A 72,089-nucleotide genomic window follows, 5' to 3' on the forward strand; every position below is an offset into this window, starting at 1 on the left:
ACAAACTTTCTTTATGAAGCCTAACCAAATCCTACCTAAAAGCCAGAAAAAAAAATCCTTGGCTAAAACTGATGCTCTGATTTACAGCCATGGATTCCCTTCCTGAGGGAAGTTGCTTCCTCCCCCTTTTTAAATTGAGGCTGGCACACCCCCTCCCATCCAGTAGAGCTCTATGGGCTCTGATTGGCTGACAATCACTTGTATTTACATGAGGCATTGGTTCAGATTGGTTCAGAGCCATGGAAGAGAGGTGGGGCTTTTGGAGCAGACCATCACAGTGCCCAAAGAGGCTTACATAGTTATCAGCTCCTCCATGTTATCCTCACTGGCCCAAAGTACTCCAGCAAGCTTCTTATGACAGAGCGGCAAATCAAACCTGGGTCTCCCTGATCTAGACCAACACTAACTACTATACCACATTGGGTTCAATAGGCACATGGTAGCAGTGAGACCAAAGTGAGGATTTTCACATTGAAGCTCTGGGGAATTGGGAGAAACAAGCCACCAGGAATAGATGGGACATCAGTAGATCTATTCTAAGCCACAGAAATGGAGTCCATCAAAATATTATGCCAACAAACATGTAAAACAAAGCAATGGCCCACAGACTGGAAACGGTCAATTTACATTGCTGTTCCAAAAAAAAAGAGAGACGTCAAAGACTGCAGCAACGATCAGACCATAGCATTAATTTCTCACATGAGCAAAGTGATACTCAAAATCTTACAACCAAGACTGTTAATGATGGAATGAGAAATGCCTGATGTTTAAGCTGGATTCATAAAAGGAAGAGGCACTAGAAATTGTATTGCAAATTTCTATTGGTTATTGGAGCGTAAGAGAATTTCAGAAGAAAATGAGCTTGTGTTTCATAGTTTACAGCAAAGCTTTTGACTGTGTTTGCCATGAAAAGTTAACAATGTTGGTTTTAAAAGAAATGGGTGTGTCACAGCATCTGAGTATTTTTGTGCAAAACTTGTAATCCGAAGAAGATGCTAGTGTTAAAACAGAATATGGAGAAACAGAATGGTTTTCAATTGGGAAAGGGGTCAGACAAGGATGTATTTTATCTCCCTGTCTCTTCAACCAATGCAGTTAATCCTAGGAAATTTAGGAGGTTATTAATTCATAGGGTCGCTTGAGTCAGAAGCGACTTAATGGCACTTAACACTGTTTCCTTAAATGGTTACAGTGATTTAAAGTGTTGACATTTATTCATTTATACCCCACTTTTCTCCCCAGCTGGGATTCAAAGTAGCTTAGAACATGGTTCTGCCCTCCTCCCTTCTCTCACAACAACAGCCCTGCAAGGTAGGCCAGGCTGATAATTTGTGACGGGCCCAAGCTTCTATTGTAGAAACACGATTCTGAGCCTATGTCTCCCAAGATTAGGGTTGTGCATATCAATAAACCTGAACCAAAAGTAAATCCAAATTTAGCCATTTTGGTAAATTTCGGGTTTTAGGTTTACAAAACCCAAAACCTAGGGATAAAGCCAAATCCAAATAGCCAGTTCCTGAAAAATCTGAAAAAATATTTGGCTTTGGCTTTTTGCCTCTAGTTGGAGGCATGGCTCTGTGGTTTCTCCCCTTTTTCTTTCTTTCTTTTTTTTTTTTACTGGTTTTGTTAGAGCCCCACAATTGGGGCTCCTACAGGACCGCAAAATGCTTCAGGCTTTATTAATGTAGTTCTAACTGTGCAGATTTATTTAGACAATTGAGCCACCAGACTAGAATGATGGTCCCGGAGACCATAAGAACTACCCTGGGACTGAAATGACAGTCTCCAGAGGACTGAATCCAGCCCCAAGGGCTGTCATCCCATGCTGGGAACAGTCATTTCAATCCTAGAGTCTTTTATCTGGGCCCAGGGACTGTCATTCCACTCTGGAGGTTGTCATTCCAAGCCCAAGGCGGGTTTCTTGTAATCCATTATGCACTAGCATTGCAACTTTGGTGTGCTGTAAAATATTTCGCTGGAAACTATGCAAGTCAATTAGCAGTTATGTCTCCCATTAAAGTTAACGGGTAGGGTTGCCAGGTCCCTCTTTGCCATTGGCGGGATGTTTTGGGGAGGGGTGAGACTCCAATGCCATAGAGTCCAATTGCCAAAGCATCCATTTTCTCCAGGTGGACTGATCTCTATCATCCAGAGATCAGTTGTAATAGCAGGAGATCTCCAGCTAGTACCTGGAGGTTGGCAACCCTATCTTTAGGTTACAGAGAGGACTGTGTTGTGTGCAAATATGGTAGCATTATCTATATAAACCCTTGCACCAGAGACCCTCATATCCCTTCTAACTGAAAATAATAGTCCCAGATGCTGAAACTACCTGGATTTGATTCCAGAAACGGTAACTAAAAAACTAAGCAATAACAGAAATATTCCTCCCAAGGCCCACATACAGAATTATAACGAAAATGTTATTGAGACCCACCCATTATTATTGTTGTTATTATTACTATTACTGTTATTACTATTATTATTATTATTATTATTGTGTAAGTGGTAGTAGTAGTAGTAAGGTGGTTTTCAATTTAATGTAAAAGTGTTACTCCTGTTGTTACTTAATTTGTGTGTGTTAACATGCCTATCATTTTGAGTCATTCATTAAAATATTTCAATGCCACTTTTCCAACTTGCAAAAACCGGACCCATATGAAACAAATTAAAAAGAAGAAGAAGAAGAAGAAGAAGAGTTGGTTTTTTATATGCTGACTTTCCCTTCCCCTCCCCACAACAGACACCCTGTGAGGTAGATGAGGCTGAAAGAACGTAACTAGTCCAAGGTCACCCAGCTGGCTTTCATGTGTAGGAGTGGGGAAACAAATCCAGTTCACCAGATTAGCCTCCACCGCTCATGTGGAGGAGAGGGGAATCAAACTTGGTTCTCCATATCAGACTCCAACGCTCCAAACCACTGCTCTTAACCACTACACCATGCCAATAAGGAAAAAAGACAGCTGCCCAATTGCTCACTTCGCAACCCAGGGAATCTCTCCTTGTAAAGTATCTTCCAAATGCTTATGTGGAAAAAAAAATACCGTACTCCTCCTCTAGAAAGCACAAAGCATAGCAGTCCCCCACATTGCCTCTATTTCCCAGCAGCAGGATCCCTGGAACTTTATTGGAGTGTGAAGGTACTGCTCAAAATTAGATCCCAGCTGCAAGATCTTTGGAAATGGCATAGGCTGTTTGCAGGGATGGAACCTTTATAACCTGATCAATAGAAGCAGCATGTAAATGTTTGCTTCGTTGGGTATAAGTGTGTCAGAAAAAATAAACATTCTGTTATCAAATAGATCAAAGCAAACTATGATCTGTAGGGATGTCATTTACCCACTGGGGGTGGGAGATCACCGGCTCCCTGCTGCTGTTACTGCTGCTGGGAGGGGAAAAAATCTCCATCAGCACAACTATGTTGTGTCACCTCTGGGGAAAACCATAGTTTCTGGTGATTCCTAGAGTGGAGTGACATCACCTCCGGGTTTTCTCTGAAAGTGACCTTAATGGCATCATGCTGATGGGGCCCCCATATCCCCGTCCCCTCTGACTCCCACTGGTTGCCAATCCTAGTGGTCTGAAGTGACAAAGATCATGGTCAAGCAAGCAAAATGGAGTCAAAGTGGAGGGAGAGGAATAGGTGAGCAGTCATTCTGGTAAGGAGGGGGAGGAGTTGATGGGGAGGGCGGACTGAGAAAAGAGGGGGCAGTGGGAAGGCAAGAAGGAGGTGGGAACCAGTGTTGGGAGGAGGAGGAAGAAGAAGAGTAGGAGTAGAAGGAGGAGTTAGTTTTTATATGCCAACTTTCTCAAGCACTTAAGGGAGAATCAAACTGGCTTACAATCACCTTCCCTTCCCCTCCCCTCAACAGACACCCTGTGAGGTAGGTGGGGCTGAGAGAGCTCTAAGAGAGCTGTGGCTAGCCAAAGGTCACTCAGCAGGCTTCAGGTGTAGGAGTGGGGAAACCAACCTGGTTCACCAGATTAGAGTCTGCCACTCATGTGGAGAAGTGGGGAATCAAACCCGGTTCTCCAGATTAAAGTCCATCACTCAAAACCACCGCTACATCGTTACTTGATCATCTACTTGGAATCAGACAATACCTCTCTTACCTCTTGTCTCCTACTAGGGCTGTTTATATAATGAAAAGGAGAAATTGCATTCAATGACTAATTTCAGCAAGAATATGGACCACAGTATGGTGATATATATACTACTTGGATATCAAGTGATGGTAGTTCCACTGATGGACCAGAGCCTAATCATAGTCGTCTTGAAACTGAATGTACAAATCTGTCTCACAGTCACTGAATTGGGCCTTCAATGCATGAGTGAAGGAAATATGTGCGAGGGAGTCTTCCACACCTTAATCATCTACCTGTAACTCATTGTTTGTTCCAGAAAACCACTGCTGAGGTCTACAGCTCTCTCATGAACAAAGTTGCATGTGGCATGGGGGTACTGCAATAAAGGAAGGAGAATCCAAGAAGACTTCCCGCTTGCCAGAATGGAGTAAACAGTGCTAGGGATGCTGACCTGACATTAAAGCTGATCTTCTGACTGTGAAGATCAGTATACCTGGAGAAAATGGCAGCTTTGGAGGGCAAACTTTATGGTATATCATAGATCATAGGTGAAATTCCTCCCCAAACTCCTCCCTCTGTGTGGGTAAAGATGCCCTTGGAACTAACTTGGGAAGGCAAGGAAGACACTACTTGTATGTAGTGATGCCAGCCTTCAGGTGGGACTTGGATATTCCCTGAAATTACAGCTCATCTCCAACTACAGACGTCAGTTTCCCTGGAGAAAATGAATGCTTTGGAGGGTGGACTCTGTGGTAGGGCTGTTGATTCGGTTCGTCCCGAACTGAAAAACAGCCAAATTTCCCCCGATTCGGCGGTTTTTAGTTCGGGACGAACCAAACTAAAAAAAAAAGGCGGGAAATGGGGGAGCCGAATTCGCTGACTTCGGGGTGTTCGGCGAATAAATTTGGCAGATTCGCGGTCCCCCCCCCCGCGCGCCTTCACAGGGCTTCCATGAAGGCTCGCGGGGGGCTCTTTAGACAGATCTGCGCCTCCCAGCTGGAATGCGCAGATCTGTTTCCGCCACGCGCCTTCAGGGGGCTTCCCTGAAGGCACGCGGGGGGGGGGAAACAGATCTGCGCCTTCTGTTCCCCCCCGCACGCCTTCACGGGGCTTCCGTGAAGGCCCGCGGGGGGGATCTTTAAAGACCCCCGCCCCCTTCCCGACTCTTTGAAGTGGTGGGCTCCGCCTGCCCTTCAAAGACCCTGCCGAATTTTTCCCTGAACTCTGGATCTCGAGCCAAATTTCGCAGATCCGAAGTGGGGGAGTTCGGACTTCGGCACGTCCCAAATTTAAAAGGGCCGAATTTTGCCGAAGCCGAACTTTACTGAATTTTTTTTCAACAGCCCTACTCTGTGGCACTGTATCCCACTGAGGTTGCTGTCCTCCCCAGGTGATATCCTCAAATCTTCAGGAGTTTGCCAACCTGGAGCTGGCAACTCTACCCCATCCCCAGCCGATGGCTACGGGGGACCTGAAACCCTCTCTGTATGAATAATGAAATACCATGTGTAAATGAAGACACACTGTAGTTCATTATTTAGAAAACGTATATGCCCCTTTTTGAAGACAGCACTTTGAACTGTGCCCAGAAACAAATAAGCAACCAGGAGAGAGATGATCCCTATATCCACCCCCTCCAGTACACTGTTATCAGCTGTGTGACAGTATTTGGAGAAGGGTTGAGGGGAATGGGACATCATTCCTCTGGGGGTCCTGTCAGAAAGATCACTCTAGAGCCAAAAGCATGGTGTCATCATACCATTTTATGGGCTCCAGTATACAAGCATGTTCTAAATTCCTTCACTGGAGAGGACGTTCATGCCTCTGTCCCCTTCGTGCCTCTGTTGGTTGAGGGGGCCGGTGGATGCGAAGACCTCTAGGGAAGGTCTCTCCATGTCTCCAGAGGTCCTTTCAGCTTTCAGCCTTCCCTTCCTCTTTCAAAGGCAGCTTCATGTGAAGCCTATTATTGTGATCTAATCTGAATGTGATAAGAACATGGATCACCAAGACCACATTATGCTTTCTGAGAAACAGAGAAAGCTGGCTTTTCACCCTGATGAAATTATTTGGTCATTATTGCTGTTGGATTCCTCCGATGTTATTGTCACATAGTGAGAAATTGGGAACTGAGAGCAGAGAGATAGCCACACCCTTGCTGGTCATCAGCCTCTACAGAACATGTGAGGAAATAAGAAGCAAACAAATCCTACTGCTTGTTCATTCTCCATCTCCATCTTTGTGCCCTGAAATTCTACTGGCAAAGCTTCCTTGAAGAGCACATGTAAAGTTTGGAGTCATCTTGAACAGCTAACATTGGAGTCATTCCAGAAGAGGTAAGTTTTAGATAGCTGGATTTAAAATAATAATGATAATGATAATGGATTACACGTACATGTGAATTACACATGAAGCTGTCTTATACCAAATCAGACATGTGGTCCATCAAGGTCAGTACTGCCTACTCAGACTAGCAGCAGCTCTCCAGGGTCTAAGAGTGAAATGTTGCACTCCACCTATCTGATCCTTTTTAACAGGTGATGTTGGGAATTGAACATAGAACCTTCCACGTGCCAAGAAGATGCTCTGTCACTGAGCCACAATCCTTCTCCCTTATTTTGCTGAACAAAACATGAGCACAGAGATCTCAAATAATATCAGCTGAGTTTGTAACCCCAGAGATTCTCACCAGCTGTTGGCAAGATGTTTTCATGTTCTTCTTTGTAGTACTGGACTTGTCATCTGGTTTCTTGTTTTCCATATTCTGTCACCACCAGCAATGATTGAGTGGCAGCAGGGACCAGAGCTCTTGGGCAGGAGATTGCCACCATAGTGGGCAATCTGACAACTATAGAGGGGACCCCATGGAAACTAGGCTTCAGCACTTTGATCCTTATTATTTTCTGCATGGGAGGAAGTTGGGCGGAGTTAGCTCTCTTTGGCAAGTGATTACATGGAGGTTAAGTTAAGCTAAGGACAGTTTTAGTCATTTCACACGTGAATTCAAGGTGGGATTGCCCTGAATATTAGTGTGCCTTTGGCACCTTGTTAGTTATGGTGCCCACACTGATGCCATTGTCTGACATCTTTGTCTATCTATACCTTTCCTTATTTTGTCCCTGGTCTCTACCTTGGTCATGTCAGGAGGAAACATCAGGGCAAGATTTCAACCTCTATGCCTTGTTGTTGGACCACCAGAGGAACTGGTTGGCCACAGTGTGAGGCAGGATCAGCATTAACTTTCAGTGAAAAGCAAAAAATGGATCAATCTGGAAATCTATTCAACTCATGAGTTGGCAGGGGAGGGGAGGGGTCACAGAAGGCAGGTGGTTAGAGTTGCCAGGTCCCTCTTCACCACCAATGGGAGGTTTTTGGTACAGAGCCTGAGGAAGGTGGAGTTTGGGGAGGGAAGGGACTTCAATGCCATAGAGTCCAATTGCAAGTTGCCATTTTCTCCAGGGGAACTGATCTCTATTATTTGGAGATCAGTTGGACTATCAGGAGATCTCCAGCTAGCACCTGGAGGCTGGCAACCCTACAGGTGGTGGTGGCAGCCAAGTGGGCTGGCTGGGGATTGGCCAGCCCAACAAGCAATATGGGAGAGGAGGGTGGATGGGTGAAGAAGTGGGACGGAGGGTGATGGGAGGGTGTTCAGTGAGAACAGTGATGAGGGGCAAAGTAGCCAGAGAAGGATGGACGGGTGGGTGAAAAGTGCAATGAGAAATTAGAAGAGGTTGTGGGGTGGGGTTGCCAGCCCTGAGCTGGGAAAATCCTAGATCCTTGGGAAGGTGTGGTTTAGGGACCAGGAGGGACCATTGTATTGCCACCCTCCAACGCAGTCATTTTCTCCAGAGGAACTGATCTCAGGGGATCAGTGGTAATTCTAAGAGACCTCCAGCCCCAACTGGAGGTTGCCAACTTTATAACAGGAAAGGCAAACTGAGGAAAGAGAGGGAAGTGAGTAGGTGGAGGCCAGTTTTGCGAGTAAGAGGGGGACAAGAAAAGAAAGGAGAAGGGATGGTAGTGGGAGGAGTGGGCAGAGAATAGTGGTTGAGGGGTGGGTGGTAGAGGACAGAGAGCAGATTTCCAGATAAATTTCTCAAGGGGGCCTGCTTTTTTTCATAGATTTCCTGACTGATTAGAAAAGGGCTGATCTTTGTTGGTCAAATGGTGACTCTGTGTGTGTGTGCGTGCCATCAAGTCACAGCTGACTCATGGCAACCCTTTTGGGCTTTCAAGGCGAGAGATGTTCAGAGGTGGTTTGCCATTGCCTGCATCCATGTGGGCTGAGAAAGTTCTGAGAGAACTGTGACTGGTCCAGGATCACCCAACAGCCTTCATGTAGAGGAGTGGGGAATCGAACACATTTCTCCAGATTAGAGCTGCCCCTGTTAACCACTACATCACACTGGCTCACAGTGACTTTGTAGATACTTTAAAACAAAGTGTTCTGAAAGGAATATATTTGTGGATTGGAAGACAAAAACATTTCCACTTTCTGTCTATAGTTTGTCAGTGATGATCTCTTACATGAGGGCTACAATCCCAGAGAATTCCATCTCAACTGGATGTTCTGAGTGTGCCTTTAGAACCAAAACTCTTTTTCCTGTTTTACTGTAATGTAGGATGGTGGCTCCTTTGGATGAATGGTATAGTACCAGAGAATTTGATCCTGATTGAATGGGACTGAAAATCTGAGGACATGTAGGTAAACAGAAGTACTGTGAGAATTAATGTCTACATGTATCTCTATAAACACTTTCTGTCCTGGAAAGAGTTTGGTGATTAGAGAATAAGAGATGGATTTTTTTACCAGCTGCTTGAAGGGATACCATTTCATTTTCATTCAACAAAATCAGTGGCTTTTGGAAATGATTCAGTGCATGAGGCAAGGAAGATAAGGCAAAAACTTTAGCTGCATTGTTACTTGATCAAATACTTGGAATAAGACAATACCTCTCTTCTCTCTTTTCTCTTAGCAGGACTGTTTATATAACGAAAAGGAGATTCTGCATGCCATGACTGATTTCAGCAAGACATCCCTGTCTCCTGTGGAATATGGACCCCAGTATGGTGATATATACAGTAAAACTTCGTCATCAGTTAATATCTTCAGTGCTAGAGAAGAGCACAGCATTAAGGCTCGTGATATTATGTACATCTTCTTCCCATGTATTAGCATCATTGGACTTGTGGGGAATGGAATTGTCTTCTGCTTTCTTGGTTTCCACATTAAAAGGAGCCCTTTCACTACGTACGTCCTGAACTTGGCTGTTGCTGACTTCGGGGTCCTTCTGTTTGGAACTCTGCTTTCTATTTTAAAAGTGACGAGGACAAGAGTGGTGGCTCTGAATATAATAGTTCCCGTATTCATTTCATCAACATATGGGGCTAGTCAACTTCTATTAACATCCATCAGCATTGATAGGTGTCTGTCCGTCCTCTTCCCCATCTGGTATCGATGCCACCGGCCACCACGCCTGTCTGCCATCGTGTGTGCCCTAATATGGGCTCTTTCCTGCCTGTCCTCAGGAAGTCAAGCAATTCTCTATGGTTCATGGTACATTTTGTTTGGCGTTTTTTCCTATCAGTTTATTGTGGGTGCAGTTCTTTGCCTCCCTCTTGTCACGGTGTCCACTATGATTCTGTTGTTCAAAGTGTACTGTAAGTCACAGCATCCTCATAGAGGAAAGATTTTAACCATCATCTTACTTACTCTACTTTGCTTCCTGATCTTTGCTTTTCCACTGAATGCTATTTACACAGTCTATTCTTTTACTTATAATATAAATCACTATGTAATAGCATTTGGCTTATTGTGTGTCTGTCTAAACAGCTGTGTCAACCCAGTGATCTATTACTTGGTTGGGAGAAAGAAGAGGGGTCAACAAAGGCAGAGCATGAAGGTCATACTCCAAAGGGCTTTCAAGGAAGAGGAAGGGCAGAGAGAGGAACAGGGCACCACAGCTCAGACGCCACTATGACACTTTATAATAGTCAAATACATCCTGCTTTGACATTCCAGTTGCAGTTGTGCTGATTTCCACATAATGTTTTGTTTACAAATACTGGTGAGGAAAGGTTTTGACTATGTGGATCATGAAAAGCTGGCATCTCCAGTGAGGAATCAGGTAGTAAGTGATGGGAAAGATCTTGATCTTGGAGACCGTTACTACCAGGTGGAAGTATGAGAACCACTGCCAATCAGAGCCAACAGTACTAACTTTGAATGACCAATGGTCTGATTCAGTATAAGGTGGCTTCATAGATACCTATTGTGTGTGCCATCTAATAAACTAATCAACTTATTAATCAGCAGGATAACTCCATCTGCTACCTTTTTGGCACCCCTTCCAAAGTATTATAAGTATTCAAAGTTTCAGTTCTCCTCAGCTGGCTTGAAGGACTCTTGTGTGTGTGTGTGTTAAGTGCCATCAAGTCGCTTCCGACTCATGGTGACGTTATGAATGAAAGTCCTCCAAAATGTCTTATCTTTGACATAGGGCTGTTGAATTAAAAAAAAATTGGTATAGTTTGGATTCAGCTGAATTCGGCCCGTTTAGATTCGGGATATGCTGAAGTCTGAACTCCCACACTTCGGGTCCGTGCAATTCGGCAGGAATTCAAAGTTCGGGGAAAAAATTCGGCTGAATAAAGCCATTAAAAACACAACCGCGCCTTTCCGTGGCTCTGGGGGGGCATTTTTGGGGTTAGAGGTCCCAAACTTTCAGCGGAGCTTCAAAGGACCCTTCTTGCCAGACCCCCCAAGTTTTGTAAAGATTGGGTCAGGGGGGCTGAGATATGGGCCCTGAAAGGGTTCCCCCCCACCCTTAATGTGCATCTCTGAGCAGAGGTTGCCGCCCACGCACAAAGTTCCCAGCCCCGACAAACAGCTGAGAAGTTTGCAAAGCAACACAACCGCAAAGCAACACTGCAAAGCAACACAACCTTGCAAAGCAACACCTTTGCAACCGTGCAAAGCATGGAAAGGGACAGAGGCAGCTAGCTATGCATAAGGAGCAGGAGGGGGTGGAATTTCCCCTTTTGCATGGGACTCGGGACCAGGCAAATGCATTCTTTAAGTCACCATTTGAAAACCAGTTTTGAGCAAGAATCAAAATAGACCTAACAGTCGTATGAATGAGGGAAAATCTGAGGAAAGCCCCCCTCAAACCAGGGAGAGAGAGACTTGAGGGGGCACACACACCCCAGGCAGAATGGGCGAAAGCCCCCTTTGGCTTCCCCCCCACAGAAACTGATCCCTCCCCACACACGCACACAGACTCTGCTTTCCCCCCCCACACACACACAGGAGAAAAAAGTATAGATTAAAGCCCCCAAAGGGGTCTTACTGTGGCTGTCTTCTGTTCCATCAGGAGGGGCTGGGAGGAGGACTGGGTAATCCAAGACGATTCCATTTAAGCACGGGACGTTTTGCTCTGGAGATGCATACAGGATTGGGTAATCCATTCATCCCAATAGGGAAAAGGGGAAAGCCCATATCTCGGGGGGCCCTGACCCAATGTTTACAAAACTTGGGGGGTCTCTTAAGAAGGCTCGTCTGAAGATATCCTGAAGGTCTGGGGGCTGCACCCCCAAAAAAGCGCCCCCTGCAGCCACGGAAATGGAAAAGGGGGGGAGGGAAAAGGGGTGGAGCCCATATCTCGGGACCTCCTGACCCAAAGTCTACAAACCTTGGGGGGTCTCTTAAGAAGGCTTGTCTAAAGCTCCACTGAAAGTTTGGGGTCTATACCCCCAAAAATGCGCCCCCTGCAGCCACGGAAAGAGAAAAGGGGGGACCCCATATCTCGGGACCCCCTGACCCAATGTTTACAAAACTTGGGGGGTCTCTTAAGAAGGCTTGTCTGAAGCTCCACTGAAAGTTTGGGGTCTGTACCCCCAAAAATGCACCCCCTGCAGCCACAGAAAGGAGCGAATGTGCACAAGCACCCCCCCACACACACACGAGGATTTCTCTCACTCTCTCTCCCCGGCCCGGCCACGCATCAGCTGATTCCTCCAGTACTCAATCCTGACTGATTGGCCAGGAGAAGACCCAGCTTGGCCACCGATTGGCCGGGGGAGGAGAATGCTGCTTACTGACAGTTATGCTGCTTACTGACAGCCCCGAATTAGCCAGATTTATTCGTGAACTCCTGAACTCGCTGAATTCGGCTCCCCTGGTTTCCCGCCATTTTTGAGTTTGGTTCGTCCTGAACTAAAAACCGCCGAATCAGGGGAAATTCGGCTTTTTTTCTGTTCGGGCCGAACCGAATCGACAGCCCTACTTTGTCAGCCTTGCTCAGATCTTGCAAATTGAGGGCTGTGGCTTCCTTTATTGAGTCAGTCCATCTCTTGTTGGGTCTTCCTCTTTTCCTGCTGCCCTCTAAGGACACTTAGCCAGCTGCAATAAATTTGAACTTGTGAACTTGTGAAGGAGTTGTCAGCTGTTCCAAGAACTATGCCGACTTTTCCGATGTGTAGGTTTCATGTCCTGTGAGAGTGAGCCAAAATATTCTGTGGCAGTTTTGTTTATGATCAGAGATTGGAGACTTATCAATTCAAATTTCATCTGTCTCCAGTCTTGTATTCTTCTAATGAAGGAATCTCTAACAGGGTACAATTCCAGATTCATGTCTTTTCTTTTCTGTTGTGTACTTGGTTGTACTATGGATTTGTAATGAATGTATATACAGCATATTTTACAACATGCAAATGTTCCTTTGTCTAAATACATATCAACTACAATTTGCACATTTGGAGTGTTATTTTTGCTATTTCACTGGGGTATGTACTGTGTGGTGCTTATTAGCATCTAGCTAAAGCCGTGCCACCCCCCCCCCCCAAAACAGTAAATTTCGGGTTTAGATTTATTGGGCCCGAGTTTTTTTGGTAAACACAGGAAAAGTCAAATGCTCATACTGGTAAAGGGGTATTTGGTTTTATTTCTGAGTTTACTGAAAAAATTCAGGCCCATTTTAGTCTATAGGGATTTTTTTTGAAGCTCCTGGAGGGGCATTTTTTGGAGGTAGAGTCATCATATTTGCAGCATAGCTGCAAGGAACTCTCCTTAGATAGAAACTGAAGTTTTGTGAAGTTTGGGAGAAAAGGTCGAACTTTATGGGCCCACAAAGTGGTCGACCCCATCCTCCAAGCATTTGTGAGCTGAGCTGTCCATAGGTTTTCAGCTTCAGAAGGTCAGCATTGCTGAGGACTGGCAGAAAAAGCCGATTGGCAGACTGGTGCCTTAAAGTCTGGGGGGGGGGGTCTCCATATCTGGGCGAATAGCATAATGTCCATGCAAATTAGCTTCCAAACGGAGGAAAGCAGCTTCAATTAAAGAAAAATAAGGCACGGAAAACATTTATTTTGGTGACAAATGACATCCTGTGAACAGTCCTTTATTATAGTAATAAAAAATCTAATTTCAAGAGATGGTCATGGTGTGGGGAAATGAAGCCACTACTCAGGGCGACCTTCAGTTTGAGAGCGGGTTTTCATGGGGTGTGTGTGATGATATCGGAGCCAAACAAAGTCATGACCAAGGCAGCTCTTGTGAAGGAGATTGCTCATTAGCACTGGTGAGGAGTTTTCTTCAGAAGCCTGGTCAGCAGCTGTTGAAGCTGGCACTTTTTAATTGGAGGGTATATCCCTCCGGACAGGACTGGGTGAGCCCCATCTTTTAAATGATGCTTCTGCCTCCAGATTATCCATATTATGGATAGTTTGGTCAGACAAAGTTGGCTCTGATTACATGGCCCCTACCTCAAAAGGGCTCCAACTATGGGGCCGTAACAAAACCAGTCAAATATTGGAAATTAGGAGAAAGCATACAGCTGTGTATCTGAGCAAAGGCAATACCCAAAACCCAAAAAAGCCGAATATGTATTCAACTTTTTGGGAATCACCAATTCAGCTTTGGGTAGATTCCCAGGTTTTGGTATTTGGCCAAAATAAAACCTGAATATTGCCGAAACAGCTAATTTTGGGCTTATTTTCAGTTCTGGTGTATCGATATGTACAGTACTACATCTAGCAATAGGATAGGAAGGCTTTGGAAGACACAGACTGCCTCTGAGCATCTACAAAGTGAAATTCTGGAAGTTTCCAGAACCTCCATTCCTGTCCTTCTTCTCTTCAAACTTCTCTTTGATCAAAACATAATTGATCAGAGATACACACTCCAAATGTCACAAAAAAGAAGAAAAGAAACAGGTTGTTGGATGTCTGGGAGAGACTGGGTATAAGAGGGAATAAGATAATTTCTCTTAACAACCCTAGCGATTTGCAGAAACTGTGGGCTGGGGAAGCCATCAGCAGCAGGCAGGAGGTAATTTAGAGCCTGTGACAATGTGAGCCTAGCTGAGCTGGGGTAGAAGAGATCTTAAGTAAGGGGAGGAGGGCAGCAATGAGTTTTCTTCCTCTCCACCAGTCTTCACTAGTACCCCTTTTCAACTGTAACAGAATGAAGATCCGAGGCAACTAGGCCCTAGGCTCAAGCCTTTATTATGTTTAAGAGTTTGTTGAAACACCTCAGGTCCCAGAAAGTTGCCTGGCATCTTCTCCCCCCACCCTCTCTCTTGGAATGAGGAAACAGCCCCAATTCATGAGTATGGGTGAGTCTGTGATGAAGTATGGGTAACGTGTAAACAACATGTCCCAAAAGGTCTTTTCCTCAGATACTTTAATAACAACATTGAATGAATTTTTGAGATAAATTTGGGTCCCCTGTAATGCCTGAAATCATTATATGTTATGGAAAATATATTCTTTGATGTGAATTATATTCTTTGTACTCAATAAAGTAAATCTACACTTATAAACAGGCCACACTCAGTATATAAGAGTTGGCATCCATTACTATAGTCACACCAAGCACTTGTGTATGTTACATGCCTTGAGTATAAGAGGCCCAGTTTTGCTCCTTAGTTAGAAGCTAATTAAAGAATCCATAGATGGTCTTAGTATGCTTTCATAAGCTGGTTTTCCAGAGATAAAGGACCAGCTAGGAACCTCCTTAATTAGCCTTGACAGGAACCAAGGTCCAAGATAAGGATGGCAGTAACTTAGGATCAAACAGAAAAACACCTGACAATAGTAGGTCTTCTTTGCTCATTAGTGAGCATTAGATCATCACTTTCTATGCAACGCCTCCGATTCTCTAATAGGGTATGCTAATCCGGGGGTCCCTAGTATTGGGTATTTGGGTCTCTACGTTATGTATTGCGTCTTTGTACCCCCCCATTACCAAAGACTATATTCGTGCTTGCAATCCTTTGATATGTGTGAATTGTCCGGCGCTTTGGGCAATTTTCACCCGTTTGTGTATTGGGCCAATAAACAAACTGCTTTGAACCTTCAACCTCCTGCTGTTTTATTGTCATTGGGTATTGATACAATATTACAGGCATTTCATTGGCGCCCAACGTCATCAGGGAAGGCCTCCTGGCCTTGTCCCGCCAGAACTTTTTGAGAAGCCAAAAAGTTGGGAGTGAGGTTTGCTTTAAAACCCATGGCTTTCCTGAGGCCAGCGCGGGTGAAACCGCCTCCCCCGAGAGACCCCCATTTCAGCACGCACCCAGCTCTTTCAGCAGGGAGAGACTGAGGTAGTGCTCCCAAAGGAGGTGGCAGATTCCATTGCAAGCCCTATCGAATGCCCGACCAGGGAGGTTGTCCCACGCTCGCGACCAGAGAACATCATCTTTTGCATCACGCTGGGTGTATCTTGGTGAAATCTAGACACAGTGTGCTAGTTCTATGTGGAGGCAGCGTGCTTGGGCAGAGAAAGTGATTGCTGTCTAAGATTCCTCTGACTCTGATGTGAAGCCCCCACTTCTCATCATCCCTTTCCCTTGTGTCTTGTGTCTGTCTGATTGTGCCGCCGCCTCAGCCCCTGGCCACTGTTAGGCACACAACAGAAATGTTAGGCAGGTAGCTTTAACAGAGATAGGGAAGGCGCTCTACCCTTTCAGAGATTAGAGGGAGTTAAGTCGTGCACGCTGACAGGCGCGAAAATCCCTTAGTTAAAGCATGGGGCGGAACCAGAGCAAGCTTTCCGGTCCCTTAGAGTGTGTTTGCAAAAACTGGAATAATCTCAGAGGTAATGATGGGCTTTCCATGAAGCTTTTGGTTTTTTTACTGTCAGGTAGCATGGCCTCAATATAAACTCCCCGAGGGAAAATCTTGGCCACCTACTGGATCTCTTGATCCCACTCTCCTTGCCCTCTTAGACCGCTATATGTCCAAGCAAGGGAAGCACCACGAAAAAGGGTATCTCTCCCTGTTTTGGGCTCTCAGAGAGAACCCAGTTGGCGGCTCGTTCTGGCCTGGCAGTGCCCCCGGAGGGGGCGCCAAAAGGTATTGTTGCAATTTGTAAGCCTCTGAGGGTCGTGTCTCCAGAAGACACGGAAGAAGAGGACTACCCACCTGCCCATACTCCACCAAGTGCCCCACCTCCATTCCCTGCGTCTGCGCATGAAGAGCAAATCGAGGTGCCAAGCGACAACACCCCCCCTCCGTAGCCAGAGTGCACACAGCAGCCTGGCCACGCCAGAGCGCCCCGTTCTCCACACCAGCATGTGGATCCCACCCCTTTCCCTCAGCAGACACCTTGTGCAAGCCCAGAGAATTGTCTGCTTGAGGTGGGCTCACCTGTAGGTGCCCCCGTCCAGACCTCTACCCCTCAGCTCGCCAGGGAAGTCTTAGCACTTGGCAAGCCATCTGGCTCGCCCATGGCTACCCACTCAGGTGCGTCCTACAGTCTTCATGCTCCGCTTCACCAAATCCCGTTCAAAGACGAGCTTGTCTTCATCCATACTCGGTTCGCTACCAGCGATCTTTTTCACTGGAAGTCAATTCTCCCACCATTTAGAGAATCCCCACAATCCTACGTGGATCTTGTGCAGCAGATCATGGCCACCCACAAACCCACCGTCTCGGATCTCCATGCCCTTCTTGCAGCCTTGCTCAACTCTGAATCTAACAGGCAAGTTCTTAAAGCAGCTAAAAAGGTATGGGAGGACAAAGTGGCAGAAGCAGGAGATCCTGCTAAGGCATGGCCGGAAAGTGAAGAGGGATTAATTTAAGGGACTAAATAAAATAATGGATTAAGATTATAGAATTAAGAAACTGCTTCAAAATGCAAATTTAGAGAAAGCAGAACAGCAGCATGTTAATATAAGGGGTAATCATCAAAGGGAACTGAGGCAAAATAAACAGAACTTTGGTATTGCCAAGAGTAAATACTGGAAATTCCCTTACTTTTGGGAAGATGTTATGTTAACCTAATGTCAGCTTAATCTCAATTTAATGTCTCAAAAATCATATCATATCAGCATGTTCTTCTTCTAGAAATAATGATCTCATATCATCATGTTATTCTTCTCAGCCTATAGTAAAAGGATATGTATTCTTAAAAGGACTATATATTATGCTGATTCTGCCTGTATTCTTTGAAACATCAATCAGACCTCTCTATTTACCTTAGGTAAATAAATCTGTTGATTTGTGTTGCAAAAGCTCATTGTGCGTGTGTGTCCTAATTAGGGATGTTGAAAAAAAATTCGGTAAAATTCAGATTCAGCAAAATTCAGCCTGTTTTGATTTGGGAAATGCCAAAGTTCAAACTCCCCCAATTCGGATCCATGCAATTCAGCGCGAGATTCGGAGTTTGGGGAAAAATTCGGCCGTTTAAGGCCACTACGAACCCATTCGCAGCTTCCATGGCTCCAGGGGAGCCTTTTTGGAGGTAGAGGCCCCAAACTTTCAGCGGAGCTTGAGGGGACCTTCTCGCAAGAACCCCCAAGTTTGGTGACGATTGGGGCAGGGGGTCCCAAGTTATGGGGCCCGGAAGGGGTCCCCCCTCCATCCATTGGAATGAATAGAAATAAATAAACCATTTGGACTCGGAGTTTGCAAAACCATGCAAAGCAACACGTGACGCGACCTTGGGAATTTGCAAACCATGGAAAGGGACAGAGGCACGCTAGCTATACATAAGGAACAGGTGGGGGTGGAATTTCCCCTTTTGCATCGGACTCGGGAGTCGGGAGTCTCGGGACCGAGAAAATGCATTGTTTAAGTCACAATTTGAAAACCAGTTTTGAGCGAGCATCAAAATAGACCTAACCAATCTTATGAATGAGGGAAAACCTGAGGACCCACAACTGAAGCCCCCCCCTCAAACCAGGGAGAGAGAGACGCGAGCGGGCACACACACACAGGCAGAACGGGCGAACCCCCCTCAAACCAGTATGGCTTGGCCCAAAATGGGGAAAAAACCAAGGAGGAGGAGGCGCAGGTGCCGAGCAGCACCGGGGAGAGACTCAGATAAGCTGCATTGTCGCATTCAACCCCAGGCTAGGGGCAAAAAACAAAAGCAGAGCACAGCACACACTCCCGCAGAGGCAAGAGGGCACACACCCTCTGCAGAAAGGGCGAAGCCCCCCCTCAAACCAGTACAGTTCAGCTCAACCCCAAACGGGAAAAAAACCAAGGAGGAAGAGGCACATGTGCCAAGGGGAGAGAGACTCATTAGCCGCCGCACAGACTCAACTTTGAACTTTAAAACTTTAAAAGCAGAACACACACTCCTGCAGAGGCGAGCGGGCACACCCCCCTTGGCAGAACGGGCAAAAGCCCCCTTTGGCTTCCCCCCACCCACAGAAACTGCTCCCCCACCCACATGCACACACAGACTCTGCTTCCCCCACACACACACACAGGATAAAAGGTATAGAGAAAAAACCCAAAATCAAACTGTGTGGATGTCTTCCAGCAGGAGCACGGAGGAGAAGTAAATCCAGTCCTATTCCGGTAAGCACCAGCAGCTCGGCCCAGTCAGGAATCGGATCTCTCAGCAGCACCGCCACCAAATTGGAAGGCAATGAATACAGTCGGGATGGGAGGGGAGGGAGTTTTTAGACTCTTCTCCTGGCCATTTCAAAAGTGAGAATCCCTGCTCTGATTGGCCAGGAGAAGAGCCAGCTTGGCCACCATTGGCCGCGGAAGAATGCTGCTTACTGACGGTTATGCTGCTGATTCTGAGCCCCCGAATTTGCTGAATTTATTTGGCGCACCCCGAACTCGCTGAATTCGGCTCGTCGTTTTCCCACCTTTTTTAAAATTTGGTTCCATCCGAACTGAAAACCGCCAAATCGGGGGAAATTCGGCTGTTTTTCAGGACGAACCGAATCGACAGCCCTAGTCCTAATCTCCAGTGCAATGCCATAACTAACCAAAGTGCAAACTCTCCCACTTCAAAAGAAAATGGATTTCAGATTCTGACTCTGGACTTTGCCATCACAAATTGTGGCTTTTGCTGAGATTGCAATGATGCAGCTCCAAGTAATTGTTGTGCATGCCATGAGGAACTTCTAACCACGAGCAGCTGTAAACACTGGAAATCACCTCATAATACTCAGAGAAAAATGTTTTTTTGGGCGGGCATTTGTCTAAAGCTTCTCCCACTGGATTTTTATGACAGAAGGACCTTTCCCACCAGATGATCTTAACTCTGTTTGACCCTACATGCTATTCTAGGATGAGGAGAAGTGTGGATTGGTAGTTTGTTTTGTTTGTAATAATAATAATAATAATAATAATAATAATAATAATAATAATAATAATAATAATAATAATAATAATAATAATAATGATCAATTGACCAGTCTCACATAAAATTCCAAGGTCTAAAACAGTCACGCTACCATCAACCAAGAAGTATAAATCCGGGAACGTGTACTAATAGTCAAAATTCAATCATATCAATCATATACATGAATAGACAAATACAAGTAATATCATTATTACCCTATTTAGTAAAATCATGAGTCCCCATTGACAGCTGGAATAACAGTATGAATCGGTTTGGCCTTCCTTACATTGCACACCAGTCTACAGAACCTGGCCACCTGTTTTGTTATGTCAGGATGTTCATCTATCTCAGCAAAACCTGTGCTTTTCTCCAGAAGAGGGCCCAATATCTTTCTGTGCGCCTCATTATAGAAACTACACCTAAATAAGACGTGCTCCACTGTCTCCAGCTCCCCAGAGGCACATGGACAAAGCTTTTGTGAATAGGGGATCTTTAGAAATCTCCCCTCCAAGAGGGCCGAGGGCAGAGCCGAACAGCGCGCTAGAGTGAAAGCTCACCTAATGTTATTTGCTTTTAATCTCGAAAGATATTCTGCAGGACAGGTTCGATATTTGGTGTTAACCGGGGCTCTAAATAAAGGTACACGCTCCAGATCCATTTGTCTTTCTGTATCTGTTATTCTTTATTTTACTGCTTGCCTAGCAGCTACATAACCCAGTGCCAATAGATTTTGAGGTGAGAAACCCAGAACTTTTAATTTGCTTCTAACTGCAATGAGCCAACTAGACGTAAACTGGTCCTCTAAAATGGGAACAATCCACAGAGCAGGAGATTCATTTTAAGCCATAAGTATATTGAGATTAGTGCAACCCTGGCCTCTATTCTTATTTGTCCAGTCTCCATGGCATTGGACACACATTTGGGCACCTGCAATAGAGGCCTTAAGAATTTGGATTGTGTGCGCCCTAACTGAGTGAAGCAAGAAGATGCTGGCTCTAGAAAGGAACCATATAGCAGCTGTGCTACTGTTTTTGCCTGATACAATTTAAGAGCAGCAGGAACATTAAATCCCCCTTAGTACAATAGAACTTCAATATACCTGACACTGATCTATTTCCAACTTCAGCTACATAGTTGCTATGTGCAAAGCTCGAGCCATTTGATTGTAACATTGCCAAGATACTTAAAGTTTCTAACCTGCTCTATACAGTGTCCATTAATTGCCCATTTCCTGGAGGACCTTCCCCTGCCAAACGACATTATTTTCGTTTTCTGATAGTTAATAGTAAGCTCTTGATTTTTACGGTATGCTTCAAATCTAGCAAGTGCTCTTCTGAGTCCCACTGGTGTCCTTGAAAGAATAACAAAATCATCTGCATATAATAGTACTGGGACATGTCGATGTGCTATTTTAGGAGGATGGAAATTCAACTCCTTTAGTTCATTAACCAAATCGTTTATTTAGAAAATGAACAATGATGGGGCTAGTAAACAATCCTGTCTAACCCCTATAGATGTACTGATGTTTTCTGTTAATTGCCCCTTCCTGTTGTACCTAACCCTAAGAGATGAATCTTCATGAAGGGCACGGATAAGCAGATAAAGCCTCCTATCAATGGGGAATTGTTGAAGACTATCTATTCCTTGGCTCCACCATCAACCAAAAGGGAGACTGCAGCCAAGAAATCAGAAGGAGATTGAGACTAGGAAGGGCAGCCATGAAGGAGTTAGAAAAGATTTTGAAGTGTAAGGATGTGTCACTGGCCACCAAGACTAGATTAATTAATGCCATCATATTTTCTATTACTATGTATGGGTGTGGAAGCTGGACAGTGAAGAAAGCTGATAGGAAGAAAATAGATTCCTTTGAAATGTGGTGTTGGAGGAGAGTGTTACGGATACCATGGACTGCCAAAAAAAACAAATCAGTGGGTTATAGATCAAATCTGGACTGACCCTAGAAGCTAAAATGACTAAACTGAGGCTATCGTATTTTGGTCACATCATGAGATGACAAGAGTCACTGGAAAAGGCAGTCATGCTAGGAAAAGTTGAGGGCAGCAGGAAAAGAGGAAGACCCAACAAGAGAGGGGCTGACTCAATAAAGGAAGCCACAGCCCTCAATTTGCAAGATCTGAGCAAGGCTGTCAAAGATACGACATTTTGGAGGACTTTCATTCATAGGGTCGCCATGAGCCGGAAGTGACTTGACAGCACTTAACACACACACACACATCAATGGTTGAATTTTCCAATTTGGCCCACAATTTTGGGCGTGAAATAGAGTCGAATGTGGCTTTCAGATCAATAAATGCAGCGTACAGGGAGGATGTTTCCTTGGAACTATATTTTCCTATCAGGTGCCGGAGGGTCAAACAATGGTCCAAGGTTGACCTGCCTTGTCTAAACCCATCCTGTTCTACTGCTAAGATGTTCTCTAGATCCAGCCAGGTTTTGTGTTTGTCTGACAGGTGCCTCGCATACAGTTTGGCGATAATGTTTATTAGGCTGATAGGTCTATAGTTTGATGGCTGTTTTATATTACCTTTTTTAAAAAAGGGAACCACTATCACTGTTCCCCAATCCTCTGTAATTTGTCTATTCCTATCTATATATGTAAATAGGGAGGCCAAAAAGGGGACCCACCACTCTGTTTTCTCCTTAATACATTCAGGAAGGATTCCATCTATACCAGGGGCCTTTCCGCATTTCAAACTATCAATGTGAGCTTTTACTTCTAGGGAAGAAACAGGTGCCAGCTTGGTAGATTGCTGAGCTCAGTATTAATCAATATATCTGCTCCTCTGTGCAGTTTGTCCTCATACATTCTTTGAAAAAATAGGACCTAAGCCTCCAGGGGAATTACCGAATCTAATTTTGAGGCATTTTTATCCAATTGGCCTGAAATGATTCTCCAAAAGGAGGAGGAATCTTTATTTTTGATTGCTTGTGCTAACCATTTCCACTGTTCTTTGGAATACTCTGTCTTTTTGTTTTTTTATCAGATCTTTGTATTCTTTTTTCAAATTTGCAAAAGAGTAAAGAAATTCACCTCTCACTTCTTCACTAGCTTTGATATAAGAATGATAAGCATGGGACAGGGTTTTTTTATTTTTATTTATTTATTTATTTATTTTTTATTTATTGCCACAAGGCAGTCTTTGTCAAACCAAGATTTTGACAATACAGGGGTTTTATTATATTCCCACTGTTATGATCAAAAAGTTCATTTTTTACCTTTTGGATAAAGTTCTTATACATATATAAGGGGTCTGATGAGGGCTCTAAACAGTCAAAAGCCATGCAATACTGATTTATATCTTCTACAGCCAGAAGTTTTAAAGGTTTATTCCCTAGACTGGGGGACCATCTAACCCGACAGCCACAACGCTCCGCTGGGTAGGGCTGTTGAATTTTAAAAAATCGATATAGTTTGGATTCGGCTGAATTTGGCCCGTTTAGATTCGAGATATGCCAAAGTCCGAACTCCCCCGCTTCGGGTCGATGCAATTCGGCAGGAATTCAAAGTTCGGGGAAAAAATTCGGCCGAATAAAGCCATTAAAAACACAACCGCGCCTTTCTGCGGCTCTGGGGGGGCATTTTTGGGGGTAGAGGTCCCAAACGTTGAGCGGCGCTTCAAAGGACGCTTCTTGCCAGACCCCCCAAGTTTTGTAAAGATTGGGTCAGGGGGGGCTGAGATATGGGCCCCGAAAGGGGTCCCCCCACCCTTAATGTGCATCTCTGAGCAGAGCTTGCCACCCACGCACAAAGCTCCCAGCCCCGACAAACAGCTGAGAAGTTTGCAAAGCATTGCAACCCAACTGCAAGCAACACGACTGCAAAAGCAACACAACCATGTAAGCAACACCTTTGCAACTGTGCCAAGCAACACCTGACACCTGGGAGTTTGCAAACCATGGAAAGAGACAGAGGCAGCTAGCTATGCATAAGGAGCAGGGGTGGAATTTCCCCTTTTGCATGGGACTCCAAATGCATTCTTTAAGTCACCATTTGAAAACAAGTTTTGAGCAAGCATCCAAATAGACCTAACCGCTCTTATGAATGAGGGAAAACCTGAAGACACACAACTGAAATCCCCCCTCAAACCAGGGAGAGAGAGACTCGAGGGGGAACACACACCCCAGGCAGAACCGGCAAAAGCCCTCTTTGGCTTCCCCCCCCACAGAAACGGCTCCCTCCCCCCCCCACACACAGACTCTGCTTCCCCCCCCCACACACACACAGGAGAAAAATTATAGATTAAAGCCCCCAAAGGGGTCTTACTGTGGCTGTCTTCTGTTCCATCAGGAGGGGCTGGGGAGGACTCGGTAATCCAAGACGATTCCATTTAGGCATGGGACGTTTTGCTCTGGAGATGCATACTGATCCATTCATCCCAATAGGGGAAAGGGGAAAGGGGAAAGCCCATATCTCGGGACCCCTGACTCAATGTTTACAAAACTTGGGTGGTCTCTTAAGAAGGCTTGTCTGAAGCGCCGCTCAAAGTTTGGGATCTGCACCCCCAAAAATGCGCCCCCTGCAGCCACGGAAAGAGAAAAGGGCCCCCTGATATTTCTGCCCCCACTGAACCCATATTTACAAAACTTGGGTGGTATCTTAAGAAGGATTGTCTGAAGTTATGCTGAAAGTTTGGGGACTGTATCCCCAAAAAAGCGCCCCCTGCAGCCACGGAAATGGAAAAGAGGGGGGAGGGAAAAGGGGTGGAGCCCATATCTCGAGACCCCCTGACCCAATGTTTACAAAACTTGGGGGGTATCTTAAGAAGGCTCACCTTAAGCTATGCTGAAAGTTTGGGGTCTCTACCCCCAAAAATGTGCCCCCTGCAGCCATGGAAAGAAAAAAGGGGGGAGCCCATATCTCGGGACCCCCTGACCCAATGTTTACAAAACTTGGGTGGTCTCTTAAGAAGGCTTGTCTGAATCTCTGCTGAAAGTTTTGTGTCTGTATCCCAAAAAATACGCCCCCTGCAGCTACAGAAAAGAGCGAATGTGCACAAGCACCCCCCCCCCACACACACGAAGATTTCCCTCTCTCTCTCTCTCTCCCCGGCCGGGCCGCACATCAGCTGATTCCTCCAGTACTCAATCCTGACTGACTGGCCAGAAGAAGTCCCAGCTTGGCCACCGATTGAGGAGAATGCTGCTTACTGACGTTATGCTGCTTACTGACAGCCCCGAATTGGCCGGATTTATTCGTGAACTCCCGAACTCGCTGAATTCGACTCCCCGGTTGCCCACCATTTTTGAGTTTGGTTTGTCCCGAACTAAAAACCACCGAATCAACGGAAATTCGGCTGTTTTTTAGTTCGGGCCGAACCGAATCAACAGCCCTACCGCTGGGGACAGTTGCAATGGGAAATCGGGTCTGGAATGAATCTGCCTCATTGGCATCTTGTTTTGTTTATTTTTTAATCTTATTTGGTGTGATTGTTCCAATGGCTTTGTGAGAATCTGTAGATTCAGCTGACAGAGCCCAGAATTTGGTGTGCTAACTTTGCCAACTGAGTTATGATAACCAGTTGCTGAGATGCTATGAGAACCAGATTGCACAGGACTGGATACCATATTTCAGACAACCTTAGCTCCAGCATACAAGCAAATTCTAAGTTCTCTCACTGGGGTCATGAAGTCTTCTAGGGAAGGTCTCTCAATGTTTCCAAAGCTCCTTTGAGCTTTCGACCATCCCTTCTTTCGAAAACAGCATCATGAAAAGCATATTACTGTAATCTAATGTGGATGTGATCAGAATATGGATCACTATGGCTTTCTGAGAAACAGAGAAAGCTAACTTTTTAGCCCAAGTTGATGCAATTATTGGTAATTATTTATACCGGATTCCCCTTATGTTAATATCACTTTGTCAGAAATCAGGAACTGAGAGCAGACAAATAGACAAACCCTTGCTGGTCATCATCATCTGCAGGACGTGTGGGAAATAAGAAGCACTCACATCTTACTGCTTGTTCATTCTCCATCTCTGTGTGCAGAAGTCCCACTTACAAAGCTTCCGTGAAGGAACATATTTAAAGTTTGGAGTCATCTTGAACTGCTGACATTGGCGCCATTCCAGAAGAGGTAATTTTTTTACAAATACATGTGAATTACAGATGAAACTGCTTCAAAGGTTGAGCTAGTAACTATAAACTATAACAAAATAATTATATTTCTTACAAGTTGTACGCTATAATATTGGTAAAAACACAGGGCCTGTATTACAGGCTACATATAAAATTATCCCTCTTTGCAACTGGTGGGAGTGTGGGTTCTTGTCTGCCTGCCCTCAGAAATTCTAGCAATTGTCAATTTCAGGTACTTCGAAAAGATATTTGTTTTCTGTACATTTATTGTGGGTACTTTTCTTTGCCTCCCTCTTGTCACTATCTCCACTGCGATTCTGTTGTTCAAAGCAGGGCTGTTGAAAATTTTTTTTGGTAAAATTCGGATTCAGCAAAATTTGGCTCATTTTTATTCATTAAATGCTGAAGTTCGAACTCCCCCTATTCGGATCCATGGAATTCGGCATAAAACTCGGAGTTTCCGAATAAATTTGGCCAAATAAAGCCATTTAAAGCACATTTGAGGCTTTCCGCAGCTCCAGGGGGGCATTTTTGGAGGTAGGGGTCCCAAACTTTCAGGGTAGCTTGGAGGGACCCTACTTGCAAGAACCCCCAAGATTGGTTAAGATTGGGTCATGGGGTCCTGAGTTATGTGGTCTGGAAGGGTTCCCCCATCCACCCATTGGAATGAATGGGAGCAGGCAATCCTTAATGTGCATCTAGAGAGCTGCAAATCCAAGGCAAAACCTCCCATTGTTTCTCATTGGCTATTTATGCATGGGAGGTTTTGCTTTGGATTTGCTGCTCTCTAGATGCACATTTCCCCCATCTGAATTCTCAAAACTCTGCAGGGGGGCTTATTGTTGAGGTTTGGAAATTTGGATGGGGAAAATGTGCATCTAAAGAGTGGCAAATCCAAGGCAAAACCTCCCATTGTTTCTGGGGCAGCCAGAGAGAGACTCACCGACCAACACTGACCTCCAGGCGAAGGTGGCAACCTGTGAAAACAGCAACAATCACACTCCCAAATAGGAGATCAAGCCATCCCCCCACCAGGACAGGTCACTGGCTCCACCCCCCCCCCACACACACAGTAGAAGCCAGTCTGTGGCTTCTAAGAGCCAATATAACTACGCCGAAAGTGCATCCCACTCAAAGCGTAAGTAAACAGCGTAACTAGCATGGGTAATGTATCTTTTCATTTCAACACAGCCAAAGTGAATCTTATAAGGCTACTAGCATAAGTGCGACCTGCGCAAATTGCGTATCTTCAGGATTGATAGATTTCACGCTGCTGGATTTAAATCTTCCACAGCAACAATCACAGTCTCAAAGAAAGGTAACCCCCCAAGACAGGTAACCCCCCAAATCACACTCACAAAGAGGAAATTAAGTTCCCCCCAGCAGAACAGCTTTTCCCCCCAACCAGAGGGCACAAATTCCAAACGAAGGAGAAGAATGGGCCAGCCAGAGAGAGACTAAATGGGATGTACTAAAACAAATGACAGACTAGCCCATTAGAAACAACAGGAGCGTCTGCACAGCCCATTGGAAACAATAGGAGCAAGCCAGAGAGAGACTCACTGACCCACAGTTAACTCCACACGAAGTTTGCCACCAGTGAAAACAGCAGAAAGCACAGTCCCACACAGAGGCAATCAAGCCCACCCCCCAGTAGAACAGGTAAACCCACCCCCTTTGGCTTCCCCCTCACACACACACACACAAAATCTGCTCCCCCCCACACACAGGAAAAAAGTTAAAGAGAAAAGCCCCAAAATGGATCAAACTGTGGATCTCTTCCAGCAGAAGCAGGGGTCAGGAGGAATAATCCATACTGATTCTCAAAACTGCATGGGAGCTTATTGTTGAGTTTTGAGAATTTGGATGGGGAAAATGTGCATCTAGAGAGTGGCAAATCCAAGACAAAACCTCCCATGCATAAATGGCCTCTCCCCCCCCCCCACCGGGCCACACAGCAACCCAGGACCACGCACATACACCCACACCCACACGGAGATCTCTCTCTCACACACACAGACACACTCTCTTTCTCTCCCCGGGCAGCACAGCAGCCGGGCTCACGTGCTCATCCGCGACTGATTGGCCAGAAGAAGACCCAGCTTGGCCACCTATTGGCCACGGGAGAATGCTGATTCGGGGCGCCAAATTTGTACGAATTTATCCGGCGTCCGCCCAAACTTGCCAAGTTCGGCTTGTTGTTTCCCCGCCTTTTTTGACTTCGGTTCTATCTAAACTAGAAACCGCCGAATAAGGGAAAATTCGGCTGCTTTTCATGTCGGATGGAACCAAATCAACAGTCCTAGTTCAAAGTGTTCTGGAAATCACAGCAGCCTCGGAAGGCAAAGCCTTTAACCCTCGTTTTACTTACTCTCCTTTTCTTCCTAATCTTTGTTTTCCCCCTGAATGCTATTGTCATGGTCACAAACGATAACTTTACTGATTTTGAACATTTCACTCTAACAGATTATGGTGCATTATGCACCTGTCTAAACAGCTGTGTCAACTTAGTGATCTATTACTTGGTTGGGAGAAAGAAGAGGGGTCAATAATGGCAGAGCATGAAGGGCATACTCCAAAGGGAAGAGGAAGGGCAGAGAGAGGAACAAGGGACCATAGCTGAAATCAAGGTTTAACATGTTCATAATAGCCAAATGCTTCTTGCTTTGAAAATTGTGTTGTAATTGGGTATATTTCCATATGAAGTTTATTTAAACATATTGATAAGGTTCCTTTACAGTTACTACAGATTCCTGGGTCATGAAAAACATCCCTCATTGCTTTTGATGAAGGATAATGTCATGCTCGAGGGAAGAATATTACCCCAAGACCTCCTCCATGCCTGGAGTGATGAATTCCACACCCCCTTTCATTCACAAGGCCTTATCCAGCCAGAGGTAGAGTGAGGATCTTTCTTATATTAAGCTAGTAAATCATGATTAGAATTTTTAATCCAATATATTTTTGGTCCTGGATTATGCCAGTGAAAGCTTAGTGAGAGCCTGCATGCTGTAGTGATTAACAGCCGTGGTTTGGAGTGGTGGACTCCGATCTGCAGAACCAGGTTTGATTCCCCACTCCTCCACATGAGTGGCGGAGGCTAATCTGGTGAACTGGATTTCTTTCCCCACTTCTACAGATGAAGCCAGCCGGGTGACCTTGGAGTACTCACACCCTGCCCACGTGAAATTAGGGAAAGTCTAGGAGGAAGGCAAACTCAGGAGGAACCTGTTCATTTTGGAGCCACCTTTCCTTTTTGAGCAGCCTTTAGGTTTATGACCAATAGTAACCATTTCTGTTTCATTTATGGTTGTCAGACCCACCACCGTGTGCTGAAGTGCCACTTACAAAGCTTCAATGAAGGAACATATTTAAAGTTTGTAGTCTTGAACATCTTGAACTGCTGACATCGGCGCCATTCCAGAAGAGGTAAAATTATAGATAGATAGATAGATAGATAGATAGATAGATAGATAGATAGATAGATAGATAGATAGATAGATAGATTGGATTACACATGCATGTGAATTACAGATGAAACTGCTTCAAAGGTTGAGCTAGTAACTATAGAGTATAACAAAATAATTATATTTCTTACAAGTTGTACATTATAATATTGGTAAAAACACAGGGCCTGTATTAAGAAGGTAAAGGTCCCCTGTGCAAGCACCGGGTCATTCTTGACCCATGGGGTGATGTCACATCCAAACATTTTCTAGGCAGACTTTGTTTACAGGGTGGTTTGCCAGTGCCTTCCCCAGTCATCTTCCCTTTACCCCCAGCAAGCTGGGTACTCGTTTTACCGACCTCGGAAGGATGGAAGGCTGAGTCAACCTTGAGCTGGCTACCTGAAACCAACTTTCATTGGGATCGAACTCAGGTCATGAGCAAAGCTTTGGACTGCAGTACTGAAGTTCACCACTCTGTGCCACGGGGCTCCTGTTTTGCAGGCTTCATATAAAATTATCCCTCTTTGCAACTGGGAGGAAAGGGCAGAGAAAGGTGGTTGAGGGGTGTGTGGCAGACGACAGTAAGCAGATTTCTCAAGGATCCCTGCTTGTTTTAACAGATGTCCTGCTAGATTAGGAAAGGTGTTAGCCAATAGCTCAGTTATGAATGATTATATGGGGAATAGCAAATTAAATAACTGGCAAAGGCGTAACTAAATGGGATCTAACCTATGTATACCAGAGTCCATTCCGTGATCCCCAAAATAAGGCGGAGGCGATGGGTTTTGTTTAAAAAGGGGTTTTCCTCAATTATATATACTCACGCAAGCAAAACAGACTTTCACAACATACAAACAGAGCCTAGGAAATAAAGGTAGTAAAAGCAGAATGATTGCCAATTTGGCAAGGTCTTTTTGAAGATGGGGCGATAATCACTAGATCCTGAAGACGGCGTCCTGAGCTCCATGAGGCAGAGAGGAATGGAAAGGGGGTAGGGGACTCCCATGACTTGACCAGCAAGGTGGGAGGGGTGTGTGGTTGGGCATCGCTACCCAAACCGATAGAGTAACAGTAGGTATGAAAAGGAGAGAGAAGAAGAGAGCGAGAGTGGGCTGGCATCCTCAGTTATACTTTTTCTGAGGTGGGGGTTGATTAGATTACCCCCCTCGTGGTTCCCGGAGTGAACAAAGACCTTGAAAGTAGGCTAAGAGGTGGGGCAAAACCTAGACCATTGACTAAACACATTCTGGGAGGGTCAAGAGACATTGGTAGATGGGATTATCCTGTCCAAGACAAAGAATTAAAGGGCTACACCCGGGTGACACATTCATTTGACGCCGGAGGTATGATCTTCTGCCGCTGTTATCTCGGAGGCTTCCGATGGGCCATCAATCATGCAGATGGAAGGTGGCGTGGGCTGCCTGCGTGTCTGGTCGCTCCTTGCAACATGGCTGCAGCTGGAGACTCAGCCTGGGCACAGAGAAAAATGGATTCCCTCTGGTTTTTCCTGAGAGGCTTCTCTGCCCATGGTTCTTCCTTGTCTGGGATGGCTGGGAAACTTGTCTGTTTGGTTACCATGTAGTCTGGGAGATGGCAACTGTTTGGTTACAAGTGACTTTTGAAATTAAATCAAAAGAGTTTCTGTCTAGACATTAGGAAGAATTTTCTAACAGTAAGAGCAGTTCCTCAGTGGCATAGACCTCCTTGGGAGGTGGTAAGTGTTCCTGCCCTGGAGGATTTTAAGCACCGGCTAGATGGCCATCTGTCAGCAATGCTGATTCTATGATCTTGGGCAGTTCATGGGAGGGAAGGCATCTCGGCCATTTTCTAGGCATGGAGTAGGGGTCACTGGGGGTGTGTGGGGGAGGTAGTTGTGAATTTCCTGCATTGTGCAGGGGGTTGTGCTAGATGACCCTGGTGATCTCTTCCAACTCTCTGATTTTATGATTCTATGACTGATACTGATTGATCAAATGATTGACCACAGTCAGCCAGGCTCTGAGTAGGAGTGGAAATGAAAGCTGCTGGAGTGGTGAGTCTTTCTTTCTTTCTTTCTTTCTTTCTTTCTTTCTTTCTTTCTTTCTTTCTTTCTTTCTTTCTTTCTTTCTTTCTTTCTTTCTTTCTTTCTTTCTTTCTTTCTTTCTTTCTTTCTTTCTTTCTTTCCCTATCTGCTGGGGAGCATTAGCTGAGTTAATTGTGTGGGGTAACATTGTTTGAGGGTGTGTGGGTGTGTAGAGCCTGCTGTAGAGTAGCGTAGAGTGTTAAGCTGCAGTACTGCAGTCAAAAGCTCTGCTCACGACCTGAGTTCGATCCCGACGGAAGTCGGTTTCAGGTAGCCGGCTCAAGGTTGACTCAGCCTTCCATCCTTCCGAGGTCAGTCAAATGAGTACCCAGCTTGCTGGGGGTAAAGGAAAGATGACTGGGGAAGTCACTGGCAAACCACCCCACAAACAAAGTCTACCTTGGAAACGTCAGGATGTGATGTCACCCCATGGATCAGGAATGACCCGGTGCTTGCACAGGGGACCTTTACCTTAGAGTGGTGCCTGTTTGAGTTAGTGTTTCTGTTTATCTCTTTTGCCTGGGCTGTAGCTGAGTGTACCTAATTGAGGGAGGTGATTTTAGCTGATTGTGGAAATTGATTGTTGATTGGGGAAAGTCTGCTTTGCCTGGGGCTGACTGCTGGCCCCGTCTTCTGCTGGGTGAGCCTTTAATTGTGTTAGGCTCTTCCTCGCCAAAGGCACGAGCCGAAGGGTGAGAGCTCAAGGGCTCTTGCCCTGTGGCTGTTAGCCTGGGGATTGGTCCTAGGGACCCTATAGGTAGGGGGGAAATCCTGTTATCAGAGCAAAGTAGATCTTTATGACCTGCAGAAGTACTGGGCAAGTTACACATCTGAGCAAGTTTAGCAGCAGGGTGAGAAAGGGAGTTCATTTACTTGAGACCAAGGTAGCTCAACTGGAGGTGCTGAGATAGGCAGAGAAAGAGGTGGGTAAGGACGATAGGGATGCAATGTTTGCATCCCAGTCCCAGGGTGACAGCTCCCTGCCAGTCACTGACGATGGAGCCCTTGGTGAAGGAGGTCCTCTCCTGAGGTAAGATTCCTGGATGATACATCAGCATTGGACCCATTCCAGTCAAACGTCCGCCCTGGCCATGGGACGGAGATGGCTCTAGTCGCCCTCATGGATGATCTCCGTTGACAGCTGGATTGAGTTGTGTCAGGGCTGCTGATACTTTTAGATCTGTCAGCAGCCTTTGATATGGTCAATCACGATCTTTTAGATCACCGCCTCACCGACACTGAGATCCGGGACGTAGCCCTTCAATAGTTTCGCTCTTTTCTCCAAGGTCGGGGACAAAGAGTGTCATTAGGGGAGCCAGTGTCGCACACACCCTTTGGTGTGTGGGGTGCCACAGGGCGCAATCCTCTCCCCTGTGTTGTTTATGTGCCCTCTTGCCCAGCTTGTCAGGAGCTTCGGGCTTGGGTGTAATCCGTATGCTGATGACACCCAGCTTTTTCTGTTGATGGATGGCCATCCAGACTCTGTCCTGGACACACTGGCCAGGTGCTTGGATGCTGAGACTGGATGGTTGAAGAAAAGCCAACTGAAACTTAATCCATCAAAGATGGTCCTTTGGCTCGGCCGTGGTGGTTCTGGGGTTGGGTGTCGGCTCCTAGCTCTTGACAGCGTGCAATTAACATCTGGATGTGATCCTTGATGCCTCCTTATCAATGGAGGCTCAGGTCACCGCAGTGGTCAAGGCAGCCTTTTTCCATCTCCGCCGGACCTGGCAGCTGGCACCTTAGCTCTCCCACCCTGACCTAGTCACAGTGATCCATGTGACGGTCACCTCTAGACTGGATTACTGTAACTCGCTCTACATAGGGCTGCCCCTGAGACTGACTCGAAGGCTCCAGCTGGTGCAAAATGCTGTGGCAAGGCTCCTGACCATACAACACCAGTGCTAAAAGAACTGCACTGGCTCCAGCTGGAGCATTGGATCAGGTTCAAGGCGCTGGTTTTGACCCTTAAAGCCTTACACAGTCTGGGACCATTGTACCTGCGGGACCGCCTCTCCTGGTATGCCCCCAAAGAGCCTTACACTCTACTAATAGTAATCTGCTGGTGGTCTCTGGCCCGAAGAATGTGCGACTGTCCTCAGCAAGGGCCGGGGCCTGCTGGAATAGTCTTCCTAGGGACATCAGGGCCCTGCGGGATCTTAAGGAGTACCATAGGGCCTGTAAAAAGGAGCTATTCCGCCAGGCCTATAATTGAGGACAGCAGCGAGAGGACCCATCATTACTGGCCTCCCCATCCCTCCCCCCCACTGTTAACATCTCTGTGTGTGTGTGTGGGGGGGGGGGTTGATCTGCTGATATTTTGTTACATGGCGGCACCTAGGTAAATTTAAGGCCACCTGTTTATGAGTGCATTACTAGGTTTTATTGATGTTTTGTTGAGTTGTTGATGTTTTAATGATACAATGATGTAATGTATTTTAATGATCATTACCTGCCCTGAGCCTGACTTGCTGGGGATGAGGGTGGGCTGTTAATTTGAATAAATAAACAAACAAACAAATGTACTTTAATGATATTGTGCACATGGCCAATTTGGCCCTGAACAATGGCGTACTATAAATAAATGAATAAAATTCTTCTTAAATTTGTCATTTCAATTAAACCAATTGTTACTGGAAATGACCCAAAGCATGAGATGAGCAAATAAGGCAAAAACCTTAGCTACATTGTTACTTGATCATCTACCAGGAATAAGACAACACCTCTCTTATCTCTTGTCTCCTACTAGGACTGTTCATATAACCAAAGGAGAGAGTGCATGCAATGACAAATTTCAGCAAGACATCCCTGTTTTCTGTAGAAGCTGGACCACAATATAGTGATATGTACAATAATACTTGGACATCAAGTTATAATACCTCCAGTGATATACCAGAGCAGTACTTTAATGCTCATGTGATTCTGTACTGCTTCGAGTTATGTATTTGCATCATTGGACTTGTGGGGAATGGAATTGTCATCTGCCTTCTTGGTTTCCACATTAAAAGGAGCCCTTTCACTACGTACGTCCTGAACTTAGCGGTTGCTGACTTTGGGGTCCTTCTCTTGCCATGTCTGGGTTGTATTTTAGAACTATTCAACCTAGACTTTCCCACTTGGTTTCCCACTTGGTTTAGTTTGTTTCTAATAGTTATACCATTTGCACTCATGTATGAGGCGAGTCAACTTCTACTGACAGCCATCGGCATTGACAGGTGTCTGTCCGTCCTCTTCCCCATCTGGCATCGATGCCATCGGCCGCCACACCTGTCCACCATTGTGTGTGCCCTCATGTGGGTTCTTGTCTGCCTGCCCCTAGGAATTCTAGCAATTGTCAATTTCAGGTACTTCAAAAAGATATTTCTTTTCTGTCCATTTATTGTGGGTACTTTTCTTTGCCTCCCTCTTGTCACTATTTCCACTGCGATTCTGTTGTTCAAAGTGTTCTGGAAATCACAGCAGCCTCAGAAGGGAAAGCCTTTAACCCTCGTCTTACTTACTCTCCTTTTCTTCCTAATCTTTGCTATCCCCCTGAATGCTATGATCATAAACGATAACTTTACTGATTTTGAACATTTCACTCTAAGAGTTTATGGCGGATTATGCATCTGTCTAAACAGCTGTGTCAACCCAGTGATCTATTACTTGGTTGGGAGAAAGAAGAGGGGTCAACAATGGCAGAGCATGAAGGGCATACTCCAAAGGGCTTTCAAGGAAGAGGAAAGGCAGAGAGAGGAACAAGGGACCATAGCTGAAACCAACGTTTAACATGTTCATAATAGCCAAATGCTTCTTGCTTTGAGAAATATGTTGTACTTGTGTATATTCCCACATGAAGTTTATTTAAACATATTGGTAAGGTTCCTTTACAGTTACTACAGATTCCTGGGTCATGAAAAACATCCCTCATCGCTTTTGATGAAGAATAATGTCATGTTCGAGGGCAGAATGTTATCCCAAGACCTCCTCCATGCCAGGAGTCATGAATTCCACACACCCTTTCATTCACAAGGCTTTATCCAGCCAGAGGTAGAGTGAGGATCTTTCTTATATTAAGCCAGTAAATCATGATTAAAAATTTTAATCCAATATATTTTTGGTCCTGGATTATGCCAGTGAAAGCTTCATGAGAGCCTGCATGCTATAGTGGTTAACAGCGGTGATTTGGAGGGGTGGACTCCGATCTGCAGAACCAGGTTTGATTCCCCACTCCTCCACATGAGTGGCGGAGGCTAATCTGGTGAACTGGATTTCTTTTCCCACTTCTACACATCAAGCCAGCTGGGTGACCTTGGGCTAGTCTCAGCTCTCATAGAACTCTCTCAGCCCAACCTTCCTCATAGGACATCTGATGTGGGGAGGGGGGGAAAGGGTATTGTAAACTGGTTTGATTCTTCCTTAAGAGGTAGAGAAAGTCAGCATATAAAAGCCAACTCTTCTTTTTCTTCAAACAAAATGGATTTCAGACTGACTCTGGAATTTGCCATCAGACATTGTGGCTTTTTGAGACTGCAATGATACAACACCAGGTGATAGTTGTGTGTGCCATGAGGAACATCTAACCACAAGCAGCTGTAAACATTGGAAATCACCTCTTAAGATGGAGAGGAAATGTTTTTTCGGAAGGGGGGGGGAAACCTCTAAAGCTTGTCCAAATGGATTTTTATGTCTACTAATTGCAGAGAAAGCAGAAAGTCCCCAGGACAAAGGTGCAAACCTGAAACTCTGAAAAACTGGAAGACCAATCTCATGACTACCATGCTACTGCCCCTGCCCACGTGAAATTAGGAAAGGTCTAGGGGGAAGGCAAACTAAGAACATAAGAACATAACATAAGAAAGGCCCTGCTGGATCAGATCAAGGCCCATCAAGTCCAGCAGTCTGTTCACACAGTTAGGGCTGTTGATTCAGTTTGGCTCGAACTGAAAAACAGACGAATTTCCCCTAATTCGGCGGTTTTTAGTTCAAAAATGGCGGGAAAACGGGGGAGCCGAATTCAGCGAGTTCGGGAGTTCACGAATAAATTTGGCAAATTCGGGGTGTCAGTAAGCAGCAAAACCGTCAGTAAGCAGCATTCTCCTCCCCCGGCCAATCGGTGGCCAAGCTGGGTCTTCTTCTCGCCAATCAGTCAGGATTGAGTACTGGAGGAATCAGCTGCTGCGCAGCCCGGCCGGGGAGAGAGAGAGAGTGAGAGAAATCCTTGTGGGGGGGTGCTTGTGCACATTCGCTCCTTTCCATGGCTGCAGGGGGTGCATTTTTGGGGGTAGAGACCCCAAACTTTCAGTGGAGCTTCAGACGAGCCTTCTTAAGAGACCCCCCCAAGTTTTGTAAACATTGGGTCAGGGGGTCCCGAGATATGGGCTCCACCCCTTTTCTCTCCCCCCTTTTCCATTTCCGTGGCTGCAGGGGGTGCTTTTTTGGGGGTGCAGCCCCCAAACTTTCAGCATAGCTTCAGACAAGCCTTCTTAAGAGACCCTCCAAGTTTTGTAAACATTAGGTCAGGGGGTCCCGAGATATGGGCTTTCCCCTTTTCCCTATTGGGATGAATGGATCACCCGATGCTGTATGCATCTCCAGAGAGCAAATCCAAGGCAAACCTCCCGTGCTTAAATAGATTCATATTAGATTACCCAGTCCTCCCAGCCCCTCCTGATGGAACAGAAGACAGCCACAGTAAGACCCCTTTGGGGGCTTTATTCTATAATTTATCTCCTCTGTGTGTGGTGTGGTGGTGGTGGAAGCAGAGTCTGTGTGTGTGTATGTGGAAAGGGAGCAGTTTCTGTGGGTGGGGGGGAAGCCAATGGGGGCTTTCGCCCCTTCTGCCTGGGGTGTGTATGCCCCCTCGAGTCTCTCTCTCCCTGGTTTGAGGGGGGGCTTCAGTTGTGTGTCCTCAGGTTTTCCCTCATTCATAAGATCGGTTAGGTATATTTTGATGCTTGCTCAAAACTGGTTTTCAAATGGTGACTTAAAGAATGCATTTGCCTGGTCCCGAGTCCCATGCAAAAGGGGAAATTCCACCCCCTCCTGCTCATTATGCATAGCTAGCTGCCTCTGTCCCTTTCCATGGTTTGCAAACTCCCAGGTGTTTGCATGGTTGCAAAGGTGTTGCTCTGCAGTTGTGCTGCTTTGCAGTGTTGCTTTGCAGTTGTGTTGCTTTGCAGACTTCTTAGCACCTGCCCCACCCTTGCTCTCAGCTGTTTGTCAGGGCTGGGAGCTTTGTGTGTGGGCGGCAAGCTCTGCTCAGAGATGCACATTAAGGGTGGGGGGGGACCCCTTTCGGGGCCCATATCTCAGCCCCCACCCGACCCAATCTTTACAAAACTTGGGGGGTCTTGCAAGAAGGGTCCTTTGAAGCTCCGCTGAAAGTTTGGGACCTCTACCCCCCATAATGCCCCCCCTGGAGCCGCGGAAAGGCGCTGTTGTGTTTTTAATGGCTTTATTCGGCCGAACTTTTTCCTCCTAATTGTCCGGAGTCTGAGGGATGAGAGACCCGCAAACCTTTGAGTGTCCTACCTCTTCAGCTTTCCTGGATCCTGGCATAGGTTGCTCTGAAACGGCATCAGCTTGCTTGCTAGGAAACTGAGCTATAAGTAGAATGGTTAGAGTGTGCTAGGGTGAGGAACAATGGTTTAACTTTTAGATTTGGAGCATCTAACATGCATTACCCTGACCTGGTAGCCCATGGGTCTCATCAGATCTCAGAAATTAAGCAGGGTTGGCCCTGGTTAGTATTTGGATGGGCGACCCCCAAGGAATACCAGGGTCGTGAAGCTTAGGTAGACAATGACTAACTACCGCTGAAAGTGTCTTGCCTTGAAAAATGTATGGGGTTGCCTTAAGTCAGCTGTGACTTGATAGCACACACACACAAAAAACCATGCATTAGACATGTTTTCATGTTTACAGCCTTTTGGTTGAGTGTATCTACAATGCCTAGTGGTTTATGAGTCATTTCTCTATTACCTAGTGTGCCCTCTGCTGGGAACTGGTTGCAAACTATACTCTGGACTCACATTTTATTTGCTCATGCTTATGCACTGCCCATTTATCTTATTAGGTATTATTTTCTAGAGCCAGAGACATCTTTTTGATGGTTTTCTATCCATGCCTTCTGATAGATATTCACGTATCATTCATTGGATTGAATTTTTCAATGGCTTTTGTAATGTATTATGCACTGTTGCCGTCCAATAAACTGCTTAATTCATATCACTAACAATTTGGAGTCTGTGTCTTCCTACCGACAGCCATGTACCCACTGGGGTCATGGGACCCCATAGAAACAGAGATTTCCTGCTTAAAGTGACTGAATTACCATTGATGATATGCGATGAATTGCATCTCCTTAAACACCCTAGTTCCCATGATATCAGTGTCATGACTCTTTGGCCACCTCACACAAAGGCCTGTGGGTCAATAAATGGTCACCGACTCGATTTTATCTTCAGAAGTGTTGGTTTTAAATTGGAATTGTATATTTTTTGATATATCCTTGCTGTTTGTTGTATTATTGTGTTTTTGATGGATGTTAGGTGCTCTGAGCCCACCTTCGGCCAGGATAGAGAGCGAAATATAAATAAAAAACAAAATATAAATAAAAAACAAACAAACAAACAAACATTATTTTTAGTACAATAGCTTGGCCTTCCATTCTACACAAAAGCATCAAAAGTGAAAAGAGGGCATGCCTCACTGGTACAAAATCTGCTTGGCACACAGAAGGTCCCAAGTTCAACCCCCGTCATCTCCAGTTAAGGATCAGGTAGTAAGTGACTGGAAACATCTACATCCTGGAAAACATGACCAGCATGTTGAAGCATGAGAGCCACTGCCAGTCTGAGTAGACAATATTCACTTTGAAGGACCAATGGTCTGATTCACTTTAAGGCAGATTCATATATTTGTTAATCTGTCCCATGCAATACAAACCTGACCAATACCCTTATCAAATTCCTAATCAGCATGAAGGATGACTCCACCTTCCACCATTAGCACCTCCCACCTGGAAGTAACCTGGCTATCCAAAGGTTCAGTTCTCTTCTGCTAGTGGAAAAGGCACCTGGTCAGCAACAAAAAATTAAATAGTTCTCTGCTGTACCCAGAACTGTGCAAAGTTTTCAAATGTGTAGAGTTCATGTAATGTGGGAGTGAAAAAGAATAAGCAAGATCTGTTTTATTATCAGAGACAGAGTAACTATCATTTGATTTATCTCCAATTTTTTTATTCTCCTGATGAAGAAATCCCCAATCAAAATACAAATCTGGAGCTGTGTGATCCCTGTTTCTACCCACAACTATAATGGGCTGTGTGTCACTTTCCCAAGTGTGTGTGTCTGTCTTTGTGTGTGAGGGGGAGCAGGACATCATACCTCTCAAGAGCCTTTCATAAAGCCATCAAAGTGGTCTCATCAGACCATCAAGTGCGGTCCAGCATGTGAGCATGTCTTAAATCCCCTCACTGGGCTTCTGTCCCGTGGAAGGCACTTTACGTGAAGCTGCTGTTGAAAGAGGAGGGGAAGGTTGAAAGCCCAGAGGAGTTCTGGAGACATAGAGAGAACTTCCCTAGAGGAATTCACAACCACTGGCCCAGAATTCCTTAGGGCTTTCAACCTTCCCCTTCTCTTCCAACAGCAGCGTCATGCAAAGTGCCTTCAAGTAATCTAATCTGAATGTGGTCAGAACATGGATCACCATGGCCAGTTTACACTTTCTGAGAAATAAAGATAACTGGCTTATTGGCCTCAGCTGATTTTAGAAGAAACAGAACTTCATGCTTTGGTCTCTGCTTTTTTATTATTATTATTATTAATGTTGCAAACCACTCTGTGCATTCTGAAATAATGCACAAAATGTATAGGATAAAGGAAATTAATAAATAATGAGAGAAGCTTTGGAAATCCTGCAGGTTTCTCCCAATTGTACTGATCACCCACCATGTGGTGTTAAGGAATGATAAAAATCGCCTTGTGTAACACTGACTTTTTAGAACGAATCTGAGAAAAAGATACAAATTTGGAATGATTTCTACCAGGTTTCCTCTGATGTCAACATCACATAGTGAGAAATCAGGAACTTAGAATAGAAAGATAGCCACATCCTTGAAAGTCATGATCTTCTGCAGAACACAAATGACATCAGAAGTTCACACATCTGGCTTCTTGTACATTATCCATCTCTCGCTCTCTGCCCTGAAGTTCTACTCAGAAAACTTCCTTGAAGAACACATTTGCAGTTTTGGAGTCATCTTGAACAACTGACATTGGACCCATCCTGGAGGAGGTAAGTTTTAGAAATCTGGATTTTGTATATTGGATTATACCCATATATGAATTACACATAGGGCAGCCTTATACTGCATCAGACTGTGGGTTTATCAGCGTCAGTATTCTCAACTCAGACTGGCAGCGGCTCTCCAGGGTCTCCTGCTGAGATCTCCTACAACTCATACTATCTGATCCATTTTAAGTGGAGGTGCTGGAGATTGAAAAAGGATGAGGGCAGAATGGAGCGAGTACAGAGGAGAGCAACAAGAATGATCAGGGGCCTGGAGACCAAGCCCTACAATTAAAGGCTGATGGAGTTGGGAATGTTCAGTCTGAAGAAGAGTAGGTTGAGGGGGGACATGATCGCTCTCTTGAAGGATTTGAAGGGCTGTCACTTAGAAGAGGGCAGGGAGCTGTTCCTGTTGGCAGCAGAGGATGGGACTCAGCAATAATGGGTTTTAATTGCGGGCAGAAAGATACCTGCTGCATATTAGGAAAAATATTTTTACAGTAAGAGTTGTTGGACAGTGGAATCAGCTACCTAGGGAGGTGGTGAACTCCCCTTTCCTGGCATATTGCTAAACACATCAAAACAAACAATAAGAAATTCTTTAAGTATATTAGGAGTAGGATACCAGCTAGGGAAGCGGTTGGACCATTGGATGACAATGGGAGCAAAGGTAAAGGATAAAGTGATTGCTGAAAAACTAAATGAATTCTTCTCATCTGTCTTCACTGTTGAAGATACAGGGCAGATTCCTTCTCCTGAACAGAGATTTTGGAGAGGGGAGAATGAGGAACTGAGGCAAATAGTGGTAACAAGGCAGGAAGTCCTAGAACGTCTAGACAAACTGCAAACTAACAAGTCACAGGGACCAGACGGTATTCATCGCAGAGTTCTTCAAGAACTCCAATGGGAAATTGCTGAACTTCTAACAAAGATATGTAATATGTCCCTTCGATCAGCCTCTGTACCAGAAGACTGGAGAATGGCCAATGTAACACCCATTCATAAAAAAGGTTCCAGGGGGGACCCAGGAAATTACAGGCAAGTTAGCTTAACGTCTGTTCCAGGTAAATTGATGGAAAGCATTGTGAAAGATAGAATTGTCAAGCACATAGAAGGGCAAGGTCTGCTGGGCAAAACCCAACACGGCTTCTGTAAGGGTAGATCCTGTCTCACTAACCTATTAGAGTTTTTGAAAGCATCAATAAGCATGTGGACAGGAATGAGCCTGTGGATATTGTGTATTTGGATTTCCAAAAAGCTTTTACAAAATCCCCCACCAAAGACTGCTAAGCAAACTTCATAGTCATGGGATAAGAGGACAAGTCCTCTTATGGATTGAGAGCTGGCTGAAAAATAGGAAGCAGAGAGTAGGAATCAATGGTCAGTTCTCACAATGGCAGAATGTGAGTAGTGGGGTCCCTCAGGGATCTGTGTTGGGACCGGTGCTTTTCAACCTGTTCATCAATGACCTGGAGTTGGGGTTAAACAGTGAAGTAGCCAAGTTTGCAGATGACACCAAATTATTTAGGGTGGTTAAAACAAAATCAGACTGTGAAGAGCTCCAGAAGGATCTCTGCATACTGGAAGAATGGGCATTAAAATGGCAAATGAGATTCAATGGGAGCAAGTGTGTGTGTGTGTGTAAAGTGCCGTCAAGTCTCAGCTGACTTATGGCGACCCCTTTTGGGGTTTTCATGGAAAGAGACTAACAGAGGTGGTTTGCCAGTGCCTTCCTCTGCATAGCAACCCTGGTATTCCTTGGTGGTCTCCCATCCAAATACTAACCAGGGCTGACCCTGCTTAGCTTCTGAGATCTGACGAGATCAGGCTAGCCTGGGCCATCCAGGTCAGAGCAAGTGTAAAGTGATGCATATTGGGGCAAAAAATCCCAACTTCACTTATACACTATGGGGAGCGGTTAAGACGCCTAGGGCTGTTTAGCTTGGAAAGAAGGTGGCTAAGGGGTGACATGATAGAGGTCTATACAATTATGCATCTGAACAGATGTTTTGAGGAGGGGAGAATGAGGAGCTAGTGCAAATAGTGGTAACAAGGCAGGAAGTTCCAGAATGTACAGATAAACTGCGAACTAACAAGTCACCTGGACCAGATCATAGAATCATACAATCATAGAATCATAGAGTTGGAATGGGCCACCAGAGACATCTAGTTCAACCCCCTGCACAATGCCAGAAATTCACAATTATCTCTCCTCCCCCATTAACCTCTACTCCATGTCAAGGAGACTGCAAAAAACCCTCCAGGATCCCTGACCAATATGGCCTGGAGGAAAATTGCTTCCTGACCCAAAGTGGTGATCAGCACTACCCTGGGCATGCAAGAAAGAGCCATGAGAGCCAAACACTGATGCAAACCTCCCCCCCCCCCCATGATCTGCTTAAGTTCACAGAATTAGCATTACTGACAGATGGCCATCTAGCCTCTGCTTAAAAACCTTTAAGGAAGGAGAGCCCACCACCTCCCGAGGAAGCCTGTTCCACTGAGAAACTGCTGTAACTGTAAGTAAGTTATGTGTATAACTATGGTTGGTTCTAAGGAACTTAGAGCTCACCCTCTCAATTGGTGTAAAACAAGAAGATGGAGTACCAAGTTGCGTTCCATAAAGCATCTGACCTAGTGTTTTTGCCTGGAAAAGTCTTAAGGGCAGCACGCACATAGTGTGCCCCTTTGTCCGAAATAAGAATTTTTTAACAGTTCGAGCAATTCCTCAGAGGAACAGGCTTCCTCGGGAGGTGGTGAGCTCTCCTTCCCTGGAGTTTTTGGGGGTATAGCTTGAGGAGGGTGGGTTTGGGGAGGCAAGGGACTTCAGTGCCATAGAGTCCAATCCCTGTTATTCAGTGTATCGTGGGGTGCCTTAAAAGTAAGGTTGCCAACCTCCAGGTAGCAGCTGGAGATCTCCTGCTATTACAAGGGATCTCTGGCTCATAGAGATCAGTTCACCTGGGGAAAATGGCCGCTTTGGCAATTGGACTCTATAGCATTGAAGTCCCTCTCCTTCCCAAACCCCGCCCTCCTCAGGCTCCACCCCAAAAATCTTCCACCGGTGGCGAAGAGGGACCTGGCAACCCTATCCAATTGCCAAGGCCAGCTGGACCTCTATAGTTACTGCCATTTTAGGAATCAGTGGAAAGTGTGCTGTGAATAGGGTTGCCAACCTCCAGGTGGTCAAAATCAAGTAACAGCAGCAAGCACAAGCACAACAATTCATGCAACAAAGTTTAACAAAATGTGCAAGGTGATGCAAAAACATACATAGAAAAACCTGAGACAAAATATATAACAGATGCCAAGAAAAAGTTGAAAAGAAGGAATAACCCAACAAAAGGGAATGTTTTTGTAGGTTTCCCCAGATGAGCCAAAAGTCACGGTGTCAAAGAGGTGTCTTTAAATCTCCATCATTCTATGTGCTGAATAACTCATGATTCTTGTGGGTCAGGATAACCGTGGTTCCTGTGAGTCAGCGTATGAACAGGGATCCGGTATTCTCCTGTTTCGATTATAGGAAATCTTCCTCAGGAACACTAATAAATATATAGTACATCATGTGATTCATAAGACAACCATATGTCTATAAATATTCATACAGATATGTCTAAATGCATATATCATATAACACACATAAAAGGTTTATACAAATGCTACAGTTCAACAATCATTATATGTAGATATAATATATACGGTAACATCATAAATACAAAAGATACAATCAGTTCAAGCAATATAATAATATACTCACACATGGACTGCTACGTAGCCTGTTCTCATGTTGTAATGCAAAAAATTCAATGTCTATAGATAAAGGAGGAACTATATAGGCTTCTAACAAAATAGTAACACCTGTAGATGCCACTATATCTTCCATAGTGAAGACAATGCATTTAAAGGGACCTAACTACAAATCCTAAATAATCATCAGATGAAACATGATAGATCCCAATAGGTGTTCAAACCATGTGGATGTAAGGTATTAAAAATCTGTATGAACTTAGCCTCTTGGAGGAGGAGTATCCTTTCAATGTCTACACATTTGAATCTTTGTTTCTCAAGGCACCAGATGGCAAAGAACGTCATGTCACTGTCACTACAGCCCTTCTCGAATTAGTGTTGGACCATGGGGGCTTCAATAATTTTATTTCTGAAACGAGAGCGGTGTTCACTCATTCAATACTTGATAGATCTAGTGGTTTTTCCAATGTACCAAAGCTGGCAAGAACACCGGGTGGCATAAATCAAATTACCCGAGTCATTATCCTTATAAACCCTTTGACCACTGACTTCATATCCCTTCCCCATTGAAAATAATAGTCCTAAATGCTGAAACTACATGGACTTGAAACGTCCTACCTGAAAATAAGCAATAACAGAAATACCCCCACAAAAGGTCAGATACAGAATTAGAACAAAAATGTTCTTGTTATGCACCAATGATGATGAGGAGGAGGTGGTTATCTATTTAATGTAAAAGTTAAATTAGTTGGTACTGAATGTGTGTGTGTTAACATGCCCATCATTCAGATTTATTCATTAAAACATTTCTATGCCACTTTTCCTACTTGCAACACTTGACCCATATGAAACAAATACATTAAAAAAGACTGACAAATAAATTTAAAGAGACAGGCAGCTACACAATCATTGATTTGCAATCCAGAGAATCTCTCCTTGTAAAGTATCTTCCAAATGTGATAAAAACAACAACACTCCTCCTATAAACAAAAAAACATAAAAAACACAGCACTGATGTCCTTCATATCTCCTCTAGTTTCCAGCAGCAGATCCCTGGAACTTTATTTGAGCATGAAGGTACTATGCAGAGTTAGGTCCCAATAGCAAGATCTTTGGAAAGATATTAGGTCGTTTCTAGGGATGGAACCTCTATAAACTGATTAATACTAATATCATGTTAATGCGTGTTCCATTGGTTATAATGGTGTTCTCAAATATCAAAGCAAACTATGTTCTGTGGTGGTGCTGGAAAGTGCTGTCAAGCGACAGCTGACATATGGTGACCCCGTAGGGTTTTCAAGGCAAGTGATGTTCAGAGGTAGTCTGCCATTGCCTGCCTTCGCTTAACAACTCTGCACTTCCTTGGTGGTCTCCTATCCAAGTACTAGCCAGGACACAGTGCGGTAGAGAGTGCCATCACATCACAGCTGACTTACGGCAACCCCATAGGTTTTCAAGAAAAAAAATTGAGGTGGGCTGAGAGACCTCTGAAAGGAGTGTGACTGGCCCAAGGTCACCCAGCAGGCTTCATGTGGAGAAGTGGGGAATCAAACCCAGCTCTCCAGATTAGAGGCTTCTGCTTTTAACTACTACACTACACTGGCTCTCTTATGTTCTGTCGTGATGCCATTTACTCTCTGGTGGTGGGAGACCACTTGCCCCAGCTCCTGTTGCCTGCTGCTGGGGGGGGCAATGCCATCAGCACAACTGTGTTATGCCATTTCTTGGGGGGGGGGGACTATAGCATTTCTGGAGATTCCTAGAGTTGAGCAACATCACCTCAGAGTTTCCCCCGAAAGTGATCTTAATGCCATCATGCTGATGGGACCCCCATATCTCCATCCCCCACTGGGTTCCGACCCTAGTGATCTGCAGTCACAAAGGGCATGGATAAGCAGGCAAAGTGCAGGGAGAGGGGCAGGTGAGCAGCCCCTGTGGTAAGGAGGGCAGACTGAGGAAAGAGGGGGCAGCAGGAGGGCAAGGAGGAGGTGGTGACCAGTGTTGGGAATAAGGGAGGGGGAAGAAAATATGGGAGGAGCAATTGGTAGTGGAAGGAGAGGGTGGAGAAAAGTAGATGGGGTGAGTGTCAGAAGTCAGAGAACAATGAATGGGTTTCCCCATCAGTTTCTCACAACTCCCTGCTTGTCTTATTCAATTTCCTGATTGATCAGGAAATATTTGTCCTGATTGATCAAATGGTGACTTCATACGTGCTGTCCAAGAATTCTAACAAGTAGGATTTTTATGTCTTGGAAAACACAAACACCCTCTGTCTATGATTTGTTGAATGATAGCTTGGGTGAGGGTTGCAATCCAAGAGAATTCCATATCAACCGGATGTGCAAAGTTAAATCTGGAAAATATTGTGCCTTCAAAATAGAAAACAAAAAAACCTCACCCCTATGTCACTTAAATGTGGGGCAGTGGCTTCTTTAGATGAAGTGTTACAGTCCCAGGGAACTTTGTCTGGATTTATTGATTGGATATAAAATCTGAGAGCATGTATGTAAATAAAGATTTTTCTGTGAAATGCTATGTCTTCACCTATCTGTATCAACTCTTTCTGTCCTGGACATAGCTTCATGGTTAGAGTATAAGACATGCATTTTTGACCAGCTTTTAGAAAATTATACGTTTGTCATTTCTTCCTAAATTTGCCATTTCAATTAAACCAATGGTCAAGCTTTAGCTACATTGTTACTTGATCATCTACTAGGAATAAAACAATACTTCTCTTATCTCTTGTCTCCTATCAGGACTGTTCATATAACGAAAAGGAGAGAGTGCATGCAATGACTAATTTCAGCAAGACAACAGTATAATACCTCCAGTGATATACCAGAGCAGTACTTTAATGCTCATGTGATTCTGTACTGCTTCGCGTTATGTATTTGCATCATTGGACTTGTAGGGAATGGAATTGTCATCTGCCTTCTTGGTTCCCATGTTAAAAGAAGCCCTTTCACAACGTATGTCCTGAACTTGGCTGTTGCTGACTTTGGGGTCCTTCCGTTTGCAAGCCTGCATTTTATTTTACAACAGTTCCACGAAGACTTTTTATTTTGGTCTCATATTAATTTAATGGTTATGTATTGGGCTAGTCAATATCTATTGACATCCATCAGTATTGACAGGTGTCTGTCTGTCCTCTTCCCCATCTGGTATCGTTGCCATCGGCCAACACACCTGTCAACCATTGTGTGTTCCTTAATATGGGTTCCTCTCCGCCTGACCTCAGGAAGTCTAACGATTTCCCATTTCAGTCCAGCAACTGCGTATTTCAGTTCCTTTGCACTGCTAATTTTTTACTTTCTGTTTCTAGGGGTGCTGTTCTTTGCCTCCCTCTTGTCACTATCTCCACTCTGATCCTGTTGTTCAAAGTGTTCTGTCAATCACAGCAGCCTCGGAGAGGAAGGATTTTAACAATTGTCTTACTTACTCTCCTTTTCTTCCTGATCTTTGCTTTCCCCCTGAATGCTATTGTCATAGTCACAAACGATAACTTTACTGATTTTGAATATTTCACTCTAACAGATTATGGCACATTATGCGCCTGTCTAAACAGCTGTTTCAACCCAGTGATCTATTACTTGGTTGGGAGAAAGAAGAGGGACCAACAAAGGCAGAGCATGAAGGGCATACTCCAAAGGGCTTTCAAGGAAGAGGAAGGGCAGAGAGAAGAAAGAGGCACCACAGCTCAGACAATTTAACACTTTAATAATAACCAAATGCTTCTTGCTTTGAGAATCATGTTGTAATTGTGTAGATTTCCATATCATGTTTTATTTAAAAAATACTGGCAAGGTCATTTTGAGTTTCTGTATATTTGCTACAGATTCCTGGGTTATAAAAAGACCCCTCGTTGCTTTTGATGAAGGATAATGTCATGCTCGCCCTGACCTGGATGGCCCAGGCTAGCCTGATCTCGTTAGATCTCAGAAGCTAAGCAGCATCAGCCCTGGTTAGTATTTGGATGGGAGACTGCCAAGGAAGTCCAGGATGGCTACATAGAGGAAGGTGCTGGCAAACCACCTCTGTTAGTCTCTTGCCATGAAAACCCCAAAAGGGGGTCACCATAAGTCGGCTGCGACTTGACGGCACTTTACACACACACAATGTCATGCTCCAGGGTATAAGGGCAGAATGTTACCCCAAGTCCTCCTCCCTACCAGGAGCCATGAATTCCAGACCCCCTTTCATTCAGCCTTTTTCCAACCAATGGAAGAGTGGGGATCTTCCATGCATCAATCCAATACATCACGATCAGAATCATGGCATATCCTTGAGGGGAATGATTGTTTAGTTGAGCTTGAGCACTCCTGAATATTTTTAATATGTGTGTTCCTCCCTAAGTGTTCTTCCCTTTTCTTTTCAGTACCCTTATTATGAAATTAATAAAATTTTATTTTAAAAAGAAGAATATGGATCATTATGGCCACTTTACACTTTCTGAGAAACAGAGAAAGCTAGCTTTTTAGCCAAAGTTGATTCAATTATTGGTAATTATTTATATTGGATTCCTCTTATGTTGATATCACATTGTGAGAAATCAGGCACTGAGAGTAGACAAATAGCCGCACCCTTGCTGATCATCGTCTTCTGCAGAATATGTGGGAAAATAAGAAGCACTCACATCTTATTGCTTGTTCATTCTCCATCTCCGTGAGCTGAAGTGCCACTTACAAAGCTTCCATGAAGAACATATTTAAAGTTTGGAGTCATCTTGAACTGCTGACATCGGAGCCATTCCAGAAGAGGTAAAATTTTTAAATGTATGTGTGTGTGTGTGTGTGTGTGTGTGTGTCAGATTACACATACATGTGCATTACACATTAAGCTGCTTCAAAGGTTGATCAAGTAACTATAAACTATAACAAAATAATTATATTTTTTACAAGTTGTAAACTATAAATTTGGTAAAAACACAGGGCCTGCAACGGGCAGGAGGTTTTTGGGGTGGAGCCTGAGAAGGGTGGGGTTTGGAGAAGGGAGGGACATCAGTGCCATAGAGTCCAATTGCCAAAGCAGCCATTTTCTCCGGGTGAACTAATCTCTATCGGCTGGAGATCAGTTTTAATAGCAGATCTCCAGCTAGTACCTGGAGGTTGGCAACCCCATCTCACACATGGATCCAAGGAGGGAGGATTGCCCTTAATTTTGGCATGCCTCTGGCACCCTGTTAGTTATGGTGCTCACACTGATGTCAGTGTCTGACAACTTTGTCTATCTACACCTGGTCTCTATCTTGAGACAAATAGTTTTGTTCTCTGGTTTTTGCATAGCAAGCATCATGGTTTTCCTTATTTTGTCCCTGATCTCTATCTTCAAATCCATTTAGTCATGTCAGGAGGGACTGGTTGGCCACTGTGTGAGACAGGATGCTGGACTAGATGGACCACTGGTGTCATCCTATAGGGCTTTTCTGATGTTCTTGTCTTTCCTTATTTTGCATCTAAATGTTGATCCACCAGTCTATTTTTCATCCTGTTTCTACTAGGAAATCAAGGAAGCATATGTAGTTCTCCTTTATCTTCACAACAGTCCTGTGAGGTAGATTGGGCTGCAAAAAAGCAACTGGCCAAAAGTTACCCAGAATTTTGCAACCAGGTCTGCTCAATGATAATCAGACGCTCTAACCACTACAGTAAATTGGGTTCTTTGATATACTATGAGAAAAAAATGCCACACAGCCATTTTTAACAAAGTGGGAGAACAAGGGGGAGGTGGATGCCTGTTTTGGGAGTTAGGGGGATTATAAAATAATGAAGAAAGAGGTGGTAGAGGGAGGAAAGCGCAGAGAAAAGTGGTTGAAGAGTGGGTGGCAGAGGACCGTAAGCAGATTTCTCAAAGGTCCTTGCTTGTTTTAACGGATGTCCGGATAGATCAATAAAGGACTGATACTGATTGATCAAATGATTGACCACGGTCAGCTGGGCTCTGAGTAGGAGTGGAAAAGAGCTGCTGGAGTGGTGAGTCTTTCTTTCTTTCTTTCTTTCTTTCTTTCTTTCTTTCTTTCTTTCTGCCTGCCTGCCTGCCTGCCTGCCTGCCTGCCTGCCTGCCTGCCTGCCTGCCTTTCCCTAACTGCTGGGAGCGTTAGCTGAGGTAACTGTGTTGGATGACATTGTTTGAGGGTGTGTGGGTGGGTGTAGCCCACTGTAGAGTGGTGCCCATTTGAGTTAGTGTTACCACCCCATAAACATAGTCTGCCTAGTAAACGTCAGGATGTAATGTCACCCCATGGGTCAGGAATGGCCTGGGGCTTGCACAAGGGACTACCTTTACCGTTACCTGTTTCTGTTTATTATCTCTTTTGCCTGGGCTGTAGCTGAGTGTACCTAATTGAGGAAGATGATTGTAGCTGATTGCAGAAGTCGATTGTGGTTGATTGGGGAGAGTCTGCTTTGACTAGGGCTGACAGATTGCCCCGCCTTCTGCTGGGTGAGCCTTAAATTATGTAATTATGTAGTTATTCCTCACCAGAGGCACAAGCTAAAGGACAAGAGCCCAAGGGCTCTTGCCCTGTAGTTGTTAGCCTGGAGATTGGTCCTAAGGACCATATCCTAAGGACCTGTTGTCGGAGCAAAGTAGATCTTTATGACCAGGAGGAGTACTGAGCGAGGTAAGTATCTGTATGAGTTTAGCAGCAGGGTGAGGAAGAGAGTTCATTTCCTTGAGACCAAGGTAGCTCAACTGGAGGTGCTGAGACTGGGGCTGTTGATTCAATAAAAACCAAACTGAAAAAATACCGGAAAAATGCAAATTTGGTAAAATTTGGGTTTGGGTTTACTGATTCCACAAAATCCGAGAGGTTGGCAAAGCTAGATTTGCCATTCCTGAAAAAGCCGGATAAAAATCTGGCTTTTTCATGAATGTCTTTTTGTGGCTCCTGGGGGAACATTCTTGCAGGTAGAGGTCCCACATTTTCAGGGTAGCTAGAAGGGACTCTCCTTGCTAGAACATCCAAGTTTGGTAAAGATTGGGTCATGGGGTCCAGAGTTATGGGGTCTGGAAGGGGTCACCCTCCTCCACTGAAATGCATTGGCAAACTGGCTGTAGGCAGATTCTTTAGTGTGATATTTGCAATGTATCTCAATGGAAAATCAGGACTTTAAAAGGTGGGAAAGTTCTCCCACGCCTCCATAGAGATGTTAACATCTGTGTGTGGGGCTGATCTGCTGATATTTTGTTACACAATGGCACCTAGGTAAATTTAAGGCCACCTGTTTATGAGTGCATAACGAGGTTTTATTGATGTTTTATTGAGTTGTTGATGTTTTAATGATACAATGATGTAATGTATCTTAATGATCATTACCTGCCCTGAGCCTGACTTGCTGGGGATGAGGGTGGGCTATAAATTTATACAAACAAACAAATTTACTTTAATGATATTGTTCACATGGCCAATTCGGCCCTGAACAATATCATACTATAAATAAATACATAAAATTCTTCTTAAATTTGTCATTTCAATTAAACCAATTGTTTCTGGAAATGACCCAATGCATGAGATGAGCAAAATAATGCAAAAACCTTAGCTACATTGTTACTTGATCATCTACTAGGAATAAGACAATACCTCTCTTATTTCTTGTCTCCTACCAGGACTGTTCATATAACGAAAAGGAGAGAGTGCATGCAATGACTAATTTCAGCAAGACATCCCTGTTTTCTGTAGAAGGTGGACCACAATATAGTGATATGTACAATAATACTTGGACATCAAGTTATAATACCTCCAGTGATATACCGGAGCAGTACTTTAATGCTCATGTGATTCTGTACTGCTTCGCGTTATGTATTTGCATCATTGGACTTGTGGGGAATGGAATTGTCATCTGCCTTCTTGGTTTCCACATTAAAAGTAGCTCTTTCACTACGCACGTCCTGAACTTAGCGGTTGCTGACTTTGGGGTCCTTCTCTTTGCAAGTGTGAGTTGTATTTTAAAATTGTTCAACCTAGTTTTTCCCACTTGGTTTCCCACTTGGTTTCATTTGTATCTACTAGCTATACCATTTGCACTCATGTATGAGGTGAGTCAACTTCTACTGACAGCCATCAGCATTGATAGGTGTCTGTCCGTCCTCTTCCCCATCTGGCATCGATGCCATCGGCCGCCACACCTGTCCGCCATTGTGTGTGCCCTCATGTGGGTTCTTGTCTGCCTGCCCTCAGGAATTCTAGCAATTGTCAATTTCAGGTACTTCGAAAAGATATTTGTTTTCTGTACATTTATTGTGGGTACTTTTCTTTGTCTCCCTCTTGTCACTATTTCCACTGCGATTCTGTTGTTCAAAGTGTTCCGGAAATCACAGCAGCCTCGGAAGGGAAAGCCTTTAACCCTCATCTTACTTACTCTCCTTTTCTTCCTAATCTTTGCTTTCCCCCTGAATGCTATTGTCATAGTCACAAACGATAACTTTACTGATTTTGAATATTTCACTCTAACAGATTATGGCACATTATGCGCCTGTCTAAACAGCTGTGTCAACCCAGTGATCTATTACTTGGTTGGGAGAAAGAAGAGGGGTCAACAATGGCAGAGCATGAAGGGAATACTCCAAAGGGCTTTCAAGGAAGAGGAAGGGCAGAGAGAGGAACTAGGGACCATAGCTGAAACCAAGGTTTAACATGTTCATAATAGCCAAATGCTTCTTGCTTTGAGAATTGTGTTGCAATTGTGTATATTTCCATATGAAGTTTATTTAAACATATTGGTAAGGTTGCTTTACAGTTACTACAGATTCCTGGGTCATGAAAAACATCCCTTATTGCTTTTGATGAAGGATAATGTCATGCTCGAGGGCAGAATGTTACCCCAAGACCTCCTCCATGCCAGGAGTCATGAATTCCACACCCCCTTTCATTCACAAGGCCTTATCCAGCCAGAGGTAGAGTGAGGATCTTTCTTATATTAAACCAGTAAATCATGATTAGAATTTTTAATCCAATATATTTTTGGTCCTGGATTATGCCAGTGAAAGCTTCAGGAGAGCCTGCATGCTGTAGTGGTTAACAGCAGTGGTTTGGAGTGGTGGACTCTGATCTGCAGAACAAGGTTTGATTCCCCACTCCTCCACATGAGTGGCGGAGGCTAATCTGGTGAACTGGATTTCTTTCCCCACTTCTACACATCAAGCCAGCTGGGTGACCTTGGGCTAGTCTCAGCTCTCATAGAACTCTCTCAGCCTGACCTTCCTCATAGGGCATCTGTTGTGGGGAGGGGGAGGGAAGGGTATTGTAAACTGGTTTGATTCTTCCTTAAGTGGTAGAGAAAGTCAGCATATAAAAGCCAACTCTTCTTTTTCTTCAAACAAAATGGATTTCAGACTGACTCCAGAATTTGCCATCAGACATTATGGCTTTTGTTGAGACTGCAATGATACAACACCAGGTGATAGTTGTGCGTGCCATGAGGAACATCACCTCTTAAGATGGAGAGGAAATGTTTTTTCGGAGGGGGGGGGAACCTTCTCTAAAGCTTGTCCAAATGGATTTTTATGACAGAAAGACTTTGCCCACATGGAGCCCTACTTGGTGTTATGGGATGAGGAGAAGCATGGATTGCTGGACTTGTAAAATCTTATTTTATGTTTGTTCCAATGGCTTTGGGAGAATCTGTAGATTCAGGTGAAGGAGCCGAGAAATGGGTGTTTTGACTGGAACCTGGTGGGTGAACTACTAATTACAGAGAAAGCAGAAAGTCCCCAGGACACAGGTACAAACCTGAAACTCTGAAAAACTGGAAGACCAATCTCATGACTACCATGCCACTGCCCCTGCCCACGTGAAATTAGGAAAATCCCAGGAGGAAGGCAAATTAAGAAGTAACCTGATCATTTTGGAGCCTTTTCTCTTTTTAGCAACCTTTAGGTTTAGGACCAATAGTAACCATTTCTGTTTCATGTATGCTTGCCAGACAGTCCACTATGGCGGTATGGTTTTACCATAGAGTGTCAAGGGATTCCTGTACCTATCCATTGTTTCAATGACATTGCTGACATTATATAAATATGAATAAGTAAATAAATATATGCCTCCCATGTCCCCAATCTTCAACCCTCTTGCTGGTTGCCAGGTAGCCCTATTTTTGATGATGCTGTGTCTTAAGGCCTCTGAAGGCCTGCCCTCACCCTGTCTCTCCTCCTAATTGTCCGGAGTCTGAGGGATGAGAGACCCACAAACCTTTGAGTGTCCTACCTCTTCAGCTTTCCTGGATCCTGGCATAGGTTGCTCTGAAACGGCATCAGCTTGCTTGCTAGGAAACTGAGCTATAAGTGGATGGTTAGAGTGTGCTAGGGTGACAAACAATGGTTTAACTTTTAGATTTGGAGCATCTAACATGCATTACCCTGACCTGGATAGCCCATGGGTCTCATCAGAGCTCAGAAACTAAACAGGGTTGGCCCTGGTTAGTATTTGGATGGGCGACCCCCAAGGAATACCAGGGTCGTGAAGCTTAGGTAGACAATGAATAACTACCGCTGAAAGTGTCTTGCCTTGAAAAATGTATGGGGTTGCCTTAAGTCAGCTGTGACTTGATAGCACACACAAAAAAACCCCATGCATTAGACATGTTTTCATGTTTACAGCCTTTTGGTTGCGTGTATCTATAATGCCTAGTGGTTTATGAGTCATTTCTCTTTTACCTAGTGTGCCCTCTGCTGGGAACTGGTTGCAAACTATACTCTGGACTCACATTTTATTTGCTCATGCTTATGCACTGCCCATTTATCTTATTAGGTATTATTTTCAAGCGCCATAGACATCTTTCTGATGGTTTTCTATCCATGCCTTTTCATATATATTTATGTATCATTCATTGGATTGAGTTTTGCATTGGCTTTTGTAACGTATTATGCACTGTTGCCTTCCAATAAACTGCTTAATTCATATCACTAACAATTTGGAGTCTGTGTCTTCCTACCGACAGTCATGTGCCCACTAGCACAATAAGAAGCAAAGTTACTCCAGTCTAAATCCACTATGAATAGGATTGCACTGCTAAATGGAAGTGAATCTGTTAGTCCTGACCAAATCTGTTAGTCCTGACCAAATCTCTGTTATTCAGTGTAACATAAGGTGCCCTAAAGGCTAATAAATAGATCGGGTATAAGCTGCCTTTAATAGGATATGATCTTTAATGGAAGGGGTGACCTTCTCTTGAACAAGCTGTAAGACTATATCATTCCTGAAACAACCATTCTGAAAAGTCCTTTTTGTTGATTATGGCAATCAGAGAGCCAGCGTGGTATAGTGGTTAAGAGCGGTGAACTCTAATCTAGAGAACTGGGTTTGATTCTTCACTCCACATGAAGCCTGCTGGGTGACCTTGGGCTAGTCACAGTTCTTCCCAAACTCTCTGTCCCACCTGCCTCACAAGATGTCTCTTGTGGAGAGAGAAAGGGAAGGCAATTATAAGCCAGTTTGAGACTCCTTAAAGGTAGAGAAAATCGGGGTATAAAAACCAATTCTTCTTCAGTTTCATTTCAAATGTAGGGTTCTGTAGATACCAAGCTTGTATGCATGCATATTAACATACTTGTAATTCAGCCTGACCTCGCCCTAGGGTTGCCAGGTCCCTCTTCACCACCAGCAGGATGTTTTTGGGGTGAGTCCTGAGGAGGGCAGGGTTTAGAGAGGGGAGGGGACTTCAATGCCATAGAGTCCAATTGCCAAAGTGGCCATTTCCTCCAGGTGAACTGATCTCTATTGGCTGGAGATCAGTTGTAATAGCAAGAGATCTCCAGCTAGTACCTGGAGGTAGGCAATCCTACCTCTCCCTAGAAACTAAAATGACTAAACTGAGGCTATCATACTTTGATCACATTATAAGAAGAAAAGACAAGACAAGAATGCTAGGACACCTGGTGGTAGGAGGTCTCCTGCCATAGTGGGAGATCTGGCCACCCTAGCAATAACAAGCTGAACATTTTGGCTGCATCATTATTTACTCAGCGACAAAGACAAATTCTGCATTTTTACTGAGCTGACTTTTGACTTTTTCTCTTCTGGTTTCACTCACTGAAGCACACAACTCAAATTAGCCCTCCAGGAGAAACAAAAAAATACAATTCCTTGCAAGTTCTTGAATACCTTTAAATGAACCATGTTCTTGAAGATTATGGCAACAAGATAAGGGAGTGCTGAACACACTCAAGCATTCTGGGGACTGTGGTAACCCTGAAGCATTACGGGAAAGGGAATACAAGGAGACTCACATGACACAACACAAGGAATATGGAAGCCTTTCTCGCCTGCTGTGAATGGTGACTGCTTGCAAGGGAGTGAATTGTCTTTCAGCCAACACTTTACAGGGTATAACAAATGGTACGGAAAAAAAGTAAACGCCACAAACAGTCCATGCATCAACTAATGTGAAGTGCCAGGGAAGGAGTGGTTTCTGAGAAAGATTTAATCATCTTCTTTAGAAAGCTGAGGTTTAGCATCACCACTTCCTCTCCCAAGAAAAAAACAAAACAAACAAAGATACAGTGATAGAAAAAGAAAGGTGGCAGCAGTTGGAAGCTGGGTGAGAAGTGGGTGGGATGAGCATCTCTTACTTTGGTTGCCAGCACTGGGTTGGGAAATACCTGGAGGTTTTTAGGGTGGAGCCAGAGAAGGGCAGGGCTTGGAAAGAGAAGGGACTTCAATGCCATAGAGTCCAATTGCCAAAGTGGCCATTTTCTCCAGGGGAACTGATCTCTGTAGCCTGGAGATCAGTTGTAATAGCAGGAGATCTCCAGCCACCACTTGGAGGTTGGCAACCCTACTCATACAGGTCCTCTGAAGTGTTTGACTGGTAAAAGTGGGGGGTACCCTGGCTCAGTTTGGACTGTGACTCCAACCTCTGCCTGGAAAGTTTTAAAATTAGAATTCAGATAAACAGAGCTTTCAGTTTTGCACATTCCTCATCTTACCCCTGATGGCTAAAAGAAAAGCACTATGGATGAATCTTCATGGCCCTGTTTCTAGCATGGATTAAGTCCTGGACTGACAGCAGGAATTTCCTTAGAAATATTCAGGAGCACTGTTTTCTCTATTCAACTGCAGGAAAAGGTCTCAGCCTTCTTTGTAACCTATGGCTATATGCGGCCTTCCTTTATAAAGTTCTGGGACAGGAACACTTGAACCCCCCCCCTTTTTACTGCCTTTCTGTGTTGCCTCAGGAGGGAATGGATATTCCCTGACAACATAGTCAAGAATGATAGGAGGAAAAAGTCTTGAGATCCAGTACAGGCAGAGTTGCCAGGTCCCTCTTCTCCACCAGCAGGCATTTTTTGGGGCGGAGCCTCAGGAGGGCAGGGTTTGGGGAGGGGAGGGACTTCAATGCCATAGAGTCCAATTGTCAAAGTGGCCATTTTCTCTATTGGCTGGAGATCAGTTGTAATAGCAGGAGATCTCCAGCTAGTACTTGGAGGTTGGCAGCCCTAAGTATAGGGCTTGAAAGATACCATGGCTCAGTGGCAGAAAAAGAACAGTTGGTTTGTATACCCCGCTTTTCTCTACAATAAGGAATTTAAAAGTGGCTTCTAATCGCTTTCCCTTTCCCCCGCCACAACAGGCACCTTGTGAGGTAGGTGAGGCTGTGAGAGTTTGGAGAGAGCTGTGACTGGCCCAAGGTCACCCAGCAGGCTTCATGTGTAGGAGTGGGGAATTGAACCTGGTTCTCCAGATTAGAGTCTGCCACTCTTAACCCCTACACCACTCTGGCTCTACAGTAGACTGTGGTGGGAAGGAGAGAGGGAGCATTTCAATTATACAAGGGCTATCATCATCCCGGATCTGTCTTTACTCCAACAGTATCTGTCCAAAGATTACCCCAGCTATAGAATGGCTCTTCTCACCTGCGCCTTCCTGACAAACTACACGTTTCAGTGCAATCCTAACGAGAGTTACTCCAGTCTAAGCCCATTCATTTCAATGGGCTTAGACATAATTTTTTTGGGGTGGAGTAACTATACTAGAATTCTATCCCCTCATTCATATGGGACCAAAGGACTATGCAGAAGAACTGTGCTGTGGGGATGGCTGCCAACTTAGAAGGCTTGAAGAGGGGAGTGGACATGTTCATGGTGGAGAGGAGTATCATACAATCATAGAGTTGGAAGGGACCACTAGGGTCATCTAGTCCAACCCCCTGCACAATGCAAGAAATTCACAACTACCTCCCCCCCCAAAAAAAAATCACACAAGGTTGAAAGAGACCACAAGGGCCATCCAGTCCAACCCCCTGCCTTGCAGGATCCCACAATCAAAGTATGCATGGCTACTAGTCAAAATGGATACTAGCCGTTATGCATACCTATCCTCTGTAATATCAGAGGAGCATGCCTATTATATTAGGTGCTTTAGAACACAGGCAGGACAATGCTGCTGCAGTCGTCTTTTGTGTGGGTTTCCTAGACGCACCTGGTTGGCCACTGTGTGAACAGACTGCTGGACTTGATGGTCCTTGGTCTGATCCAGCATGGCTTTTCTTATGTCCTTATGTTAACTGAGCTGTAACATTTGTGCATTTGTAATAGGAGTCATCCTTTCTCAAGCTTACCTTTGAAAGCAACCGTCCAGTTAGACATGAGTCACTCACTTCGAATGAATAAAGAAATGTAGAAGCAGGATGTTTAAACCAAGTCCCGTGCTCCTCTGAGCTTTGGCAAATCAGCGTGAAAAGATCATCACAACTCTTGCCCTTGTTTTTCTGTTGTAAAAAATGCTGAAAGGCATTTCCTGGAAAATAAGTAGTAAATGTATCTGTCACCAAAGCCTTCTACTGCTGCTGCACTGTCTCAGCTTTCTCGTCCTGCCTACATCTCAGAAAGGATTGTTGGAATAAATCTTTGCAGAGACTTCTGATGTTCCCTGGACCACGCATTTAGAGCTTTCAAGTCAACTTGGAACCTAGACTCATCCAAGAAGATACAAGGTTTGTTTATTTTTCCGCATTTACAATGTAGTTCTAGAGACTTGCTACTGGATAGGAATCAGTGTGAACTTAATCCAAATCCCATTCAGTCAATTGGGGGATTTTTAATACTCAATAAGAGAGCTGGACTGGTAGAGCATGTAAGAATGTGAGCTGTATACTCAGTTTAGATTAGCTCAGTGGTGAATCCACTGGAAAGTTTTAAGTCGCTTGCCTATAGTGCCATTAGGATATAGCAGTATTGGCCTCCCAAGAATAATAAGTAAACAATGAGACAATGCATATATTTTTAGGACATGTGGTATATATAATTCAAGAGAATATTTCAAGAGCCGATCTTCCTTTCAAACAGCCTTTGCTTATGGCAGAGTGTTGGTTTCCAGACTGGGTTCTAAAATAGAAACCTAGGATTCTTTGGAAGCTATTTGGGAGGATACTTAATAAGAAATTCCAGTAATAATGAATAATGTTAGGTGAAACAAAAATGCCCACCACAGCAGATATTTCTTTACAACGTGGGTGTTGAATATTGTTGAATGTTCCATATTCTCTGTTTGTCTCTCCTGCTTTCAAGGATTTGGAGGAGACGTGCAGACATTCTTGGCCCTTGAATCAAAGTGGAAAGGAAGAAGAGGTAGAAAGACCGAGAATATCTATTGTAGATCATCACTATGACATAGAATATAATCAATAAGCAGTATTTCAGATACCATTGATCTTTTCTCCATTCTTGCCAGAAAAAAAGGGAAGAGAAGTTATTGCTTCCTTGAGGGAGTTTGGCTCACTGATAAAGTTTTTTTTTTTTTTTTTTTTTTTTGCAGGCAAAGGTTCCAGTTTCAACCCCCAGCATCTCCAGTTAAAAAGATCAGGAAGTAGACCATGTGGAAGACCTCCCAAAAGCCACTGCCAGTCAGAGTAGACAATATTGAACTTGATAAGAGTGAGGGTCTGACTCTGTATGAAGCAGCTTTGTGTCATAGTTCCTAAAGGGTTGGTGTTTGGGGTTTCATCAGGCTAAAAGAAGGTGTTCCCCTTTCCTCTTCTTTGTCAAACTAGTCCACAGAAAAGGGAGTGAAGAGTGGTTTGTGTCTGGCATATTGGCTGGGTGAAGGCTCTTGACAGTTTGGAAATAGGGAGCCAAGAATGGTCCTTTATGAATGGCTACTTTCACTCACATTCACCTCTGGACTGACTTGGAACAGTTGGGTCATTTTAGGCTCTGTCTTTTGGGGACCCATTTTTGATGGCAATGTATACTTCAAAGGCAAAGTGTCCCATCCCCCTGAGCTTGTGAGCTGGGACCCTGGACTTCCTCCCCAAACTCTGGCCTGGGTGGTATCGCTGCTCCATTTTCAAGCTACACAATCTTTCCATCGCCTATCAAGAAAACTTTGCTTTCTCAATTCACGTCTTATTTGTGTCCGTAGGTGGAATCACTTATTCTCTCTGCTAAGAGAACTGTGTGTGGAAGAGACCACCATCTACAAAGCCGGTGCCTTCAGGGATGACTGAAGTGAACAAAACATCAAGTAACCTTAGCAATGAGAAATGTGCAGCTGAGATTATCCATACGTACCCATGTACACAGTTAAAGGACTCAGAGGTCTGTTTGTTAAAAAACCAAACATTTGCTGGCGTTGTTCTCCTAATCTGCACACTCGGGCTGATAGGGAACGGGACTGTATTCTGGCTTCTCGGCTTCCGCATTAAGAGGAATTTCTTTTCTGTCTACGTCTGGAACTTGGCCATCGCTGACTTTGGTGTCCTCACAGCCGTGTGGAGCTTGTGTATATGCGTTTGGAGTTCTCCTGGCTCTGACCCCCATCCTACTTTTGCCAAGGCATACAAATACTTAATTTACCTGTTCGTCTTTGTGCAATGTTCGAGCATCCATTTCCTCACCGCCATCAGCGTCGACCGGTGTCTGGTCATCCTTTTCCCAGTTTGGCATCGGTGCCGCCGTCCCAAGAATCTGTCTGCCGTTGCCTCGCTCGTTCTCTGGGGTATATCGTGCATCATTTTGGGACTGCTCATGTTCTCCAGCTGCTGGAAAGGAACAAATACAACCATCATAATATCCTTTGCCGCTTTTGTCTCTGTCATGGTCATCTCCACCGTGATCCTGTTTGTCAAGGTCTGTTGCAACTCGCGGCTTCGACAGCATGGGAAAGTTCACATCGCCATCTTGCTTTCCTTGCTTTTCTTCATTTTTACAACAATCCCCATTAGTTTGTTTGTGAAACTTCACAGTCGTAGTGGCTGGATTTCCCCCGTTACTCTTTTCTTCACCTGCATGAACAGCAGCATCAACCCTGTCATTTACTTCATCACTGGGAGGTGTCAGTCTTTTGGTCAGTCTGGGATGTCTATCAAAGATGTGCTACAGTGGTTTTTCAAAGAGGAGGAAGATAGTGGACACAGCCCTAATTTAAGCTGTGCATTGAGGTGTGCCTCATACAAAAACAGACCACCAGAGTCACTGTTGTCTACTCAGGCTAGCAGCTGCCCTCCAAGGTCTCAGGTGGAGGAATAGTCAACTCCTGTGTGTTTCTGCTCTTTCAGATCTGTCAAAGAGGCCTTGCTCGTAATACCATTTTGAAGTTGGTTTTTATATGCCAATTTTTATCTGCCTTTTAAGGAGAATCAAACCAGCTTACAATCTCCTTCCCTTCCTCTCCCCACAACAGACACCTTGTGAGGTAGGTGAGGCTAAAAGAGCTCAAAGAGAACTGTGACTAGCCCAAGGTCACCCAGCTGGCTTCATGTGGAGGAGTGGGGAAACCAGCCCGGTTCACCAGATTAGAGTCTGCCGCTCATGAGGAGGAGTGGGGAATCAAACCCGGTTCTCCAGATTAGAGTACACCGCTCTTAACCACTACACCACACTGGCTCTCGAATGGATGCCAGGACTGAAATCCACCCAGAACAGGATCTTTTTAGTGGTTGCTCAACCACTATGGACTGCTGTTCCCTGGCATGTCTGCTTGTACTTCTCACTGACTGCAGTGAGAAACCATCTCTTTCTTTGGGCCTTTTTATAGACATGACAGTGCAGTTACACCTTTCTGAGCCCATAGATTTCAGTAGATTTACAAAGGGGTCCCTCTGTCTCGGACTGTCTAGCTCCCATGAACTTGATGGTTTAGTCCCCTAAGGGCAAAGTCAGTTAATGGAGTTGATTAAGATTTCTGGCACATTTGTCACCTTCCATACGGTAGCTGGAAAACTATGTATGTGAAAAGTTAATTGGTAAAATGGGGGGGAGTTACACTTAGTATAACTCAGGGGTGGGGAACCTCAGGCCCGGGGGCCATATGCGGCCCCCGAGGACATTTTTTGTGGCCCTCGGGAGCTCTGGGACCCTGCTGCAGAGGAGGGGCGCAGGCCGGCCCTCCCAGAGGGTGTTCCTGGCACCACAGCTTACAGCGGTGCTGCGGCGCCCTTTGAACCTCCTCTCGCTGACTGTCGGCTGTTGAGCAACGAGAGGGAGGGGGAAAGAGGTTGGCGGCTCACGGCGGCAGAGCATGCATGCAGGAGCTGATTGGGCTTCGGGGGGGGGCTTTTGTGGACTCTGGGGAGGAGAGGGTATGGAGACTGGGGCCCGGTCGTGCGGGGCTCTGTGCGCCGCCGGGTGTGTGTGGGCAGGGGAGGCTAGGGCCAGGTCGCATGGGGCCAGCGTGCGCGGGTGTGTGTGTGTGGGGGGGGAAGGCTTTTCTCTCTTTTCTTCCTCTTTTTCTGTCACTCTTTCTCCTTTCTCTCCCTCTTTCTCCGTCTCTGTCTTTGTCTCCCTCCATCCTTTTCTTTCTTTCTCCCTCTCTCTCCATTTCTTTCTCCCTTTCTCTCTCCCTCCCTCCCTTTTCCTCTTTCTGTTTTCCTTCCTCCCTTACCGATCAACTGTGGGCTGCGCCTCCCTGGCACCTCGTTTGTTCGGGCCCACTGCTGGCTGCCCTTCCGCCTGGGGCAGTGGGGGCACCCCACAGGCCTTCTCTGTGTGGCCTCCCCTGGGGTTGCCAACCTCCAGGTGGTGGCTGGAGACCTGGCAACCCTCGCCTCTTCCCCCCCCACCAGGAGATCTACACCTGGTATGGCCCCTGAATGATGTCATAAATGTGCAAATGGCCCTTGGCAGGAAAAAGGTTCCCCACCCCTGGTATAACTGGTGGTATTGTAATTATAGTGCTATTGCAGAACCACGTCTTTCAAGTTGTCGATTGCAGCCTGGTTACTGTTTTATCCACTTTGAGGAAACCCAATGCCTTTTCAAAGAAATGTGAATTAGAAGAATAGAGTCCCTTGGTGAACTTGAGGAGAAGTTGGAATTCACTCACAACACAGTTTTCACATGCAAACACATGTTAAAAAGGTAAAGGTAAAGGTCCCCTGTACAAGCACCGGGTCATTCCTGACCCATGCGGTGACGGTCACATCCTGACGTTTCCTAGGCAGACTTTCTTTATGGGTTGCTTTGTCAGTGCCTTCCCCAGTCATCTTCCTTTTACCCCCAGCAAGCTGGGTACTCATTTTACCGACCTCAGAAGGATGGAAGGCTGAGTTAACCTTGAGCCGGCTACCTAAAACCAACTTCCATTGGGATCGAACTGAAGTCAACAGGTCACGTTAAGTAATTAAAATCAGAGAGGATATGTGTTGCAAGTTTCTATTCAGAAGAAGAGTTGGTTTTTTATATGCCAACTTTCTCTAGCACTTAAAGGGGAATCAAACCGGCTTACAATCACCTTCCCTTCCCCTCCCCACAACAGGCACCCTGTGAGGTAGGTGGGGCTAAGACAGTGTGACTAGCCCAAGGTCACCCAGCTGGCTTCATGTGGAGGAGTGGGGACACCAACCTGGTTCACCAGATTAGAGTCCACCCCCCAACCTCCAGGTACTCCAGGTACTCAGAGGATAGCTCCGTTAAGGTTGCCAACCTCCAGGTACTAGCTGGAGATCTCCTGCTATTACAACTGATCTTCAGCCGATAGAGATCCATTCACCTGGAGAAAATGGCTGCTTTGGCAATTGGACTCTATGGCATTGAAGTCCCTCCCCTCCCCAAACCCTGCGCTCCTCAGGTCCACCCCAAAAATCCCAGGTATTTCCCAACTTGGAGCTTGCAGCCCTACCCCCAAACCACCGCTCTTAACCACTACACCATGCTGGCTCTCATATTCATCATTATGCCTATTTCGTAGCTTTGTAAATCAGTCTTGTCTTGCTGTGTGGGGTGGAGGGCTATAATTCAGAGTAATTCTCTTTTAAATGAATTTGACTTGCATGTTCACACAGGCAGAGGTTATAATTGCATGGTCAGCCTTGAAATTTGGACAACTTCTTTTTATTGCTGCTACATCATTGGTTTGCTTGTACAGTTTTTTTTTTTTAATGGTCGAAAGCTTAGTACTTGTATTATGATGTTTTAAATGAATGCCGCTTTAACTTCTGATTTCCAATTGCTTAGAAAATGTGGTTGAGCGCAGGGTGCAAGGCTCGGCCAAAGAAATAAATAAAACAATTTCTTCAAGTATTACAAGTCATGCTTAATTGCATAAAGTTTCTGTCTTGCACACGCTTGTCCAGATTCATTAAACTCCTGCAAGACAAGTACCTTATTTAGGAGGAAGGCAAGTAACCTTCAAACATTTTATCTTAGAGGTAGGAATTTTCTGCACTCTAATGCATGTTAGGAAAAGCTATAAAATATAAACACTGGTAAACCTCCCAGAATAAGTGTGTGTGTGTGTGTGTGTGTGTGTGTGTGTGTGTAAAGTGCCGTCAAGTCGCAGCCAACTTATGGTGACCCCTTATGGGGTTTTCATGGCAAGAGACTAACAGAGGTGGTTTGCCAGTGCCTTCCTGGAATTCCTTGGTGGTCTCCCATCCAAATACTAACCAAGGCTGACCTTACTTAGCTTCTGAGATCTGACGAGATCAGACTAGCCTGGGCCATCCAGGTCAGGTTCCCAGAATAACCACAGTGGTAGAATTGAAGGTTTCTCCACTAGCCTCACATCCAGGCATTGGCCAGACATAGGGTTGCCAACCTCCAGGTACTAGCTGGAGATCTCCTGCTATTACAACCGATCTCCAGCTGATCAAGATCAGTTCCTCTGGAGAAAATGGCTGCTTTGGCCAATTGAACTCTATGGCATTGAACTCCCTCCCCTCACCAAACCCCACCCTCTTCAGGCTCCACCCCAAAAACCTCCTGCTGGTGGTGAAGAGGGCAACCCTAACCAGACATCTACTGGATGATAATTTCATCAAGGTCTCTGCATTGCTGGCTTTCAAACCAAGAGCCTGGAAACCGGCAGGAGGTTTGTATGTGTGTGTGTGTGGGGGACCATTCCAAAAGAAAAATGTAAAAAGAAAAATAGTGCCTCGACTACTTACAGAAAGTTCTTAACATAGAAGAAGAAGAAGAGTTGGTTTTTATATGCCGACTTTGTCTACCACTTAAGGCAGAATCAAACTGGCTTACAATCATCTTCCCTGACCCTCCCCAGAAGAGACACCCTGTGAGGTAGGTGTGGGGAGAGAGTGTGACTTGCCCAAGGTAACCCAACTAGCTTTGTGTGTAGGAGTGGGGAAACAAATCCAGTTCACCAGATTAGTGTCTTGGGGGTTATTGCAAGAAGGGTCTCCTGAAGCTACACTGAAAGTTTGGGACCTCTATCTCCAAACATGCCCCCCCCCGGAGCCGCAAAAAGGTGCAAATGTGTTTTTAATGGCTTTAAACGGCTGAATTTGTTTCCCAAACTCTGAATCTCGTGCCGAATACCACGGATCCGAATTGGGGGAGTTCGGACTTTAGCATTTCCCAAATAAAAATGGGCCAAATTTTGCTGAATCCGAATTTTACTGATTTTTTTTTCCAGCAGTCCTAGTTCAATCCCTGGCATCTCCAGTAAAAGGAACTAGGCAAGTAGGTGATGTGACCCTGGAGAGCCGTTGCCAGTCTGAGTAGACAATGCTGATATTGATGGACCAAGGGTCTGATTCAGTATAAGGCAACTTCATGTGTTCATGATTTTTTTTTTTAAGTCTTCTGCATCAATGAAATATAATTCTATGCACAAATGGCAGAATCTGTACATGTAAATACTGAATAAATTCAGTTTAAAAATCAATATGAGCCAATCCACAAAATCTGCGTTGGAATATTCCTTGAGATTTGGGGGTATGGCCAGGGGAGTGTGGGGATATGAAGGGGAGGGACTTCAGTAGGGTTTTGTGGGGAGAGGATACCCAGTGGGGTATAATCCCATAGGATCCATCCTCCAAACCAGCCATTTCGTCCAGAGGAACCAATCTGGGTTGTCTGGAGATCAGGTGTGATTCTGAGAGACCACCAGGTATCCCCCAAAGGTTGGCAATCTTAAGGGAGCAGGGGAGAACAATTTTTTTAAAAGGGAACTAAATAAGTATATATTCGCTCTTCCATATCCCTAAATCCCCACCACCACCATCCCACACATACTCACTTCACAAACTTCGCCAGTGCTGTTGAGACTATTTTGGTTCCCTTTGAAATTTCTCCAATATTTCTCCCTCCATGAGTAGGAACTCCAAATTAGACTTGACACTTGACTTCAGGTACCAGGAAGGGTGGAGGATTTACGACATGACCTATTTTCCAATACTTTGAATTCAAGACAAAAATTGTGCTCTTGTTCTTTCATGTAAAAAAAGAAAAATAATATTTTTTTGAGGGAAAAAGAGGGAGGGGAAAGAAAAGACAGCCTCACCATTTCTCCTGGCTTCACACAGTCCTAACTTGAAAATATCAAAAGCCAACATAATAATGAAGTAATTTCTATTCATAGATCAACTCACAAAGCACCTTTAGAATGTTTTTTAAAGTTCTCATTATTCCAGAGCCTCCACCTAATTCTCTAACCAGTTGCTCTTTTATATTTTGTGCTCATTCTTCCTCACCTTCTTATTCTTCCCACATGCCCCTTAATTTAAAGGAACATACCAAAGGTGGTGAAGTGCTTACAATGGCCTGTAATTACAAAATCCCACCAACGTTTTGAAGAATCTCGACATTTTCTCTCTACTAGGAGGTCTTTTCGATATGGGTCTTGGGGGAGTGAATTCTGGTCCATTGGCCATAGGGTTGCCAGGTCCCTCTTTGCCACTGGTGGGAAGTTTTTGGGGTGGAGCCTGAGGAGGGTGAGGTTTGTGGAGGGGGGTGTCAATGCCATAGAGTCCAGTTGCTAAAGCGGCCATTTTCTCCAGCTGAACTGATCTCTATCGGCTGGAGATCAGTTGTAATAGCAGGAGATCTCCAGCTACTACCTGGAGGTTGGAAACCCTAAAAATAGTGCAGGGGGGGGGGAAGCTGAAGCTCTTCCTTCCCCCACACTGAGCTCATTGTCCATATCGTTCCCTGGAGTGCTTGGGAACATTTGTCTATCCGTCCCCCCAAACAACATATCTCTATAAGTCAAATCATGGAACCCATGACCTGAATGACATCCCCTCTACTTTGGCCCTCAGGGGCCCACTACACCAGCATGGTGTAGTGGTTAAGAGCGGTGGACTCTGATCTGGAGGACCACATTTGATTCCCCCACTCCTCCATATGAGCGGCGGAGGCTAATCTGGTGAACTGGATTTGTTTCCCCACTCCTGAACATGAAGCCAACTGGGTGACCTTGGGCTAGTCGCAGCCCTCTCAGCCGCTCCTACCTCACAGGGTGTCAATTGTGGGGAGGGGAAGGGAAGGTGACTGTAAGCCGGTTTGATTCTGCCTTAAGTGGTTAGATTATTTTAATCTTTTATTATAACCTTTTCTTTAACCCCTAAATATGGTACATTTTATAAATGTTACACTTAATTTTGTTGTATGTAGGGGCCCTGGTTTGTTCAGGAGGGATTTGTGTGAATTGTTCTCGTTCGTGAGAATTTGTATGAGCTGTTTTTTTGTACTACGCCTATTAAAGGTTATTGAATTGAATTGAACTTAAGTGGTAGAGAAAGTCAGCATATTAAAAACAACAACAACGCCAACTCTTCAACAACACCTTCTCTCCACACCTGCATCTGCCTTTTAGAAACTGGATAACTCTGAAATCTACAGTGTGGTCTTCTCCCATGTGTCTTTTCACAATGTCCTTCTATCATGGGAAGGAACAACATTGCAGTGACCCCCCACAAACATTAAACAAACATAAGTACCCATTCTAGGAAACCCAAAATATGTGACTGTCTACTAGACCATGAGTCGGAGGCGACTTGACGGCACTTAACACACACATACACATACACACACACACTACTAGCCCATCTTACCCTCCCTTTTCTTGGACTAGTACCCACCTGTTCCAATAAATTTGCGGCATTCAGTCCTTTCTCTGCTGCAATACATTCTCCCCTACTCCTTTTCCATTAGTAGAAGTATTCATCATTTTTTTTCTAGGAAAGGTTAAAGGAAGGGGGGGGGGACTCTGACAATGTTCCACAATTGATTAGGCTTCTAAATTGACTGCCCCGTGCTTGTTCCTAAATTTAGTTTGAGAGGGCGATGCTTCATAAATTATCATTGTGGTGACAAGGCCTGAAATCCGTAGCCGCCGGCAGTGCCAGATTTTGGCGACAGGCGAGGGAGTGATGCTTAGGAACATCAATGCTTCGTGCCAGCTTTCGGGATAATTTATAGCTGTGGCAATTTCCACACCTGCAAGAAGATGGAGCAGCTGTATCCATTCTCTGCCAAATCCATTGTGTTTTATGCATTTGTGCCTACAGGATAAAGATGTTGACTTTCACCAGAGCGGGAATGATCAAAATCTTTTGGTGTCTCTCGTTCAAGTACCAGAAGGATTCCCTGAAGATATCGGTGCAAATGATGGATGGAACTATTCGTTTTATTAAGCTTATACCCCGCCCTCCCCAGAAAAAGCTGGGCTCAGGGCGTGGCTCATCATACCATTGGGCTGTATTGCAGCTCCCTTACGGCACCCTCAGACAGGTGGATTTGAGGTGGGATGGGCTGGAGAACACAACCGGGTGTTCATAGGACCTGGAGTAGTGGAGTATTCAACTGCCCTACCCCTAATGAGTTCCCGGAGCCCCACATAGGGCTGTCAGCTCCGGCTTGGGAAATACCTGGAGATTTTGGGGGTGGAGCCTGATGAGGGCGGGGTTTGGAGCAGGGAGGGACTTCAATGCCATAGAGTCCAGTTGCCAAAGCAGCCATTTTCTCCAGGTGAACTGATCTCTGTCATCTCGAAGTCAGTTGTAATGGGGGGAGATCTCCAGGTACCACCTGAAGGCTGGCCACCCTAGCCTCACACCATCTGTGGGTGTTGCACTGCACAGCTGTGTGGTGTTGTTGATGAACGTGCTGTGACAGGGTGTAGGTTGTGAAGCCTTTTGGCTGTAGATGTTATGCCACCACTTCTTTGAGGAGCAGAAGCTTCCACTGCTTCCTCCTCAGATGGAGCTACTTCTGTGACCATCAGAGACTTGGGCTGACTGAGACAGTAGTGGAGCCAGCACCTTAATCCAGGAAGTGACCTGCCATGCCTAGCTGCCCTCTGTCCCATCCAGCCAGGGCTGACAGGTCCCTCTTCACCATCTTTGGGGTGGAGCCTGAGGAGGGCGAGGTTTGGGGAGGGGAAGGACTTCACTGCCATAGAGTCCAATTGCCAAAGCTGCCATTTTCTCCATGGGAACTGATCTCTATCGGCTGGGGATCAGTTGTAATAGCAGGAGATCTCCAGCTAGTACCCGGAGGTTTGCAACCCTTGGTCCAGCCCACTATCATCTTTCCTAGCATTCTTTTTCTAGCTGAGTTTCAAGTGCCTGACAGGAAGGGTGGTGGGATAGTGATTGGAGAGGGGAAAGAAGATACCCAAAGCCAGGCTGGAGTTGGAAGTGCAGGATGGAACAATAGTCTGAAAGCCAACAGAAATGGCCCTCTCCTGTAGAATAGAAGATAACATTATTTTTAAAAAAAAATGTGAAGAGAGATCAAAGGAGGGAGGATTTAGGGATGCCAGGCCTCCTCTTTTCTGTTCCTTGCAAGTCCCCCCCCCAGTTTGAAATTATACAAATGTACATAAGCAACAACCACAGTTAAGGGGAGATATGATAAAGGCCTATAAAATTATGAATGGTATGGAGAGAGTGGATAGCTTCTCCCTCTCTCATCATACTAGAACGTGGGGTCATCTGCTGAAGCTGGAGGGTGAGAGATTCAAAATGGATAAAATGAAGTATCTTCTTCTTTACTGCAGAGTAAAATTGTGGAACTCTCTGCCACAGGAGGTTGTATTAGCTGCCAATTTGGAAGGCTTTAAGAGGGGAATGGACATGTTCATGGAGGAAAGGGCTATTCATGGCTACTAGTCAAAATGGATACTAGTCATGATGCAAACCAATTCTCTCCAGTATCAGAGGAGAATGCCTATTAGGTGCTGTGGAAAACAGGCAGAATGCTGCTGCAGTTGTCTTGTTTGTGGGCTTTCTAGAGGCACCTGGTTGGCCACTGTGTGAACAGACTGCTGGACTTGATGGGCCTGGGTATGACACAGCATGGTCTTTCTTATGTTCTTATGAAGTACACTGAACTTAACATCGTATGGTAGAAATGCCCAGCTATCCTGGAGGACGCATTGGACAATCAAGGGGTGTCAGCATTCGTTGCCATACTACACAGATGACTGGGTGTCACAAGTCTCTGTGGGATTCATTGTGGTTGATAGAATCACTTGCTGGAAGGTTGGTGTCTCCAAGAACCTTTCAAATTTTTGTTTGAAAGGACAACATTGGGAAGGATACAAAGATGGCTACAAGAATTGCCCAGATAAAGAAAGTGGAACTGTTGTAAGGATTTTTTTGGAACACTGGAAAGTCCTGCCACAAATGTTAGGTATTATTTATTACCTACCCAAGTAAATACTGGACAAAAGAAGTAAGGAAAAAAGAAGAAACAAGAGTAAAAAAAAATTGCTGTTGTACTACAAAAAAGATTTTGTTTTTGTTCCTGTTAATTTGTTTGGAAAGAATTGCTTTCCAGGTGTGCAAAAAGGGACTTTAATAAAGAGAGTGTATTATTTTTGTTATTTCTTGTGGTGGTGGTTGATGCAAAACCTGCAGGAGGCGTCTAATAGGTTTCCCCTTTCAAAAAGACGTTTTGATTAAAACACTTTTTAAAGTTTCTGGGGTGAAGAAACATAAATGGGGGGGGGAGAGATGGTTGACTTCAATGGACTTAGAAGGGTGTAACTCAGGATCGTGGTGTTAGACTTCTCAGGGTCTCCTGGGGAAAAATAGAGTAAATCTCAGCATCTCTAAGGGCCAGAATGAAGATCACAGGCTATTTTCATTTTGGGGGAGCTAAGAGGTTTTTGCTGTTGTTTGTTTATGTAGAGGACTTATTCACCACATTCTCCAAAAATTCTCAAAAGCAGACTATGGCTGTTACCGCACCAGGTATTCCCAGCGATGTATTCAGAGTTTGAAACTGTTATAAAAAATACTGTTCGCACTTTGTTTGTCCCCTTTAGCTGTGAAGACGTCTTCCAACCATTTTTTAGCCGTGGCATCCAAAAACCCTTTTAAAACGATGTTTTTTATAACATTACCAAACTCTTGATACATGGCTAAGAATACCTAGTGCAGTAACAGCTCCCAACTAGCACAATTAGAATAAAAAACATCCAAAGCCAAAAGTATTAAAATACATGCACTCATAAGCAGCATAGTGACCTCAGTGGAGCAGACTTCCTTGGGAGGTGGTACGCTGTTCTTCCCTGAAGGTTTTTAAGTAGAGGCTAGATGGCCCTAAGAAAATGCCTGCTTGGAGGGGGTTGAAGTCCCTCCCCAAAGCAGCCATTTTCTACA

At 44.8% G+C, this 72,089-nt stretch overlaps 2 protein-coding genes and 1 pseudogene across 2 annotated transcripts; all 3 read left to right on the top strand.

Moving 5' to 3' along the window:
- The first annotated feature begins 9,101 nt into the window (after positions 1 to 9,101).
- On the top strand, positions 9,102 to 10,067 carry LOC130481870 (proto-oncogene Mas-like). The gene has a single exon (XM_056854655.1). It carries the CDS (start codon positions 9,102 to 9,104, stop codon positions 10,065 to 10,067), a length of 966 nt encoding a protein of 321 aa, XP_056710633.1.
- A 4,628-nt stretch (positions 10,068 to 14,695) lies between these two features.
- LOC130481871 (mas-related G-protein coupled receptor member H-like) lies at positions 14,696 to 35,055 on the top strand. The gene is made up of 4 exons (XM_056854656.1): positions 14,696 to 14,699; positions 16,314 to 16,440; positions 16,955 to 17,093; positions 34,225 to 35,055. The coding sequence occupies exons 1-4, from the start codon at positions 14,696 to 14,698 to the stop codon at positions 35,053 to 35,055; spliced, it is 1,101 nt and encodes a 366-aa protein (XP_056710634.1).
- Positions 35,056 to 46,193: 11,138 nt separating this feature from the next.
- On the top strand, positions 46,194 to 48,017 carry LOC130481872 (mas-related G-protein coupled receptor member H-like; annotated as a pseudogene).
- Positions 48,018 to 72,089: the final 24,072 nt, after the last annotated feature.

Source organism: Euleptes europaea, chromosome 8 (assembly GCF_029931775.1).
Source record: "Euleptes europaea isolate rEulEur1 chromosome 8, rEulEur1.hap1, whole genome shotgun sequence".
Taxonomy (NCBI): Eukaryota; Metazoa; Chordata; class Lepidosauria; order Squamata; family Sphaerodactylidae; genus Euleptes; species Euleptes europaea.

Bases quoted from the DNA above. Each gene is read 5' to 3' on its own strand.
- LOC130481870 (XM_056854655.1), top strand. From the start codon at position 9,102: ATGACTGATTTCAGCAAGACATCCCTGTCTCCTGTGGAATATGGACCC.
- LOC130481871 (XM_056854656.1), top strand. The intron at 16,441-16,954 runs GTATTGTTGCAA...CCCACCATTTAG, and splicing joins CCCGGAGGGGGCGCCAAAAG to AGAATCCCCACAATCCTACG. The intron at 17,094-34,224 runs GTATGGGAGGAC...TACTGCTTCGAG, and splicing joins TTCTTAAAGCAGCTAAAAAG to TTATGTATTTGCATCATTGG.